Raw genomic sequence first — 62,990 nt, 5'->3', positions numbered from 1 at the left:
GAAGACTTTTAACTGCGTCAGCTTCTACTACGTGTTGCAGAATTGAAAATCCAAATTTGATGATTCATTCACTAGGGATTTTCGGTATATTCAAAAGAGCAAAAAGCTTTATAGAATGACTCAAAGTGGTTTTCGTTCCTGTTTTGTAAAACACTGTCTGCATGTCCAACAGACCCTGGTCAAGAATCAGCTACTTTTTCATATGGGGCGCATATGTGGATGATGAAACAGTTCCCTACTTTGTGGGATGGCTTCAAATGATGGCTGATTTGACTTAAGCTCAAGTTGCTATAAAACTCCACTGAACGCTGAATAAATTAGTCATGCTTTTGTTTAAAGGCAACCCTTGATCATGGCACTGGTCATCTCTTAAAAAAAAAAAGATATTGTAAACATTAGCATGGATGCATAGGCTAACTGCAGTGTAGTACAGGTGTGTGCCACTAAGTGGAGCTTTTCCCATTTTGGAAGCACAATCTGAAATCTTTTACATGTAGGCCAATCTTATTTAAAGATTTTCATTGTACAAAAACCACAACATCCACCGCTTGTGTGATTAAATGTGTGTGATTAAAGATTGTTTATGCATAGCTGGATGCTTAGGTTTACACTCTAAAAAGTTTGAGTTCAGAAAGATTTGTTTTTGAAAGTCTCCTCTGCTCACCAAATCTGCATTTATTTGATAAAAATACAGTAAAAATAGTAATATTCTCAAACATTATTACAATTGTTTTCTGTTTGATTTGATCTATTTTTATACTGTAATTTATTCCTGTGATGTAAAGCTGGATTTTCAGCATCATTTCGCCAGTCTTCAGTGTCACATGATCTTTCAGAAATCATTCTGATTTGCGGCTTTCTTAACATCATCAATGTTGAAAACAGTTGCTTAACATGTTTGCAGAAAGCATGAACATTTTCCAGGTTCCTTTGGTGAATAGAAAGTTCAAAAGAAACATTTATGTAAAATAGAAATCTCCTGTAATATTATTAATTATTTCTTTACTGTGTCAATGTTGATCAATGTATTGACCCCAAACTTTGAACTGTGTACATAACACAAATAATTTCTATTTCCTTGAAAAATCTCCTATAATTACTCAAATAAGAAACAGATCATTGCACTGCATATTTAAAATAGGAACAAAATCATATAAAAACATAAATTCATAAACTAATAAAAACATATATGAAAACAAAAAATCAGATTTAAATTAATTATATATTTAGATATATTTCTTTACAATTTGAATAGAGGACAAAGATATATGTTCTTAATGATCAAAGTTGTATGAACGTTTCTTTGTTTTGTATGAAAAGATGTATATTTAGATGGGGGGGGGGGGTAACACTGTACTTATTCACCATCTAGAAGCAGTTCTATAGACACACACCTTATTCATGATCTCTCTATTATCTTATCCACAGACAACAGCTAATAGTGGGTAAATATGGGGTAAACGGAGAGAAAGACTGACTCATTAAATATTTATAATCCTGCAGTCTCATCCATTCAGTTGTGCTAAGCACTGTCAAATACAAATGCAGCATCCACCATTCTGGGAGCAATAGCCTTCATTTCAAAAGAACGATTGTATTTTACCTCTCAATGGCTCATACAGGCAACAGGAAGAGCTACCAGGGGCAGCAAACATCCGTCAAAAAGAAATCAAGGATAAGCTAAATTAATTTATGACTAAGATATGGTTTATCTCTGCATTGAATGAATCCGGGTCATGCTGTTCTGATCTTTCCTACTCTCTCTGTCACTATTCCCCCCTAAACTTGTTTTTTTAAACATGCGTGCCTGTCTGACCTCTGTTATGCAACATGTTCTGTCTTGCTGAGGCTCCTCATTATGCAACCAGTTCTACTGAAAGACAGGCCATGAGAAAAATCAATGTCTGTTATTCTAATTTTATAGCAAAGGTTAATCTGTCCTTTCTAACCTTTTCAATTTAGCATGGATATACTATTAAATTGTCATTAAAAACCTTACTTGGCTTGTTTATTCGAGTAATCTGCTTTATTGATTTATCGGCTCACCAGCCATGAAATTAATGTATTAGCCTCAATATGGAAAATCTTTCCTGTTAAGAAGACCTTTGACTTCTGTTCAGACAGATAGATATCCAAGTTTCCAAGTTTAATGATCATGCACCCAATTGGACGAAACAGAAGTAGTGCAAAACAGCAATACAGTTATAAAATAGACCATACACTTTTTGGACAAGGTATAAATAAATAAACATACTTGATAATGCACAAAATGTACAGAGAGTTTACTCTCAATATACTAAAACAGTAGCCTATAACACAACAGTGTATAATGAGTATTGCAGCCTCTACGCGGATCTAGATTATTTATTTTAAAAAAGGTAAACTTGTGCTCAGCTAAAGGGTAAAAATAAAAAAGCCAATTTATTAATTTACTGTATACTGCATCGTAAACATATCAGCTTGTGTCGATGAACTCCACCCCACCCGACAAGGGTCAGTGAGTTAAACTCGCCTATCAAACGTCAGTCACTTCTTCCACCAATCATATGCGTTCAGAAAACGCAAAGAGGAGGGAACAGTTGTCCACATCATCAACTCCTTCCTCATTTTTATTTCCTACAAAGTCACCTTCTCAACGCTATTTTAGCCTATAAATCTTTTTTAGTTTGTTTGTTTAAACAAGTACACATACTTGAATAATTGAGAGACGTGATAGTTTTAACCCTGACACCTCGACAAAGTTATTTTAAGAAATGGTGTACTACAGTCAACAGTGTCGCATTACCCGGGCTTCAGATCCGCGTGCATGCAACGCTAAACATAACATGGGCACGTCAGCGCGGAGTTAACGTTTCTCGGTACAGCCGTACAGAGAAGGATGGATTTTTATCTTTAAACTCAGGTAACTGTTACTTTATTATGTTTTGAATTACTTTATAATTACCGGACTTGGCACCGAATGCACGCTATTCATTTCGTTTTACTCAATACTTTTCGTTTTCGCGTAGTAAACAGTGAGCGTCTCAAAACCTCACTGGGCTCCCTATATAGATAGCATTTTAGGCGCGTGGTTAGAACCGGTTAGAACGTAACAATGTTGTCTATGTAAGCAGCTTACTGTGTTTGAGAAACACCCTCGGACACCGGTTGTTGTTGTCTCTGACAGTAACCGGCTTCAGCCGGTTCAGACCGTGTGATTTTGCTTCCTCTACTAAAGCAGTTGAGTTTCATCGCATGTGTTTAAACCGGTTGTTCAACTCTCTTAAGATCGTTTTTTACATTCAAGAATCTGTCATAATATTAATTTTCTAATATTGTCATCAGGGGCAGTTATATATTTCCGTTGATGTTTAAGGCGTGATTTAAAATTCAATATAATTCAAATACATGTATAATGTAATGGGATCTTAAAGAACCAGGAGCAGATTTTTCACTGCAGTTCTGCTGGCAGGTATTAGAACACAGAGGAAATCCAGATCAACTAATGCTGTTTACATCGCTTAGATTTGTTTTGCATTGGGAAACATGTGTTTCTTTCCCTCTGTGTTTTAGGTCTCTTCATTCTTATCTCCATTTGCCTGTGTGTCAGTCATGGACAGCACTAGTGTGACTCTGACTGTGAGAGGGACCACAGCACGACCAGGTAAGTTAAACAATTCAATAAATGAGTATTGTTTACACTTTTTTTAAGGTGTCTGTTACAGTGTAATTATACATTTAAATACTGAGTAATAATAATTAATAAGAAGTAGGTTAATGGATTAGGATTAAGGCATGGTTTAGGGTTACTTGCATGTAGTTATGCACAATTTGAATTACTATAGTAACTACATGTAACGTGTAACAAGGACACTGAAAAGTAAAAGTAACAATATTGTCAATTAGAGGTTCAACTGTGGAATAAGGATTCGTTTTGGCCACTTACAGGATATGATGAAGTTAAAGCTGCACTGTAATCTCTAAAAGATTATGGATAAAAACAATCAATATGGTCTAATTAAAATTCTATACATTTTACTTTGGAATCGTTTGGAGTTTGTTCAATTGCTGAATACGAGTCTTAATATCCCGTCTAAAGCAAATGTTATGTTTTGTTTTGCTGTTTGAATAATTTTGAGATAATTTAGATTAAAGGCAAACATAAGTTACAACATGATACTTTAATCATAGATCTTTGAGTTTGAACTTGATGACACAAGTATTTCCACAAAGGATGACATGCTACCCCTAGTCCATTGTATCGAACCAATTTTAGTGTTTTATGGTTGTAACTATGTAAAGCATTAAATCATGTAATAATGTGTCAATAGTAATAATGAAATGTATAGTATTTTACATTCACTGTGTATGTATTCATTTTAATTGATCCAAAATGACTTTCAAATGAGAAGTACAAGCTGCTGTTTTTTTTAAATAAAATATTATTATAAAGTATTTATAAAGCATTACCAATTAAAATGTAATTATATGTAAGAATAAGAAAGTAATGTTTAGTAAATATTAAGTGGTCTTCAGTCAATATTAACTTTGAGATGGATTAGTAATCTTTTTACTACATTTACATTAGTGCATAATGTAATCATTTGGTATAATAGTAATACAGAAATGTGTTGTTATTAAGTTAATATTGAGCACGTCCACATGTATTTGTATTTATTTATTGTTATTGTTGTGAAATTTTACAAGTGTTGACATATGATACTTAAAGGCAGGGTAGGCGATTTGTTCCAGAAATATTTTTTTTAATGCCGGTTGAAAGTCTCTTCTCTTCTTCTATATCTTCTGTGGAAGGTGTAGGACCATAAAATTTCCATACAATTGCATTCGGTCCTACATGCCTGTCAACATAAGTATTTTCATACCTCCGCACACCTGCTCACACAGACATTACATGTCATCAGCGCGTTTCAAGCCATAAAGAGATAGACAGAAATCAGTCGCAGAGGACAACAAACAAACAGCATCTGCCTTTTACAGTTCCTCCTGAACCAAAACAATGAGTTTATGCTGCGTTCACTCCATAACTAGCGTAATTTGGTAAAGATGGAAACCTTTGACGTTATATCTGAGTGGTTCTTGACTCGAAATGTATGTGTTTCAATGGCAACACTATCAGTGCTGAAAAGAATCTGCAGCAGTCAGGTGACACAGGTCAGAGCTCTTTAAGTTATGTTCATTATTATTGTAATGTTATGTGCTTTGAGACATGAGACAGTTTAACGACGGCTCTCGTGACACTTTGTTTGCTCCCTGCTGTACTCGTGCATGTGTTTTGAAGGACTGCCGCTTTGTAGACCTTTTCAAAGCTAGCATGTTATAGCAAGCCTCTGTGAAAATAACATTATATCGCCTGGAGACACATTCCTTTGCTTAACACACAGGAGAGAAATAATAAAGTATTTTGTCTTTTTTTCTGTATCAGGTGAGGTGATAGCAGTGGTTGGCAGTTGTGAAACCCTGGGCAGCTGGTTTCATCAAAAAGCCGTGACCCTACAGCCAGCGGAGGAGGATGGGTACATTTGCAATGCCATCTTATGTTTGCCTTTCAGCACAATCACAGTTACCCTTGACCAACGTATTTATCTTCTGTGTTCTGCTTGCTTGTCTCGTCTCACCCCAGCACCCTGTGGAGAACTACCATTCAGGTTCCTAGAGGGTGTGAAACCAAATATCGCTATTTCAAGGGATTCTTTTTTGAATCTAAGGTGAGATCTTTTCCTAGTAAACAAACACCATATAAGGTATAAATAGTCTTTAGATGTCCGATGGTGAATTGATTTCCCAACACCTTTAAAGAGCAGTCTCAACTTTATGTATTTATAGATATTGTTTATAACATCTTTTTTTTTATCTTTCATAAAGACTCATCATAATCTATGCAGTATCTACTGATGTTGTATAAACTTTTGTGATATTCATGATGATTATATCCAAAGGTTTTATTATGCATGTATGACTGCAGATTATCTTTAGAGAGTTTTTACGCATGTGGAATAAGGGCTTTCTTTTATCCATCATTGGTTCTTAGGGTACTTTAAGAGTTTACGTAGCTTAAAGATTTTGAAATTCTTCTGTGTGTGTGTGGGGGGGTTTCCAGGTTTTTCCAGGTTCAAGGTCAGCTAAAAGAGATTAACAGCTGTGATGAGACTCAGTTCTTGGTAGTTTCGGTTAGGTTTTTTTTTTTTTCCTGGAGAATGAAGTTTCTGGAACAGTGGCTGCAGGTTTCCTGCGAGCTCCTCCTTGCTGTGTCTCTCATACATAATATTTACACATCAACTATCTCACAGCCAGAAATATTCTTTTAAAATTTAGAAGCAGAATGAACAAGAACAAGATTTAAGAATTAAGAACAATTTTCTCATAGTTAAGCGTATCAGCAAACTATTAGAGGAAAACTAATCTTGTTAAATAACATTTTAAGCTAAATTATAAGTACAGGGATTTTCAAAGCATTTTTTAACATATTAAATAACCTGGAGATCTCTAGTTAAACATTGAAAAATGCCAATTTGTTTCTTCTGACTTATTGGTCCACTTTTCAGATGTCAACCAACTGGCTGGCTGGCAAGAAAGTGGTGAATATGCATCATGTTCTTTTTTCAGGAGAGAAACCTTGGTTTGAATGGCCAAAGTGGGCTTTGTTTTATCTGTCCATAATCTTAACCCCCATTTGGAATTACAGAAAGATGGTGGTCCATGTCAAGTCATAGTCAATAGATGGGAGACCCATCAGATGCCACGCTCAATGAGTCCCTCAGGTATCTGATCCCAGAATAGTGCACGTGTCTAATGAACCCCTAGACTTCATGCTTACCACGTTCAGATCAGTTTGTCCCCTTTAACTCTAAGCATACATTATCAACACATGTTGACTTCAACTTTTTAAAGACAACAAGAAAAATTCCCAACACATTTCCCATTTGTAATATGATGTATTTCCAAGTGAATGAATTTAGTGGGAAGTAATCTGACTTGGGACTTGTATCTCTCAGATCATTACTGGAACTCAAAGGGGTCTGATTGTTGCTAGTAAAAATACTTTTTCCCTGCCTGCATTATTTTCTTTAGACAATGCATCAATGAATCATGCACAATAAAACCAGCAACATGTAAATAACCCTCTAATACCCTGCCCAGCACCGTCTAGGTTAACTATAGACCCAAAATAGTCCAGCTAGGAGTAACCCACTTCTAGCCAAAATAACCTTGAATTTGGTTACATGTCGTTTTTACCGAATAACTTAACTTAAAGTCAACAGTGATTACAAGATGTTTGGTTTCATTTCTTTGTTATCTGTTATCTTCTTTGTTACATGTTATCTAATTGATCACTAGTCTATTTTTGGGCTATAGTTAGACGTCTGGTAAATTTTCACTGACAGCCCAAATTTTGCCTTGTTTTAGACTAGATGTCAGGCCTATGTTTGGACAGCTATTATATGTCTTTTAAACTTCATTTCTTGCTGGGCGGTCTTGTTGTGCATGAATCATGCATGTTGCATGCTCTAAAGACAATGCATTTTTTTTATTTCATGTTGTCTTTAATGTTGATTTCAGTGTTATTTGTCATGGACAGATGTAATGACAATAAAAGCCACTCTGGGGAACCTAATGGATCAATTATTAGCAACCATAATATCTAGTGGGCTATTACCCGTCTTAGACAAACAGAGCAAAGCTGTTTCTGCTGGCGCATTCCTGGGTTTAATTAGCAATGCATTTTTTGCTAATCTTGCCACTTTACATTTTGGGTTTTAATTCTTTGAAAAAAAGTTTTAACTCAAAATAATTTTTAGTTAGTTTTTACACTTAAAATGTTTTTTTTTAAAAATTAATACACACACATTTAGCATTCCTTTATTTGTGTGCACAACACACATTTAACACATGTATTTAACAAACTATTCAAAACAATACATTTTAAGGGCATCTACACTCTTTTTAGTTTAGTTTTTTAGTTTTTGCTAGGCAGGATCTATAAGTTTAATCATGTAACTGTTTGTTCCAGATGTTAGCATTTCTTTGCGCTTGTGTTGCCACAAAAACAATTTGCTTGCATGGTAATACTTATGTTAAATTATGCACTTTTTATTATTATTTAACTTTTTAAATTATTTAATTAAGATGCATTTAACCAGTTTATAATCTCTAGTGTTCTTCTTAAATTCTTCTAACATAGCCAGTTTTGCGTGCATAGAATATAGGCTACAAGTGTGTAGAGCTCCATCCAGTACAGAGCAAACTAAAGACTTATTTTATCTTTACATTTTGATTCTTTAAGAATTAAACCAGGAAATGAATGTCTCATGTCGGCACTAGAAAGTGTGTTGGTGTCTGTTTACTTTGTACTTGTGACTATCTCTTGTAGCATGAGTGTTTGACCTTCCATATTCATTTTTGTTCTCGTCTTGCAGAACCAGAGCTCGTGATTGACGATGGACACTTTGGAGTCCATAGTAAGTTTGACAATTGAAATTACTTAAACACAAGTTTGAATGCACTCACACCTCAAATTCAAACTAAATTTGTATATCTTGTTTTAACATGCAAATATAATTTGTTTCATGTGCAGATGGTGTTGAGTGTGAGGACTCTGGCTGGTTGACGTGCCAGACAGAAATTCGTCTCAGGCTTCATTACTCCGTGAAACCTCCAGTATCTATTACTAAGAATAAATTTAAGAAATCACGCTTCAGGTAACATCCTTCACAGAAGACAGAACACATATGTTATCCTACAAATTAGCTCAGAAACATTTAAGGCTTGTTCAGACTGTCAGTCCAAATCTGATTTTTGTGCATATCCGATTGGATTCCGATCCTATTTAGCATGTGTGAACGGCAAAAAATGTTTACAAATCACATGCATTCATATGTGGTTTGAAATCCTATTCAAATCTAATTTCTGGAAATCCATTCAGTCTTAACCGATTTCGCATAGCTTTTTTTTAACTTGTATGTCACTTTCTCACGCCACGACTGCAACATTGTTGCAGAAAACATTGTTGTTAATGCGCAGGTCATGCAGAAAATAGAATACAATGGAGACATCTCTGCAGTCCAGTGAATGAATGAATGAATGAGGCATTTATATAGCGCTTTCATATGTATTGATGAGGTGTCTTCACTTCTTTCACTGTGCGGCAGAGAGGGCAGCACGAAAGTCAGCTGTTTCTGTCTCCGTTTCTGTCGCTGATTCATTAGTAGCCCAGCGCTGCTGCTACACATTGTCATGTTCTTCTAAGACAACATTGAAAACCCCTCCATGTTGTTTTTGCTATACCAACGCAACATCATTGCCATGGAAAGAAAATGCAGATATTTGAAAAAGGCAAATTTCTTTATAAAGGTCTTATTTATAAGTTCTTATAAGGTCTGTTAGAATCACATCAAAAACAATTGACTGAACAAATAGATTTCTTTTTATATCAGATAATTAATGTAGGGATGTACAATTTTGCAAGCATGTAGTAGAGCTTTTTACAATTCAAACAGTATACGTTCTTCTAGAACAAGTACTAAACATTTATTTGTCTTTTTGATTTCACATTATACAGTTTTGATGCATGATTTCACTTTTCAAGAACATGCTTAAATATAATTTACTCAATTAATGGCTGTTTTAGATTGAAGCTGATGCTGGAAGGTATTGAGGAAGAAGAGGAGGAAAGCCCTTCAACATGGCATGAGATGATCACCACACTGGAAACCAGTATGATCAGTGATGTCGAATGTCAGTCTCGTCATTCCCAGCCAGAATGTGGATACTCCCTGATACCCTCCAAGTGGACAGAATACAGCATTCACACCATGGACCCCGACAACCTAGAGCTCACCTTTGAGTTCTTTGAGGTGCGTGAACGATGGTCTTTTGTGTTGCTTCATATAAAGATTATGACCACAACTATATCAGAGAGCATTTTTATGCTTTTTTTAATTGATTGACATAAATTCTGCATGGAACCTCTAAGTGAATCATGACAGTTTTATCCTGTCTTTGTGGTTTAGGAGGACTTGAGTGAGGCTGTGGTTCAGGGCGATTCCCATCCAGGCTACGTGGGCACCTCATGCCTCTTGTCGTCCTCCTTTGTGGAGAGCGGCAAAGATTTGGGTGTGGTTACCCTGCCCATCATGAGCCGAAACGGCAGACAGACTATTGGAAAAGTCAGAGGTATAATCTGTACCACAAATGCACTGGTGTTATTTTGTCTGGTCTCATTTGTTTTACACCATCAAACTAATGTACATTCCTGTTGCCCATGATGTGATCTGTTCTTTCGCTGCTTGCACACAACATTTGCCTCTGTAAACATTTCACAGACAGTAAATATAGTCATGTTGGCAATATCCGCCCTGCTTGAATTGTTGCTTAGTAGCTAGATAATGTTATTACATGCCTGTCATTTATTGATGTGCTAATGTTTAACCAAAAAGTGTTGACTTTACTGAAGAGAACCCATTAAATAAAGTAAATGCTTTTGTTCTTGATGCAATGTCAGTGGATTACCTGGTGACGCGTCCTATCCCAGGCCTTCAGTGTGACATGAGTCAGTCTTTTGCCAAATACTGGAAGAAAAGGAGCGCTTTGCATGTAGGACACAGAGGAGCAGGGAGCACACATGCTGCCAAGTGAGTAGCAAAAGTGTGGTTGTTGTGATACAAGAGTCCTCAGCCTGTCCACTTGGATTTAGTGTTTGTCCTTATGGGTAGGCCCACGAGGCGTCAGGAAACCATAATAAGCACACCTGACTTTGCTGCACAAAACAAACCATGAAAAAAGTACATGTTTAACACAGAGAAATATGTTGCTCTTGTATTTCAGGCATCACAAGATCAGAGAAAACACAATTGTCTCATTTCTAAGTGCAGCCAACCATGTGAGTGTAAATAAAGACTGCAACTGCACCAAAAATGCATAAAGTTTTGTTAAATAATATGAAAGGCTAAAGCATATCTGTTTTGTTTTCATCACAGGGAGCAGCTTATGTAGAGTTTGATGTTCATCTATCTAAAGATTTAGTTCCTATCGTGTACCACGACCTCACCTGCTGTATTTCTACTAAAAAGGTAACAATGGCATTTGTCTCACTTGGTGCAGTGAGAATTTACTTTATAAAATATAATTTGAACGACTCCCATTGTGTCCTTCAGTACAGCTTTTGATTTCACTCTGACTGAAGACTTCCTACTTACAAATTTTTAAATTCAGACTTGAACACTGATTTAAATTGCAAAGCATAAAAAAGAAAGATGTCTTCTTCAACTTTTAAAATTGTTTGTCCTTTTATAGAAGAATGACAATAATTCATTGGTGTTGTTCGAAGTTCCCGTCAAGGATCTTACGTTTGATCAACTTCAGCTTTTAAAAGTAAGACTTATATCAGATTCCTTAACCTTGTTTGAACAATGAAATTAAATTACCTCCATGCTGATGTTGATGGGTATGTATGTGTTTGTCTTTTCAGGTGGCCCATACAACTGCCATGGAAGTTCATGATGACAAAGGTACAATTGCCCCATTAATTCATGTCACTAAGTGCAATATGATCAGTTATCATATTTAACGACAACTGATGTTTTATCCCTATTTCACTTATCATTAGTTAATATAGGATATGGTAGCCCATAAAAGAGAAGTGTTTTCTGATAATGATAAAAAAAAACCTGGCTGATTTACCGGTATTGCATAATTTGCAATACATAGGATAGTTCATTAATAAGCACACAGTATTGTACTTGAAGAAAAAAGTTCAAATACTTAGTTTGCTGTAAATCAGTGTTTTATTTTTGATGCTAATAGCTTTAAAAATACTTGCCAAACACAGGCCTCTGTTTAGCTGTATTGAGCTAAATAAACAGTTGAATAGATACAAATGATTGCTTTTGTGGTGTTGTTTTGTCTAGACTTGCAAGATGAAGAGGAGTATATATATGAGCACCAGCCTTTCCCTTCCCTTTCACAGGTGTGACACCTTGATCTTTTCTTTTCATGTAAATGTGTGTTTTTATTGCAAATGATGGTCAATAATAAAAAAAGTTGCTCCAAACAAACAAATATTATATATATATAAACCACAATTATAAACAATATTAAAAATATATATGTGAGATAAAATTAAATTACCTCAAGATTTATTTTATATATATATATATATATATAATACAGTATATATGTTTATTTATTTATTTATTTATTTTTTCGTTTACTTTTTATAATTGTGGTTTAAATATATCATTATTTTTTTAGCAACTTTTTTTTACTACTGACCAAAAGATTTTACAACATTGTGATAAATGTTTGTTTATATCGCCCACCCATACTGCTTGGTTAACTTCTCTTCTCGTTTGACATTCCAGATATTCAATTCTGTTCCAGAACATGTGGGATTCAACATTGAGCTGAAGTGGATCTCTCAGTTTAAGGTTTGTGTTGCCTCAAGCGATGTGTGATGGTTTGATCTCTGTGTTAACGGAGAAAGAAAATACCCTCATCATATCTGTTCCTCCAAACAGGATGGCTCCTGGGATGCAAAACTCTCCACCTACTTCAACATGAATCAGTTCTTGGACATCATTCTCACATGCGTGCTGAAGGAAGCCGGCAAAAGGAGGATAGTCTTCTCATGTTTTGATCCTGATGTTTGCACAATGTAAGAGGCCTAGTTCACATGCATATTTTGACGATGATGCACTGATTAGGAAAATATATACATTCACGGAAACATTTACAGTCTCATTTGTTAACATTGATAAATATAAACTAACAAGGAGAAATATATTTTTACAGCATTTATTAACCTTTTTAATGTTAGTTAATACAAATTTTCATATTCATGTTAGTTCACACTGCATTAACTAATGTTACCAGATACCATGGTTGATATTAATTTTTTTTTTAGTCAATGCTTAGATCAACATGAACTAAGATTAGAAGTATTATTTATTGTTAGTTCATGTTAACTAATGTAGTTGTCTAATAATAACAAATTAAACCTTATTGTAAAGTGTTACCATTTTTAATACTCTTAAAATTAAAGGTTCCAAAAGGTTTTTTTTTCCGTAGTGATGCCATAGAAGAACAATTTTGGGTTCTCCAAAGAAATTTTCTTAAAAGAACCATTTTTTTCTTAGTGTAAAAACAAAATTTTAATAATCCAAAAATCCCTTTTCAGCTAGAACGAATCTTTTGTGCAATCAAAAGGTTCCATGGATGTTATGGAACCATATAGAAACTTATAGAAAACAATAAAGAAACTTTATTTTTAAGACTGTAGGGCAGCCATTTTTAAACACAAAATAAACCAACAATGTATTTCTTGTTTAAAATGTATTTGCACAATAAGTTCAGGGACATTTATTAAGAAAGTAAATAGTCAATCCTGATTACATTGTGTTTAAGGTGCAGTAATATCTGTTCTCTTCATCAGGGTGAGGAAAAAGCAGAACAAATACCCCATCCTATTTCTGACCCAAGGAGTGACAGACCTCTACCCTGAACTCATGGACATCCGCTGTCAGAGCACTAAGATCGCCATGAGCTTTGCCCAGAGTGAGAACATACTGGTGAGAGAACGCACACAGCCAGATGGTGCAATAGCACAGCTGTTGATACTTCAGAACATAGTTATGAAATAGCGTGGTGAGATGCCCAGTTAGTCAAATGTATTGAACTTTGAAGTGAAAGAGATCTAATCATGTTTTTCTGCTTCCGTGAGTTTTGTTTAAACTGCAAGAGGAATGTGGCTGTTTTGTTTTCTTTAAATTGGTGCCATGTCAAATTTCATCACAAAGACTAAACAGCTTGCTGAAATAGCTTTTGTATGCGCTCACAGGGAATCAGCGCCCACGCTGATGAGCTCTTGAGGAACATGGAGTTCATCAGAGAGGCTCAGTCCAAAGGACTAGTGGTCTTCTGCTGGGGCGACTATAACAACGACCATGAGAACAGGATGAAGTTGAGGGACCAGGGAATTGATGGCCTCATATATGACAGGTGGGCTATGATTTGTCTTTGGTTCCTTGCATGTTTACTATGTTTATTGATTAATGTTTATTTTTCCCTCTCTGGTCCAAATATGTGGCATGTCATATTGATTACATATTGTTACTCATTCATATGTGAAAATCAAATCAAATAGTCAGAGGTGATTTACAAATAAAAGTCATAAAGGAACAGAAGCAATAGCAGCCTGTTTAATTCTAACGGCCGCTTCACACCGCAAGTATGAGCAGCGCATATTTTTTCGGCTTGCATGTTAACCAATGAGTGCATTCTCACCGGATCTCATGAGCAGCAGTGAAGTGGGGGTTTCGATGTCGGGTCTACTTTTGCTGCGCTACTCAAGCTCAATTAATGTGAAAGCACACTTTTGATGGTATAAATAAATATGAATTCACACAAAAAGTACCCAAAATGCACAGAATAATCATGTCTAATGTGTTTTAACAAGAACTTGAGTAGGCTATGTCAGAAAAGAAAATGAAGAATCAAAAATATTTATAGAAGATTTACCAATTTAAACTTGTTTTTAATTATTCCGTTTGGGTGAAAGTATGGTGTATTATAAAAAAACTAAAGTATACTAGCCAGAAAACATGATATATAAACTTACTTTTTGTTTATATAATACACAGACAGGTTTATAGGCTAGCACTACCCACATCAAATATGGGGGGATATCCGCAGTTTGCTGTCTTGAATTAAATTTAAAAATTTATAAATTTATATATATTGTGGAGACAATGTTGAAAGAGTAATCATCAACTAGATGCATAATGCATCAGCCAACAAGAGGTGATGTTGTCATAGTAAATTTGATTCCATGTTTACTCTTTCAACACCATTAATGCCCATGTCAGCCTGTATGTGAATTTCTGTGGAAATGACTGGTTTATGGGTGTTCCCTGATAGTTCAGGCATATCAGCACATGTCTAAGTGCAACTGTGTTTTATTCTGGGTAAAGGTTAAACTAATTAACTAATCAATGATGATATATCTATATACTATGATGATATATCTATCTATATATATATACACAAACACACAATACAACATTTATTTTTAAAATTTATTCTTCAAAAACAGCTAGGTTTTACAGAACACACTTCCACCGAACAATTACAGATGTTGAGGTTTTACATAACATGCTGTGCTTGCTGTTTTTTTTGCAGTTTCTGACAGTTCAGCTGATATTTGTTCTGGGGTTTTGTTCCTTCTCCACTGCAGTAAAACCCCTAAAGAGCCGCTCGGAGAAACTGATTCCTTGTTTTTTTTAAAGAAATAGTTCACCCAAAAATCAAATCCGTGTTCTTCCCTCTGTTCATTCCAAACCTGTATGATTTTCTTAAGTTTTAGTTTGTCATTTATTTAGTGTTAATTATGTTTGATTACATTTAATATTTTTTATTTTTTCTGTTTTATATATATATATATATGCACACACACACACACACACACACACACACACACACATTAGTTTACATGTTTTATGGGAACTTCCCATAGACATTATGATTTTTATACTGTACAAACTGTATAGTTTATCCCCCTACACTAAACCTACCCCTAAACCTTACCATCACACAAAACTTTCTGCATTTTTACATTTTCAAACCACTTAATTTAGTATGATTTATAATGAATCTATAACCAGATGATTATATGCTGTATTGACTCTTTCCATATCTTTTCTTTCACTTTTTGAATATTTCTCACATCATTTTATGGTCATTTGCCTCTTTTTTCAGAATACATGAATGCTAGGTGCCAAATTCCAATGCTTCAACTTCCTCTGATACCAGTAATGTCTTCTGTTTCCCGGTTGTGTTTTTTTTTTTTTTTTGCAATTGGCTGCTGCCTGACAGATCATGCTCCCAGACTAGCACCAAGAGAAACTGTAGTGTCTTACAGCAATGATGTGAAGCAGTAAAACTGTAGATTTAAAATTTTTGAGTGGCTTGTATTCAGATTATTCAGTTCTGGGTTAAGGTTCAGCTGCCTGTTATATCATTCTGAGCATTTGAGACTTCCTCTTTATATTAGGTGACCTCATTTTCTTACCAGAACCCATATTACACAAATTACAGTGCAGATGTGCATTGGTTTTATTTCCACTGTGGATTTTTTTTCAGTTCTAGCCACAGTGCATTAATGAACTTCAGTGGACCTCAATGAATTAATCATTGAAGAATGAATGAATAGATGGATGGCTTTTGCTCTCAAACAAGCTTGACTGAGTATCTTGATTAAGGCATGGTAGAAAAACATAAAAAGTCTTCCAAGAGACAACGGAAATGGGCCCATCAGTATGCATAATGTTCTTAAACACACATGTATCATCTGACATCATGATGGTAGAAACATCATGGTAGAAAACATAAATATACGCATATATGCCTCTCACTTATAAAATATAGAAGTTGTCCCAGTTTCCATGAAAATCAAGTTATATCATGGAAAAAATGTTTTATATATATATATATATATATATATATATATATATATATATATATATTGACACACATATATAGAGGTATATCCATTTGGCCTGAATCAATTCGGATTTGAAATAAAATTATTTTATAAAGATGACTTGTTTTCATGTGTGTCTAATTAAATATTCTGTTTACTCTAAGGTCTTCAGCAGAAACTAAAGGCATGGTGTTGTGATGATTGTGGCAAACATGTGGATATGCTTATCATAATTTTTTTTGCTGTCAGAACCTTTGTATGAACCCCTCCGCTTCACCTCAATCTTTTTTTAAAGTGTTAGTTCACCCAAAAATGAAAATGATCCCTTAATTCACTCACCCTCAAGCCATTCTACGTGATTATGACTTTCTTCTTTCAACTGAACACAATTGGCGTAATATAAAAAAATAGCTTGGCTCTTTAAAGCTTTATAGTTGAACTGAGTATAGCCTGAGATTTTAAAGTCCAAAAAAGCGCATCCATCCATCATAAAAGTAATCCATACGGCTCCAGTGGGTTAATAAAGGCCTTCTGAAAAAACATTCCATATTTAAAACTTTATAAACTGTGATCACTGGCTTCCGGTAACAGCCGTCAAGAGTCGTAACACATTTGGTCTTTCTTTTTAATTACAGAATCTGCGAAGACAAGCTCGAGCAGTCAAACATTTTCAATGTAGAGGAACAGGTTGCTCTCAAGGAGGTCATCCAAACATGTGCCTGCTCCTCCTACAGTATTCCCTGCTGCTCCATTCCATGCACAGGGAAATCCCAGGAGAACAACGGGGAGTCGGACTCCGGACTCAGTTCCTCTTGAGAACCACACAACCAGTCTGCCTTCACTCTATGTCTGTAATCTTTCCACAATGCACCAGAAATAACGCACAAATGCACTCCGTCATTAAGCCAAAGTTCACTTAAGTCTGAGATGTTTTGGAGTAAAGTCATGTCAAAAGAATGATGTTAAGGACAATGCTAGCTTTCACTAAGGCTGTGTGTTTGCTGTATTTAGCCAATTTGCTGTATATTTGGGTGCATAAAATGATGTATAGAATGTGTATTTTGCCAGGTGCAAAATATGGTGTATAGAATGTGTATTTTGCCTTAATGCAAATATTTGTTTTATCATTCTTAATATTCTGTTATATAAGAGGATCGTGGGGATGCCTTTCTGATTTTTTTTCTCTTCAAGTATTTAATCTTTTCTCTATCTGTTAAACGAGTATTGACCATTTATGCAATTTAGTATTAGAATTTCATGAGCCACAAACAAGCATTTCATATTCATGAAAAGCTATAAATAGCTATTTTATTTAATGGCTATTATTTAACAATATTTACTAGCTAAAAGTGAGGCCTGTCTCTCTTAAAACACTGATTCTGAGGGCCTTTGTCTTAAAATGACACTCATGAACATGTATATTATTTTTTTTATCACTACTATATCCATCCACAGATTCATTAATAACTCAAACGCTGATGGTTTCAGCAGAACAAAATGAGTTATTCAGCTGTGCAATTCACACAAACTCTTCATTGTAACTGGGTATATATTGGAATGAATGTGCCTGTGTAAACCTGTCTGATGTATGTGCTGCTGAGTGTCAGCATGTATTCATACTACTTCCTCTACAGCAGGGCAGGGAAATCATGCATGTTTGCTGTTCAATTTCTCACTGGACTCCAGCAACTAGCTGTATGAATCCACACTCATTGTAGTGGATGTCACCATGCCAACGTAGACCAGAACAATGCTCTGAGAGCCAGAATAAATATATTTAATATGAATGAAATCTGTGTCTTTTGTTCGGGAAGATACCAATATCAACAATAATGTAAAACGTTTGTTGTATACTAAAGATAAGATTATGCATTATGGGTAGAAACTAGTGCACTATGGAGGATAGGAATAAAAAGTGTACACTACAACTTTAAGTTGTAAAATGGCTGACACTTCTTAAAGTGCACTATCCAGGGAAAGGGGACTTTGCATTGATAAATTATGTGATAAATTATTGTTTTTCAAGACAACAAAACCGACCACAAATGCATGATGTGAATATTTAATAAAGACCAATCATAATTTAGTATCACACTGCTATCACAAATATCACACTGCTATGGTGTCTGTCAGTTAGATTTTTAAGTCTATATAAAAAATAAAATTAATTAAAAATAAAATAATTATTATTTAATTTTCATTTTTGCCATTGTGACCAGGTCAAAATGGCAAAAAAATGATCATAATTAATTAGATTAATTTATAAATGAAACACTGATGGTTTCAGTAGAAGAAACTTGAATCTTTATTCAGCTGTGTAATTCACACAAACTCTTCATTGTAACTGGGTATATATTGGAATGAATGTGCCTGTGTAAATCTGTCTGATGTATGTGCTGCTGAGTGTCAGTGTGGTCTTGTCTCAACATGCATTCACACGCAATGGCATAAATAATCATAGTTAATTACTTAAAATAAAAAAATAATAAATAAAAAATTAACTAAACCGCTTGAATGGAATTTGTACGTTAAAGTAAGGTGACCGATTTCTAAAATAAATTTCTAGCTCAGTGAACAAAATATCATTTCAAATATCTCATTTATTATTATCTATGAATTAAAAAATGGGGTAAAAAAATAACTGGGCGATACTTCAACATTTAGTTCGACAACGTAAACTGCACACACATTTTTAAAAATAAAAATAAACGTTTTTTTTTTGGGTGTGTTTAATTTATGCTGTAGAGCAAAACGTCCGAGTATCTTCCAAGTTATGTTTGCCACAGGCCTTAATTTACTCATTAATTGAAAAACTCCTCTAAAGGCCCACTGAAGTGCCTTGAAACACCCAGCATTATTCAATATGTTGACGTAATTTCCACTGAAACAGGAAGACAGGGTGGGACATGTCGTACAGCTCCTCCCTTTTTATTAAATAGCCAATAGCGTCTCGTTTATATCACAGCTCGACCCGAGCCGTTGAGTTCAGTAAAGCCGCAGTTTCCTCCTAATCTCTAATCGTTTCTCCTCCTAATCTCCTCCATATAAGTTTTCAAATAGTGCATTCTGTGCAGAATTCAAATGAGTCCGATTTGTGTTCTGGTCTGTGCCGACACGTGCATATGACCTGCTCTGTGTATCGTTTCTCTGGACCGGAGCAGACTGTGTGGGCGGTGCGGTGGTTCACGTGACACTAACGTTAAACCAGACCTAATTCTCAATGGAAAGCATATTTACAATCGTTCCCTATCCCCTATATAGTGCACTATGTGCCATTCACCTTGTAGAAAAGAGTAAATGTGTGAACAAGTGACCAATTTCAGCCCTAGCATCTATTTATAGTGTAGGGGCGGAGATTCAGATTCCAGAGAGCATTTGATTGGACAGAAAATCTGACGAGAAGCTGAAGTGCAGAGTGATGTCATCAAAATCATTCAAGTGAGAGACTATAAGTTTTGAACACTTATATCTTCTAAATGCCAATTTTGTCATTGTTTTGAGCATAGTAGCTTATAGATAACAGTAAGACTAGCATATTCATACTAAAAGCCCCCCAAAAAAATTTTTGATTTCATGGGGACTTTAATAAAAGTCCGTAGGAAAATCTTGAGGCAACCAGTGGCGAATTTGGGATTTTGATGTTGTCACTGAACCACCAAAAAGTAGGTATTAACGATAAAACAGCACAATACCTGTAAATACAAGGTTTTCAGCAAGAATGCAAAAAAGTTTAATCTTTTATACAGGATTATTAGAAGTGTTAGAGAAAGTTGACTTCATTTAAGGGCACTGGATGTGGCATTTAAATGTTTCATGTTGAAATAATTATTTTATCCCGCACAGGTGAGGTGGCCTTTGATGTGTAATGTTATTCTGCAGCCGTGGCCTTGTCCATTCATATTTGACATTGTGCAGCTGAGCTCTTTCTATTGGTTCTACCTCCTTATTCATATAAGCAGCAAAGGAAAATTGCCAGCAAAGCTGCTCCTATCGAATCTAAAGGCTGTGTCTCAAACAATAGTGAGCGGCCGACATTCTTTGGTCACTTTGTAATGCTTTACTGTCATTTTCCACATACTGCTTTAAACAAGAGATCAGAGGAATGGAAACTAACCACCCTTTCCTGACATAATTGTATAAACAACGGAAAGGTGCATGCGATGCTTTTGATGTATTTTGTACATTACTTGAGCTTTGACAGTGTATACGCTACTATAAAGTTCCTCAGCCTGTTTCTTTCTCTCTGTTTGCACACTATGCCAGGTATACTGTTAAAAGCTTGGATTTTCACATTTGTGGTGTTATTCCTGTTATGCAGCACCTATTTATGTCCCAATATGTCTTAGTATGTTGAATTGTGATGAAAGAAAACTAATAGGCCAACTGAGCTTCTTTCAATGTTTCAGCCCTCGACTCCCTGTAGTGAACTAGTCTGCTGATTTACAATGCCATCTAGTGCTCAGTATGGAATGAGCATTATATTTTTCGTCATAATATTCTGCAGTGGCAATGTAAAGAAGCTTCCTGCTGATTATAACCCTTCATTTAAAAATGTTTTCTATAAATGCAATTTTTATCTGAGCAGTGTAAACCCATAAGGCTACAAGCCATACCAAAATTAAGCCCACATTTCCTCACACCTAAGCCTCACACACACTAACTACACTAAACCACACATCTAATTGAAGTAAAAAAAAAAGTTGATTGATTATTATTTAAGATATTTATTTAAATTGTTAGTATAACCCTAACTTTTAAAAGTGAAGGTACAGTAATTGCAATATTACGTAACGCGTGTTTATGCGTGTGTATGGGAGTTGCAGTTTATTTGGACTCGATTCTCTTTACAGGAAGTGCGTTCCAGTGCGGTCGCAGAACTCGAAATCCCACAATGCCCCATATTGAGCACGTACGCCCACGCTTAATAAACGCTATGACAGTATAATCCCCGCTGGTATAGTGACTGACAGAGGGCGAGAGAAGCTAGCAGATAAGCTATATTTGATCGTTTATCTGTTCACTTAACCACAGAAGTAATGGACAATTCCGGGAAAGAAAAGGAGGCAATTCAGCTTATGGCTGACGCCGATAAGAAAGTGAAGTCTTCTGGCTCTTTTTTAGGAGGAATGTTTGGGTAAGCTTAAAACAGATGCTTCATTCCCTATTTATCCGATCAGTCTGCTAGTCCGTTAAAATAGCATAACGTTATAGTCAGTATGATCATGTTGTCAAGCTTTGGTTTTAGGTTTACCATTGAACACTGACTGTTTATGTCATGCAAATTAAAAATATACATGCATTTTATTGTAAAAGGGACCCAAGCTGTTACAGGCCGCTTTGCGCATCAATCGATAGATAAAAGGCTTGTTTATTATAAAGGATAGCTGAATTTATTTGCAATGGTCATAATGACTTAATAATAAGTCTAATAATAATTGATGTGAGTTCTTGACTGTCCCAGTAAGTGAAGTGTTTTGTGTTTGGCGCATTAGTGGCGCAGTGGCTGCGGTATTTACATACATTTTGCTTGTTTTTATTTCACTATAATAATACTAAGAAACACAGTATCACGGTAAGTCCACGATGGACAAAAGATTATTAGTTAATGCATTCGAGTAGGAACGTCATGACAATTTACATATATTGAATAAAAGTATATATACAGGTAAGTTATATGAAAAAAAAGAGAATAAAAGTGGCATGACGTTCCTATAAGGTATATGATACATTATGCAATATTTATTTTAATAATGGCTTACAGTCAATATATACAATATATGTATTGCTAATACAATTTTCATAGTAGATGTATTAAATATTTTAGTGTAGTTATATTTTATTAAATCAAGTTTAAAATCTTTAATTGAAATGTAAAAATGTGTTAATTTTATTGTAATTTTTTTTATAACCTATGTTTTTAAATTTCTCAAGAACAGCGGATGTTTTATTGATATCCCGATCATATAAGCACATATTCAGTGTTATTTATTGTAAACAAGCTCTGACCTACTATGTTGTGAAATGGATTTAATTCAAATAGGTTTGATTAATATTATATGAGGCATTTCAAAAACTGACCCAATTGAATATTCCCACCTGGACACAAGTTATCTAGGCCTTTATTTTTATTACAAGCTATACTTTTCTGACTGTAAATCTTGACCAACATTTATAAAGCATTTAACTTCTGTCTTGTAGATTTATTAGACAAACATTAAAATTTAAGCGTTAAGATATTAAAATGAACAAAATGCCATAACTGAATTTTCTCACATCTTTCAGGGGAAATCAGAAAGTGGAAGAGGCTTGTGAGATGTACGCCAGAGCGGCCAACATGTTCAAAATGGCCAAAAACTGGAGTGGTATGTGCTTTTTAGTGGTGCAGGATTTAAATCATTCACCTTTAACAATCATTATTGTATTATATAATGCTTAAAAGGTCATTATGTAACACACATTCAAATATTTTGTATTTTGTAAGTATTATATGTTTATGATATTCATATGGCACTGTTGAGGTTTGTGTGTTTGAACCCAGCTGCAGGCAATGCTTTCTGTCAGGCGGCCAGACTTCACATGCAGCTTCAGAATAAGCACGATTCGGCCACCAGCTACGTCGACGCGGGAAACGCCTTCAAGAAGGCAGATCCACATGGTGAGGACACGGATGATAACTCCCAGTTTCATGACAATCACAGAGCTGATTTATTCTGAATGATTGTTGATGCATCTGGTTGAGGCCTGACTGTTGAGATGCATCACATAATCCTAAATTTGTTCTTAAAGCAAATCTCAAACAAGAATCACTTCATCCTATAATTTTTTTGCTGAATGGATTCATTAAAGGTACACTATGTAATGTTTTTTCTTTTCAAAATGAACAAGATTTAAATAATGAGTCAATACATCATCCTTTCTATCTAAACTGGTTATATCTGTTAAGCTTAGTAGTAGTGCAATTTTTTTTTAAGAGCAGTAGGATATACCATATACATCCGAACAATCACACAGAGCCGAAGCACAACCAAAACAATGTTCTTCCGCAAGAGATGCATAGTGTACCTTTTAACTAAATGATTTTGATTTTATAAAACTATTGTTTCTGTGTGAACTGAATAGTGTTGTTTGTTTTAATATTATATACTGTTGTAGTATGTATTCATACTTAATATTAGTTTTTATTTTTAAATAGTATTTACATTTTTGTAATTTTATGTGCTTTTGTCATTTTTATTTGTTTTTTTATATTTCTATTGTATTCAGTTTTAAGTTAAAAAACTCTCATCTGATATTTATATTAAAATATTTATTTTAATTAATGAAACTATTTTTTAATAGTTTTAGTTAACAATAACAGCACTGGAACTGAAGTTTAAAGAACATCAGAACAGTGAAGCTCAGACTATAAATAAAAACTGTCCTCTGACTCTATATGGCATAATAATGAATGCCTCATTGCACTTAAAGGGATAGTTCACCCAAAAATGAGAATTCTGTCATCATTTACTCACCCCTCAAGTTGTTCTAGACCTGCATGAAGGTCTTTCTTCTGTTCAACATAAAGGATGATATTTTGAAGAATGTTGGTAACCAAACAGTTGCTGGTCCATACTTCATAGTATATAGAAAAAATATATACTATGGAAGTCAATGGGGAACAGTAACAGTTTGGTTACCCATATTCTTCGAAACAACTTCATTTGTGTTCAGCACAAGAAAGAAAATGAATACAGGTTTGGAAAACTCTTGAGGATGAGTAAACGATGACAGAATTGTAAATTTTGGGTGAACGATCCCTGTTATATTAGTGAGCTTTGCAGGTAGAAATGATGCCACTGACCACTAACAAATCAGAGAAAATTTGCATTTGAATACAGTATATGAAAATGTATATGGTTCCTTAGAATAATTCAGCGGTGCAGCCATGCATGTAATAGAGAATGGTTATGTTTATTTGGGCTTACATTTGATTAAAATTTCTCCAAGTAGACAAAAAGTGCCCTTAGACTTCAATACATTTTGTTTTATTTCCATATCATTGATCATAAGTCTGACTGTCTAACTCTTCCTCCTCCTTCTCTTTAATGCTTGCAATTAGAGGCTATCAAGTGCTTAAACGCATCCATTGATATTTACACAGACATGGTAAGATGTTTTTATAGCAGTCAAAAATTATAGTTTCATATAATGTTCAGTCAGGTTGTGTTCTGTTTTCATCTGGGGGCATTTTAAACTGCAATTCACCTTTTAGCTGTTTACAGGGGGAACTCCCACAGAAAATTTGAACCGAATAATGAGACCGTAAAGCATTCCTCTTCCTTCCAAAATCTAGGAGAAATTTCATAAAGTCACTAGAGCCCCTTTCACACAGAGATTCCGGAAAATACACTGATAATGTCATTTGATTTCGGCTCATTCACACTGCCAGTGATTTCCTGGAATCTATGCATTAATTCACACACATCCCGTAAAGACATCAGGATGTGATTTTTGCTTAAGTTTGCTAATGATCTGCGATTTCTCTCTCAAGAAACCCTGTTCATGCATTTCTTTTCTAAATGATATATCTATCTGCAGAATCACACTCTGAGGACAACAGCGTCAGACCAGAAGTTAGTAGGCTACTGCTTACGATCGTGTAATGCACCCCAACCAACTATAACTATAAACTCAACCTTAACGAATGCGAACCCCACCCAACTGCTAAACCTACCTTGAGTGCTATAAGCTCCACCCCAACAATGATGTGAGACTGCTGGCCTGGCGCTGTTGTCCTCAGACTGCTGGCCTGGCGCTGTTGTCCTCAGACTGCTGGGGGGGAAATGGTTCTGCGGTTGGCTATTATTATTACCGTTCCACTAAGCTGGCGAACGATCTCAGCTTCAGCGTCATCACTACGACACACCCCTGCCTTGCAATGTTACTAGGTCCCCATCCCGGGATCGATCCCGGTATCAATCCTGGGACGTGTTTGCGTTCACACTCACAGAAGGTACTCTAGCAATTCTATGGCAATTTTCTGGGATCAATGCTCTGTGTGAAAGGGGCTGAGATGAGGCTTATAATATGTATAATCTGCAAAGCATGTAGATTAGAAAAGCTTGATGGATACTGAATGAAATATTCAATTGATATTCATTTTATAATTTCGTCTCTGTTCTGTCCTCAGGGAAGATTCACCATCGCAGCCAAGCATCATATCACAATCGCTGAGGTGTACGAGTCAGAGCTGGTGGACATTGAGAAGGTACAAACATGTCTTTTAGTGTAACCCAAAGGTGCATCTTATTTATATAGCATATACTGATTTAAGCGATATTAATAAGCTGCATTTGAATGTTGATTGAAGTTTTCCTCATCTTAAAATACATTTTAGCCGGTTCGATCTCTTAGAACTGCGAAGCTTTGAGGTGTAAATTAATCTTAAACCGCAAACGTTTAATACGCAAACAAAGCGTTTAATAATAAATCATTTAGCAACTATTATTATTATTGTTATTAATGATGATAATTACTGATAATACAATTATTATAATGTATTTATTATTAAAGTCATGCACTAAATGGGGTTTTCTTAGCAAGTTCATAAACAGTTAAGCAAAAACCCAGTTGACTCCTAGAATTTTGCTTTAATAATAATACAAATAAAATTTACAGTAATATATTATTATTGACACTTATCAATAATAAATCATTAACCAACCATTATTATTAATAATAATGATGACTGATTATAAATTATTGTAATGCATAATTTATTGTTCTTAATAAAGGATTATTAATAAATAATACATAATAAATGTTTAAAAATAGCGTGCAATTTCTTAAAACAGATTTTATAACCTTTAATAAAGTTGTTTTCTAATAGTGCGCTGCTCTAGTTATTTGTTGTGGATGTTGATGTTGGACACTTGATGTTAAACAGAACAGTATTCTGTCACCGGTTCAGATGATTGTGTTTCTGGTTCTCCAAAGGCGATTGCACATTATGAACAAGCTGCTGATTATTACAAAGGAGAGGAATCAAACAGGTAAGCTTGCTTCGCAGAAGCCAAATAACCAAGGTTGTGTTTTCCCCATTTGTTTCTAAAGAGAGGTTTTATGATTAAGGCATTTTGATTATTAGTTTAAGATTTGATATAGTCCATTTGCTTAATTTACAGCTCAGCAAACAAGTGTCTGCTGAAGGTGGCTTCATACAGCGCTCAGTTAGAACAGTACCCCAAAGCCATAGAGATTTATGAGCAGGTATGCCATCTGTCCATCTCCTGCAGATTCCTCCAACATTGCTTAGTCACTCACCAGCTGTGTGTGTGTGTGTGTGTGTGTGTGTGTGTGTGTGTGTGTGTGTGTGTGTGTGTGTGTGTGTGTGTGTGTGTGTGTGTGTGTGTGTGTGTGTGTGTGTGTGTGTGTGTGTGTGTGTGTGTGTGTGTGTGTGTGTGTGTGTGTGTGTGTGTGTGTGTGTGTGTGAGAAAACAGGTTGGATCCAACACCATGGACAATCCCCTTCTGAAATACAGCGCTAAAGAATACTTCTTTAAAGCTGCTTTGTGTCACTTCATCGTGGACGAGCTAAACGCAAAGGTCAGTTCCTAGTTGAGGATGCGCAGATTGATATGGAAAACTGATACAGATGATATGTATGATTTCTTTTCTGTTGTAGCTCGCTATTGGAAAGTATGAAGAGATGTTTCCAGCCTTCTCAGATTCAAGAGAATGCAAACTTCTTAAGGTTTGTGATTATAGACTTTGTGACTTATAATTTTGAATCAGGGTGGATTAGACTAGTGGGTTAAGCAGAAAAAATCAAGTCTGCTTGCATTGAAGGACTCTTTCAATTAAGTTTTCCATTAAAGTGCAATATTTCACTGATGTGAATTTTTTTTTTTTTTTTTTTTTTTTATGTACTGATTTCCATATTTTCTGACCTGAAAAGTATGAGTCACGTGAATTGGGTAAATCAGAGAAACAAATAGTTGTGTGATTAATTACTTAATAAACTGCAAAATGTTACGTTTTCTAATACATTTATTTCATGCACCATCATCGCACCGCTAACTGCGGGACACTATTAGCATGTTAGCTAGTGCTCAAAGTGCCAAATGTGAGTAAGAATCGCGGTGGAATGGCTGTGAGAATGTGATATGGCTAAGTGCGATCATCAAATCGCAACGGTTGTGATATAAAATTATATAAATATATACTCTGACATGCTGCATGTTTCAGAGCACAATTTCAATTCAATTTCAGTTTCGATTCACAGTAAATGCTACTGCAAGTGCTGTGTGTTTGACACGCTTATAATTTGCATTTGGGAACGCAACATGCTCAAACCATGACCAGGTTTAGGGTTGTGACTTTCCTCATATTTAAAATATGAAGGAAAAAAAAATACATTTTCCTCATATTTTGATCCTTTAATCGAACTTGTAGGGTCATTAAAAACAAATATCCACTCCAAATATAAATTTTGGCCTCTAATTGTAAAATAAAATAAAAACAGGAACTCATTACAGGTTAAGGCTTGCAAATGTTTTTGTGTGAAGAAACAGCATATTCCTTTAGTCTACCCAGGCAATGCAACCTGAAAACCATTCATGATTTTTTTGTTTTTATGTATTAGAAAATAAAGAGTTCACATTCTTTATCTTAGTAACATTCAAAAAAGAAACAGTTATTCAAATTGGAAATAAATTATATAAAGAAAGCGAGAAAAGAACGTTCCCCTGCAATGAGCTGTAAACATCAAGTTTTGCACCACTTTCAAAAATGAATAATGATGAGAGTTTTTGTCCTTACAGAAACTTCTAGAGGCCCATGAGGAGCAAAACGCAGAAGCTTTCACAGAAGCGGTAAGACTCCACGTTAACATCTTTCAATTTCATCCGTAAAAAAAATAATTTAATTAAATGTTTTTGCCATGCTAAAATACTTCATATTTCAACCAATGACATGAGTCTGGGACGGGACTGTCTACTAGGTTGTTATTTTTGCAATTCGTTTTGGCGACGCTAATGGCACAGAAATCTCATTTTAGTTTTATTAATATTTTGAATTAGCTTTAATTTTTATATTCTTAGTTTATCTAAATATTGCTATTTAGGTTTAATTCATTGTTTCTTGTTAGTAATTTTAGTGCTTCAACCTACATTTTTTTCAGTTTATTGCCTTTCAGATTTTAGTCTAGTTTATGTTTTTCAACTAATATTAATATTTCAGAAATGTTTTAGTTAAGGATAATACTGTTCCATTCCATTCTTCCACAGTTCCTATATATGATGATACGAGTTTTTCTCTCCATCTTTTAGGTGAAGGAGTTTGACTCCATCTCACGCCTGGACCAGTGGCACACCACCATGCTTCTGCGGATCAAGAAGACCATTCAGGGCGACGAGGAGGGTGACCTAAAATGATCTGGACCACCCACTGCATGGCACACTCTTTCCCCACTTCCATTTCACATCAGTTTTGTGCAATGGCCAAGTCCAGGTTTCCCAAAACAGTATGTCAAAATGTATTGCTACAACATTTCTAGAGAATATACTTATAAGCCTGTACTGTTAACATTGATATCCAGTTATATAATATAGCACATATCAAAATTTAGCACAGCAGTTGAAAGATGTGCTCTGGTTTCCCTGTTGCGTTACGAGGGTATTTCTGGAAACACGGAGCGAACCGGTTCATGAGATTTGAGGATACAATGGGAATTTGACATAGTCCTCTTGTTATTTCGCAACAGTCACTGAATTGTAACGTGCTAGAGCTGCATGAATTGTACAGATATAATTACTGAGTCAGTGCTGCAGGATTGTGTATTTTGATTAATGTTATTTAGACATTGACCTTTATGTTGTTTTTATTTGTGCCGTTTTTGTAGTCTGCTCACACTAGTTGGCATGCAGGCCTCAGAATGCAGCTGTCGCCCATGTTTAATTTTAATCAGACATTGATGCAGCACTGAGAATTTCAGTTTCCCATAATCCACCATTTTGATTTGGAATTTAAATTCTTACAAAAATGTCTTGATTGTGTCATACCTGTTGGAAATTATTTCTTTTTTTTATTCACTCTTTGAATTTTTACTTTTGGATTGTTTTCTTAAATATATATATATATTTATTTAATTTAACTATTGTCTGAAATATTATTATTAGTCAGAGTATTATTACTGTAATAATATTATAGTTAGTCTGAAATATTATAAACATTATTACTCTAATAATATTTTACTAGTTAAAAAAATCCATTTAACTATCTATTTTTACACCGTCTAAGTTAAATCAGCATCTACATCAGCAAAGCAATTGATGCGTTTGTAAAATCCTTGTATAACCTTTATTAACATGCTCTATGTGTGTGTTTCGTGTTGTGAATGCAAAGCTCATGTACACTCTCCACTCCTGTGGTCTTTAGCAGCGCATGTCATTCTGTGTTTCACGTGTCGTGACGTCTGTATTTTACCATATTCTAGAGTTTTTAAGAAGCCATGAAGACGTACCAAAACAATGTACTTTCCCACAGAGCAACTGATGTCTTTACTGAATGTCTGTGAGAATGTACAGAAATAAAAACCAATACTGAAATGGGTACATGATTCAGTTCTATCGGTTTCTGCCTAAATAGTGGTGTTCGCCTATTCTAGCATCGCTACTACCTATTCTCAGTGTTACATTTTGGCTAGTAACTCCTGAACATGATCAAATCACATGGCTAGTTAACGAAAGTAAATATAAGAAACATACATATATATATATATATATATATATAGTGCTTAGCATAAGTGAATACACCCATGCTAAAGTTGACTAAAAAGAGGAATGAAAAAATCATCTTTTGGAAATTGATCTTAATGCCTTAGTTTAAAAAAATGAGGAAAAATCCAACCTTTAAGGACACACATTTTCTTTGTGAATGAATAATATATCGTACAAAAAGAAATGTTCTTCCTTAAAATACAGGGTGCATAAGTCAGGACCCCCCTATGTTAAATTCCCATAGAGTCAGGCAGTTTTTTATTTTTAAAGACCAGTTATTTCACATTCCCTTCACCATACCTAGAGATTGTTATGGTGTTATTTCAGTTAGCCTAATAACTGGTTTGATGGAAAGTGCCCCATGCCAATCTCTAGGTGTGGTGAAGGGTGTGTGATGATTGTGGGGCTTTTTTAATTCCAAAGGCCAAGGAAACTTTATCAGGATGCATAGTATCCTGGATCCATGAAATAACTGGCCTTTAAAAACAAAAGTCTGCCTGCCTCTATGGGAATTTAACATAGGGGTGTCCTGACTTATGCAACCTGCATATATTGTAATATTTTGCAATATTGTGCAACCTGTATATTTATTTATTTACAAAGAAAATTGGCGTCCTTAAAGGTTGGATTTTCCCTCATTTTTTTAATTAAGGCATTAAGATCAATTTCCAAAAGATGATTTTTTATTCCTCTTTTTAATCAACTTTAGCATGGGTGTATTCACTTATGCTAAGAACTGTAGATATATAGTTTGGGGTCGATAAGATTTATTAATGTTTTTGAAAGAAGTCTCTCTTCTGCTCACCAAGGCTGCATTTATTTGATCTAAAATACAATAAAAACAAAAATATGACAATTTCAAATAACCGTTTTCTATGTGAATCAATTTTAAAATGTAATTTATTCCCGAGATCAAAGCTGAATTTTCAGCATCATTACATGAAACAGTGTCACATGATTCTTCAGAAATCATTTTAATATACTGATTTTCTGTTCATGAAACATTTCTTCTTATTATTAATATTAATTTAATTGAAATACAAATATTTTAAAACATTATAAATGTATTAACTGTCACTTTTTTCACACTATCAATGCAATGCTTACTTGCTGAATAAAAGTATTAATTTCTCCCCCAACAGAGGTGCCCAGATTTTTACTTGAAAGGACATAAACTATTATATTAAAATGTATATTAGAACTTATATTCACTTGTATATTATTCACTTATCTCAACACATCAATCCAAAATTAAAACATTTTAAAAAACAGCAAAAAAACCTTTGTTTCAATGGCATGTGTTTTTTTTTTAAAGCTCATCATGGGCCAACTTTGGCCTGGTTTGAGCATCTCTGATCTAAAAGACAAAAAGGAAGCTGAAATCAATACACTTTATTGAATGATTTTAGTGTTATCATGGTTGCAAATCATTATACACATAATAGGATACTAAAAACAAAGCATTTGCATCATTTGAAATGTGTATTTGTAGTGTTGAGCATAATAAATATCAGTGAAAATCATTACTGAGAAAAAGAGGCTAATATTTGGTTTTACAGGAAACACTAAAAAAACAGTTTAATGACAAGATGTGGAAAGAGAAATTGTATATGATGTTGCCAGAAACAAACTAGAGAAGAATTTAACATTGTGATTTAAGTAATGTACTAGTTACATTTATAGATAATTTCTCCAATCATAACGCAAAAAAAGTATTTACATTGATCATTTGAAGCAATGTTTGATTCTTTTTTTTTGAGTTTTTGCAACTGAAGTTGATATAATCTACTCGGCACCCTATTCTATTGAGATTTCTATGGTGTTTGAAGCATCTGCAGTGTGTATGCTTTCGCTGACTTCCTGTTGGATGTCTGCACAGTCAGTCTCCTCATGCACAACAGACTGGACCGCTACACACTCTTCAACCGCAGCCGAAGCCAGAACCCTCTTGGTTTTATCGGCTCCTGATGCTGCAGCTGCCGTTGCTGGAGCCAATTTGGCGTCTGAAACGTGACCGGTGACTGTGATGGGCACAGAACCGGATATCGACGGCGAAACGCTGATGGAATGTGCGACTGAAATGGGGATGGAAACGGGAACGGTCACGGGCATCCCGACCGCAGAAGCATCCAGAGAGATCACGCTGGTGCCGTCCGTGGTGACCAACGGCTGCAGTTGTGTTCCCGCGGGCACTTCGGTCTGGATGACTGTGAGCCCGCCCAGGGCGCTGTGGCTGACCAGCGCGATGGTTCCAGGACCGGCCCACTCTCCAGTAATGGTCACGGGTTCTCCGGACACAGTCAACACTTCTTGGGGCTTCACTGTGTCGCTCTGATGATCCTGTGCTTCAGGAACAGAACCCGCTGCCTTGGCCTTTTTCTGAGAAGAGCCCTTAGGTTTCTTGGCTCTGTCTTCAACATTTCCCTCCAAAACAACCAGGAAGTTCTTCCATGGAGTTTGTTTGTCATGAGTCTGCATAAGGAAAATGTTTGATTATATTAAGTCCCAATTCAATGCACAACACTAAATCCCTACCAACTTAACTTGCATAAGCATATAACCAGCATTATTAATATCAAATTAATGTGATGAGAGTTTGATGATTATAAATAGCCAAAAAAAAAGTGTAACGTGTGTGTTCTGAGTAACTGCAACTGCTAACAGATTTATCGTGTTTTAGAGTGGAATAAAAGTTTATGGACACATTTAGGCATGAATTACACTTGCGTTTAAAGGTTTGGAGTCATTAAGTTTTTTTTTAAAAGTCTGTGTGAACTGGAAGTTGCAACCAAATTTACTTTAGCATTGTGACGTATTTTCAGAATGAAACTGAATATCGAATGAGAAAAATAAAAGGCGTGGCTTGTTTTTTTCCTGCTGGGAATTGATTGGATCTAGAAAAGTGGGCGTTCCATTCAGCTCGTCAACCTGACTTCATCAGAGAAGGAAGGCCATTCCAGAGGGGAAGTTAATTTTCAGATTTTGATAGAATATTTTTTATGGAGGAATTTGCATAGATGAATTGCTAACCACAAGACTAGTAATGTGCGCTAACAAAGTAAATAGTGTCTCTTATGCTCACCAAGGCTGCATTTACTTAATCAAAAATGCAGTAAAAACTGTAATATTATTACAATTTTGAAAAAAGTTTTCATTTTGAAATGTAATTAATTCCTGTGATGGCAAATCTGAATTTTTAGCATCATTACTCCAGTCTTCAGTGTCTCATGATCCTTCAGAAATCATTCTAATATGATGATTTGAAGATCAAGAAAAAATATATAATGTTACAAAACAGGATTTTTTTTATGAAAGTAAAGTTCAAAAGAACAGCATTTATTTCAAATGGAAATCTTTTGTAACATTATAAAAGTATTTACTGTCACGTGTGATCAAACTTAATGCATTCTTGCTGAATAAAAGTAATTTCTTTCAAAAGTTAGGAAACATCAGCAACAGGTTTAGTTGGCATACTGACACCTATAAAAAATACTTACAGCCCCTTCTGGAATTTTTGCACCATTTATAGTAAAATACATCATGATTTAATGTTGTAATGGAATGAACTGAAAGCCCATGGGCATGATTTTTTTTATAGGCGCTATAAAACCACTTATAAAACGATGCTGTGTAAAATGGCAGGTTCTTTACCATAGTGTGTCGGCGTACGGTGGATTTGTCTGTGAACGTTCTTCCACACATGCTGCACATGTACGGCTTCTCTCCTGTGTGGATTCTCTGATGTCTCTGCAGGGCGTTGAGTTGAGTGAACTGCTTGTCACAGTCCTTACAATGATACGGCCTTTCACCTGTGAAGAAAGCAGAGTCAAAACAGGAAGTTCTGGTTTTAATGATCGACTCTACTGTAAAATATACTCAAACCTGTGACTGTACATCAGTTGTGCATTGCTTGATCATCACCAGCCTATGGTTATTCTAATAAACTATATTACTTTGCAGTTTAATGTAATTATAATTAATACAATTATTTACTGCACATTGGTGTTTTTCATCAAACTGCTTTTGCAACTTTTTATATTATCAATATGCTTTAGTATGTCAACACATTAGAGAGCATTTTTGCACTACTGGAGCGAAATGCAAAGTAATATTTAAAGGGATAGTTCCCCCAAAAATGAAAATTCTGCCAGTATTTACTCTCCCTCATGTTGTTCCAACCCAGTAAGACCTTCGTTCATCTTCAGAACACAAATGAAGATATTTTTGATGAAATCTGAGCGTTGGATCACTCCCTCATAGGCTGCTAGATAATTGCATCTTCCGGCCCGAAAAGTTATTAAACATCGTTAAAATAGTCCAAGTGACTACAGTGGCTCAATCTTAAGTTTATCAAGCGATGAGAATACTTTTTGTGGGAAAAAAAAGAAAAATATATATTTATTCAACTATTCATTTTCTTATGTGTGGCGCCATGATGCTCACAATCATTTGATGGGAAAGTCTGAAAGGAAAGCCATTCATTTTGCGGCAATTGTAAGGCACTTTTACGTTTTCTCGCTGGTTTCTCACGATTCGGACATCCAGGAAATGCACACTTTAGAACCATTTTAAACACTACATCGAGACCCGTCTGCATCATCTTCTCAGTTCTCGTGCATGCGTCGTGGCGCTCTCGTGAACTCAAGTCAGAGGCCCATACAGAAGAAAATGAATAGTTGAATAAAGTCGTTTTTTTGCGCACAAAAAGTATTCTCGTCGCTTGATAAACTTAAGGTTGAGCCACTGTAGTCAGTTGGACTATTTTAAAAATGTCTTTACAAACTTTTCGGGGCCGGAAGATGCAATTACCTAGCAGCCTATGAAGGAGTGAGTTGGAACAACATGAGGGTGAGTAATAATGACAGAATTTTCATTTTTGGGTGAACTATCCCTTTAATTCCTTGTGAAGGATACCTGTGTGTGTTTTCATATGCTGGTGGAGAGAGTTCCTCTGAGCAAACGCTCTTTCGCAGGTTTCACATTTGTAGGGTCTGAATCCTGAATGGATTCTGTTGTGATGTTTCAGGTATTCTTTGGACGCAAAACTCTTCCCACAGTTCTCACACATGAAAGGCTTTTCCCCTAGAGAAGAGGGAGTCATTATCTTTTGCCATCATATTATTTCTCTTTCAGTAAGAAGAACCAGTTGGCTCACCTGTGTGGCATCTTCTGTGGTAAGACAGCATGTGGTTCTGGGTAAATCTGGCATCACAGAGGTCACAGGCGAAAGGTTTCTCTCCGGTGTGGATCCTGGAAAAATATAAGATGGAATGTGTAAATAGTAAATGCGCAACCCAAGATGTTCATTAGGGATGCATTACAAATCCGGGACACTTTCAGTATTTGCAATATTTAGTACTTTTTTAAACAATTATGATCCCACCAATTTTCTTTTTCTGCACTAGTATTCTAAAATGTATTTTGATTGTTTTTTTTTCACCAGGTATAAACCGGGCCATCATATTATATTAAATGATATTAAATATTTTGGCATATGTATTTTTGGCAGTGTATTTTATTACATTATGGACCATAACATTAAAACAACTCGATTTTTACTTCTTCATGAGGAATATGAGAGTGATGCCCCTATGTTGCCCACTACCTTTGATGTGTCTTGAGGGCTGAACTCTGGGAGAATCTGGATCCACACTCGTTGCACTTGAAGGGTTTGTCCCCCGAGTGTGTCCTCTCATGCAGAGTCAGGGCTGTTTTGGAGCTCAGAGATTTGCCGCAGATGTGGCAGTAGTGCCTGTCCGTGCCGCCCTCGTGCACCTGCCGTCGGTGGCGGGTCACGTCCTTCTTGCGTTTGAAGGTTTTGTTGCAGATGTCGCAGGGGAAGAGCCTCTCGTCGTTGTGCACGTGCCGCTGGTGGATTTTCAGGTTGCAGCGGTTGGCGAACGTCTGCTCGCAGATGTCACAGCGGAACGTGGTGTCCATTTGAACCCCGTGGCTGACCTTCAAGTGTTTCAGGAAGCTCTTCTCGTAGTAGAAGGAGCGGCTGCATTTTTCACACCTGTATTTTGCTGCTCCTTTCTTGATCTCCTTCTCGGCTTCATCGGCCTCGTCTATTTCCTCATTGGGCAGGTAGTCTGATTCTTGAGGGTCTTCCTCAGGCACATCGTGAGGTGACTCGGACCCACTGTCATTGCAAGCGTCTTTTTCACCCAAAGCGTCCTGAGATGGTTCTGCCTCTGGGTCATGTGATGTCTGTTCTTCTTCTGCTGCTTTGTCAGAATCATCAAATGTTTCCGTTTGCATCTTTGATTTTTTCAGAGGGAAGTCCACAGAGACTCTGCGACCTGCTAACCTAGTGCTTCTCCTGCCGTGCGCATCCGGTTCCGTCTCCTTCACATTTTTTCTCTTTATTGCTCTTTTCAAACATTCTTGTTTTGTCTTTACTTGAGTAGTATTTGAATCCACATCATCTTTCTGCAGAGATTCATCTAAAACGGTGCTGGGAATTTCGGCCTCACAAGCATCCACCAAGTCTGGGCACTTCAAGAGATTAGCCATTTGTAATACGGTACTGATGTAACTTTTCTCCACCTCCATTTTCCCAGAATACACATACTCCAAGAATTTTGCAAACGCATTTGGTGAAATGTCACACAAGAAAATCTTTTTCACTTGGTCATAAGATAGGAGATGGGATTTGAAGTAACCACTGGATGCGGCGAGGACCACCTGATGGGCCTCAAACTCCTCCAGCTCTCCTTGAAAATCCACCTGCACCGTGATGTCACACAGGTTTCCCATGGTCCTCAGCTTCCACATGGCATTGAGCAGATTTTTATGGTGACAGTTGGACTGCAGTTGAACAAATCCATCACTCATCTTCTCTGGTTTCTGCAGCTGCCACAACATAAATAAGGCAAGTCAGTAACAAACACATTTATCATACATACATAGGTGTGTGTGTATGTATATATACATATATATATATGCATTTACTGTGAAAAATTTCTATATATATGTGTATTTCCTTTTTTACAAACACGGACTATTAAACACCTTATTAAATCATCTTGAGTTCTTTTTTTTTTAATTAATGAAATTAAAATAACCCTTGTATTTCTGTCCTAAAGCCTTTTTAGCTATGTTAAGCCGGTTATTGTACATGCTAAAACTATAGCTTTGTAGGTCATGGTAACGGCCCAAAATATATTAACCAATTTCTCTCGGTCTCATTTAAACTTCTTTTATTCACATAACTATTTATACGTGTTCATTTATCTGCTTTGGAGCAAAAACCGTCAAGAGAAAATAAAAGGGGACGCTAAAGCAGTTAGCATCTTAGCTTTGTCTCCAGGTATTAGAAACTGAGCTAATGAAACTTCATAGAGAAATGCAGGTGATTAGATCAGATGTTTAATGTCCATCGGTGACATGCCGTGAAAGGAGGGTTTGCATTGCAGGCTGGAGTGTTCTTACCGTAAGGCCAGTAAAACGGCAGCCCTGTACAAATCAAATCCACAGGCACAACAAGAGTATTTCCGGTAGAACGCGCACTCTGCGCACACTAGAGCAGAAGGCATCATGGGAAATTTAGTTTTTTGTTGTGATTTGTTTTTTTGTTGTGAATTGTCTTGATTCGTTATAGGATGTGTGGTGTATTTTAAAATCACATTCTGTCTGTTAAATCCCTCCATATAATTATAATGATGATAATAATAAAACACTTTATTTAAGTAAATAATACAAAATTAATAAAATAGAATGTACAATTATAATAATAATGTAAAACTGCAAATTAATTGTATGTCTTATGTTTTGTTTTGTATGGATAGATGATTTTGTCTGATTTAGATTTTTTTATTATTATTATTATTATTACTGTAGAGCTTTTTAAAGGCTATGCATAATTGAAAGCTGAATAACTCCTCCAATCAGGTAATGTGTTAAATTTTCAGATTGGATTTTTCTACATAACTTGCCCCACAGTTGATGTTTTTTTTTTTTTTTTTTTTTTTTTTTTTTTGGTCAGGGTTTTAAAGACATGTCAGGGGTGGAAAAATATTGCTTATGCTGTAAAAACACAACCATCCACCCACCCACTCAAGATATTTGACCTTTGTTAAACAAGATATTGCTCTTAAAATACTAAAGGGCAACTGAGTTCATGGGTAAACTACTGTGACCACTGTTACTATTCTTGCCTGTGAGTGCATACAAGGAGGTCTGTAATTTGCTACAATCTGCATGCAAGGAATAATAAAGACCAGTCAGCAGTTATTTTTCTCTATGTTTCTCAGACCGAACAAGTGCAGGTCTGTAGGGATTTGTGTGGCCTTCAAATACAATCCAAAACACCAGCTTCAAGACTCATGTTCACAGATGGGCAGAGATAAAAAAAATATATATAGAAGAGCTTAGTTTTAGGTTTTATTACAGAGCTACTGGCAGTAAATCTTTGCTAGTAAAGGAATGAGCTCAGAATTGAATCACACAAAATTGCATCGCACTAAGGTTTAAACAAATTTTCTGATGTTATTTAAAGCCTGTAGCTACTTTTTTTTTAAAAACATTAGCCTATTCCCAGACTAAAATGCATGTTTGAGCTTTTTAAACTGAAAGAAACTTGCACTGATATATCTTACAATAAGTCAGTGCCATTGTTTTGTCTCAAGAGGCACACCAGCAATATTTTATTTTATTTTTCTAAAGCAAGTTGATAAAAGCTACTTACATGTCATAATTTAACTAAGTCCTACTCCTGGCTTAAGCCATGTCTTTGAAACTAGGCCTAGGAATAGCATATGTATGCAATATGCCTTGTATAAACTAAAGAATATGTGAATAATGTATCCCACTCTCACAATGCAAGGAACTTAAAAGCATAGAATCCCATAGAAGAACATTTAATAATCTAAAGAACCTTTTTCCAGTATAAATAACATTTTGTGCAATGGAAATGAGCCATTGAGCTTGGTAAAGCTAACCGTTTCTTCTCTTAATCTCCTCCATATCACTTTAAAATATAGCATTCTCTGCATAATTCAAATGAATGGATACGTTTTGTGGTCTGTGCTGACTCGTGTGCATAGGATCCGCTCTGTGGATCTAACGTGAAACCAGACTTCATTCGCCCCATTTTTACACAGTCTGAATCGTTCACTATCCCCAATAATATTGCACTTTGTGCCATTCACCACGTAGAAAATAATGAATGTGTGAACAATTGACCAATTTCAGCTGCAGCTTCAGTGTCTATTTATAGTGTAGGGGCGGAGCTTCAGATTCTAGAGAGCATTTGACTGGACAGAAAATCTGATGAGAAGTTGAAGTGCAGAGTGATGTCATTAAAGTCATTGATCCATATTGGTGGAAGTGAGAGACTGTAAGTTTTAAGTGCTTATATCTAAATACGAATTTTGCCATTGTTTTGGAGCACACTATCTTATAGATAACAGTAAGGCTAACATATTCATACTAAAAGCCAAAAAACTGTTTTATTTCATGGGGACTTTAAATTTACATTAATGAAAACCTGCAGAAACCTACATGTCCACCAGATGGCGCTGTTGCAAACTGATTACTTGATAATGGAAAACTGGACCTGAGTTTGGTATGCATGTCCGGGCTCTGCACAGTTACATTTTATCCCCTGCATTAATTTGATCTGGACAAAACCTCCCGCCAGACACTGAAAACTAAACACAGACATGGAAATACAGTGCAGTAATGTGGAACCCCTCCTTACTGGTAATGACATGTCAAGTTTAAACTCACTAAAAGTGACAGAGGCATTTCTAAAGCTTCCACTGCCAAGATCTTTTCCCCTCAACGGCGGTCCTGTGTCACGCACAACGCGACGTTTCATAAAATGCCCCGTCTTTGTTATTAATGATCTGTTGATAGAAAACTGGACTCTTTATTTATTCATTCGAGTCATGATCTATCATGCTAATCAGATTCAAGTTTAGGCTTTTTCTGTGTGTTAGTCCTCCAGGATTCACCAGGGGGTTTGCGTGGTCTGCCAAAGCACTCTTTATTGACATAGGAAATCCATATGCCTTGCGTTTCCCTTAATGAGTTCTGCAAGTGCGCGGCTCCTTCCGGTGACTCATGCTGCACTTGTGTGGACCGGAGACTGTGGTTTTCCATTTACCTCTGGAGCTCCGCCACGGCGTCTATGCTGCTGTAACCCGGCACGCTTTCAAATCCAGACAGCTACAGAAAGCCTCCCTCTCCCCCGGCTCAAAACAATGGAGCCACATCTGCCTCAGTGCATTATGGTCTGGAAATCTTGTTTGAGTGTCGGAGAGAAAGTAGGAAACCGTGAAAAGGAATGCTAAGGTCACACTTTCACGCTGAACTTAACGCCAATAAACCCAGAATGCTCTTAACAAGGAAGACATCAGGAAGAAGAGGTGTAGTGAAACACTTTTTAAACGGTAACTTGCCTGACAAACACAATAATGGCATTGAGTAGTTTTCTCTCACCTTGGGGCCTTTTAATATAGCTAGCCTATAAGTGAGACCCGGACTAGGCTACTAGTCACAAGGACTATATCTCTCAGTAGTAACTATTTGAGTCTTCAACACAAAAATTATAATATCATATTTTTACCATCATATATGTAGAGGCAACTATTATTGTACTTTCAACTGTGTTTAAATATTTTACAATTCAACACAAAAAAAATATGTGATCAATAAGTTATGACAACATGTTTTTACATTGGTTTAACTCATCAAAATAAGTTAATCTTCAACTTTTGTCATAGGTTATACAAGATTCAACTCATTTTTTAAAAGTCAGTTAAATTTAATTTAAGTTGAACTGAGTCAAACATCCAAGTTGACTGTACTTAAAAATTAAAGCTTAAGTGAAATAATTGTTGGTTTAACTTAAAGGGTTAGTTCACCCAAAAATGAAAATGATGTCATTAATGACTCACCCTCATGTCGCTCCAAGCCCGTAAGACCTCCGTTCATCTTCAGAACACAGTTTAAGATATTTTAGATTTAGTCCGAGAGCTTTCTGTCCCTCCATTGAAAATGTATGAACGGTATACTGTCCTTGTCCAGAAAGAAAATAAAGACATCATCAAAGTAGTCCATGTGTGCACAGTCCACATCAGTGGGTTAGTTAGAATGTTTTGAAGCATCGGAAATACATTTTGGTCCAAAAATAACCAAAACTACGACTTTATTCAGCATTGTATTGTCTTCCGGTTCTGTTGGGGATCCGCGTTCAGTGACGCTGCTGACGTAAGACGCTGCTGACGTGTGTCTGGTGCGCCCGAGCTTCGTTTACAGTCTGAGGGAGACACACGCTGGAAACAAAACAATCTTCACAAACATGTCTAAGGATTTCCACACAGAGGAAGACTTGCATTTTTTTGCCCAGCCATATTTATTTGAACCCGAATACACGGACGCACCAGATACACGTCAGCAGCGTCTTACGTCATCAGGGTCACTGCGGACTCGTGAACACGGATCCCCAACAGATAACTGACAATACAATGCTGAATAAAGTCGTAGTTTTGGTTATTTTTGGACCAAAATGTATTTCCGATGCTTCAAAACATTCTAACTAACCCACTGATGTCACATGGACTACTTTGATGATGTCTTTATTTCCTTTCTGGACAAGGACAGTATACCGTTCATACATTTTCAATGGAGGGACAGAAAGCTCTCGGACTAAATCTAAAATATCTTAAACTGTGTTCCGAAGATGAACGGAGGTCTTACGGGCTTGGAACGACATGAGGGTGAGTCATTAATGACATCATTTTCATTTTTGGGTGAACTAACCCTTTAAAAGATTAACCTGGTTGCCTTAAAATTGTGAGTTCATTGAAATTTAAAATTTGAGTTCATACAAAGAAGGAAATTGGTTTAATCAACAGAAACTCAAAATATTATGTTATCTGAACCACTTTAATTATCTAAGTTGATTTGACAAAAGGAAAAAGTTGCGATAACAAATCATGAATATAATTTTTACAGTGTAGTTTTTATATTTTTATATTTGTATAAAAATATGTATGTGTATATATATATATATATATATATATATATATATATATATAACTTTTTTTTCTTCTATGTCTTCTTTTTAAGGGCAATTTGTCAATTAAAATCCATTCTTATTATTGATATATTTCTTAACTTTTGAGTATTAACTTTTTTGTTGTCAGGACTTGAATGTTAGTTTCCATACTGAAATAGGCTTTCAGAATCCAAATTTGCTGCAGTAAACAGCTAGCTGACAATATAACATCTAGCCTCAAGGAGCAAATATTTAACCATTATGGGGTTTGGGAATTTGTTTTCATTTGGTTGATATAAAGGGAAATTATTAAAATATTACAGATGTTAAACAAAATGCAAAAATGGCAGCAGATATTTTCAAATTTTATAGTGGACTGAAGGAACCCAAACTCTGAAAATATCTTCTGTATTTATATTGGCGGTTTTAGTAGATGCCACCAAAGTGACCAAAACAACCAGTTAGTGTTTAAATGCTCTGGTTATGAGCTGCAGTCAGAGCTTTCCTCCTGAATTGCTGGAATCGGGAAATGTTGTCCTTGACTGACCTGGCGTTGCTCTGAATTCTATCCCATTTTCTGGAAAACAACAGCATGTTGGACCGGAGTGACTTTTAATACAAAATAACCACGTGAATCTCTGCCTGGTTTTAGATTCAACCACATTGTTAATATTCTTCCAGTCAAACATATTTCCAGGCCAATGTTCCTCTGTGGTTGCTATTTCTTCCATCTCAATTCAAAATAAATGTTATCATGGACAATACTTTGCTTGAAACTCAATATGCGCATGTAAGATGACCAACAATTTTTCAGCAGATGCAATGTGAGTGTGTAATGATGTCCTGTATAAGAGGACAGGGTTTAAACTCTTTAACTTCCTGAGCATGTTTCTTTCCATTTGAATTTACATGACCATCATGACGCATTTAATGTCAATGCACTTGAACAAAGAAGGAGGTTTGGAAGCTTTTAACCTGTTTTTGGAGCTGTACACTCTTAGAAAAAAAGGTTCAGTGGGATTCCACTATAGGGTTCTTGACTCAATTTAAAGAACCCTTTATGCCAAAAGGGTGTCTTTTGCATGTAAAAATTAATTTTTCATTTGGTTTACAAGCTGTTTAATCAAACCTCTAATCTATATACGAAGCACTTTGCAGAACCCTTTAACATTCTATATAGCGTCGCTGCCCGATGAAACTCACGTCCAAAACGGTTACTTTTCAGGAAGTGAAAAAAACACCGTAATTTCAAAAGCAGTTGAACGTAGCGTTGCATACTTGGTACGGCATCTTTAAATGTAACCATATTCTTGCCAGTGTAATGATATAATCCACATTTGACCAAAATCGAGCTTAAATGGACATATGTGCATATTTTACAGTAACGGTGGTCGATACGCGTTCTTCCGATCATTAATTAGAATGACCAAGTCGCGTTTCATATTGACAGATGAATAGGCTACGCTCAGTTTATTAAATAGCCTACGTCTCTTTAATTATATACGCTCAGTTTATTAAATAGCCTACGTCTCAGTTTATTAAATTCGCTCAGTTTATTAAATGTCTCTTGCAAAATATGAAGGGACAATGAATCAATACACTGACATGGCAATGCTAGACTGATACTTTGTTTGCACAGTCCAATAATTTTGTACCGTAATTTTGTGAATATATAATAAACTTGTGAACAGTTGTCAAAATCAAAAACTGATCCTTTACCTCACAGTGTTATTCGGCTATCCAATGCTGAGCTTCCAGAGACGCTTAAGATGAAACTTCACAAGATACGCGGCGTGATTGACAGCTTTGACACCAAATGGATATACGTGAAAATCAGATGACATGATTTCACAACTTTTCATTGGTCATTTAGATAACGTGACGCATACTGTATACGGAAATGAACCTGGACATTCTATCTGTCGAAAAATCTCAAAATCGGCAAAATGGACATACGCGGTTTTCATCGGACAGCGACGATAGAACCTTTTCTTAAGGGTGTACTTTTGTAGAACGATTGGAAAAGACTGTATTGTAACGCTGACTGAGGCGTCAATGCAGATTTTTGTAGTAGTGGGCGCTAACAAAGGAAGCTAAAGACCGTATCTGTTAGATCTGTCAGTCGCTAACACGCCTCTTGAGGCCAGGGGAGTGAGGTTTATATGCACAGCTTTTACTGGCCTACATCCGTTGCATCAACATGTGTGGAGCTCCTACGGTAATCAGTATGTCATGGCTTCATTGCTTATGTGCTCTTTTGTTCCCTTTTAATAGCCTTAAATTAAATTGAGCATCACAAATATTCCAAACTATAGCACTTTGGGTCACAGTGGTGAAATTCACTATGAAATCATTTTAAAGAAATAATTTCATGGATTTTTGTATTATTTTAATGTTTCTTGATGTTCACTTATAATGTTAATAAAGCTTGTTGCACAAAAAACAAACTAACAAACAAAACATATATATATATATATATATATATATATATATATATATATATATATATATATATATATATGTAGGCAAATATATATTTTTAACCCTCATTCTGACCCTCTGTCTGAAATTATCTGCTTTTAAGGGGATCTTTTAAGGCTTGTCAGTAAACAAACTCTATCATTATTGGCTAACGTCATTGTATAGGATACGCCCACTTGCTATTGCACATGAGTAAGTGTTTTGAAAACTTTATCCATTTAAAACCATAATTTCAACAAAACTTTCTTTGCTCCATTATGCTGTGCCTCGTTTGCACCTGCAGTCAAATGTATAATCCTCCAACACAATCCGGTACGCCATTAAAATAAACCATCAACTTGTTTCTGACCCTGGGATCCTTCAGAGACACAAACCAGCTGTTTAAACTGGACGTGTCAAAAGTGAACGCTCTTTCACTCTTGCGTTTGTCCTGTTGTCGGCAGACTCAAGTGTGTGGAGTATGTCAGAAACTGAACTGGGTTCTGTATGTATTCAGTGTAGACAGCGTCAGATTTTATAATTTGCTTTTGACGCGACACTCTGATCCAGTGTAGACAAGTGTCAGCCGTTAAGCAACTAAACGCCAGTGGGCGGGGCCTATGGTGTGATGATGTATAACTATTCGTCAATGTCTTGCTCTGGCAGTCATATGTAAATGTCTTTGACATCACACAGATCCCTCATTATCAAAACGAGCCATTTTTGGACCTTGATTAGACATTTTCAAGACCTTGACATAGGACATTTTAAGCGATAAAACTTGCAGGATGTTTTAATGGTACAAAAGCCTCTTATATGTCAAAAGATCAAGGTGAATTTGATTTCTCATTTCATGAACCCCGTTAAATGGCATTCGTTTTTATGCAATGATTAAATTACACACTTAGAACACAGAATTTTGGCTTTTGTCATGCATAAACAGATTTTTTTTACACAATATGAGCCTCAATGTATTCAAGGCTTTCTCTTTTTTTTATTGTCTGAGAAAAAGAAATGTAGATTATGTCAGCACAGTTTTACCTTCCATTCTGTCACAGCTCTTATTGATATAAGATATTTCAGATGAAGAGTACCGTTGAACAGTTGTTTCATTGACACAGATATCCAGCTTTGAGAAACTCAGCTCATGACTCACTGTCTGTTTCCTGAGTTTCCCCTTCAACCGTCCTTGTGTTTCATCAGGGTGTAACACTATACGACTCTCAACACACTCTCAACCTGGACTGAAGGACAACCGCAGGCTATGAATAGAGTGTTTGGGTGATGATTGGTCATCGATTTCACTCTATTATTGGTGAAATTAGAAATACATTTTTGGCCGAGAGTTATGAAATGAATGTAGTGGATGTCACGATGCATACAGTATATTAGCAGTTTATGTTCTTTCATTGTGATAAATGATTGTTTCTTTAACTGCCTTGTGGTCTTTTAGAAAATAAGAAGGTGCATCACTGAATGCATCACTGTCATTTCATTTTTTTCCACCCTGAAATGTCATGAACATTGCCATTATAGTGTCATTTTTACCTCTTCTCTAATGGCGTATTATGTTTCACAGCATTCTGGGTTGGAAACGGATTTAATTTTTTTTTTAGACAAAATGTTTTGTCTTGCTGAGGCTATTTGCATAACTGTCATATTTGCATCCTAAATAATAGGATAATAATTTTTTTGCATAATTTGACAAAATTACAACTTGATTGACACAATAATATATTCCATGACAAGTGATATTTTGCTTGATTTGTCTTTGTTTTCTCCACACATCACTTGTCTCATATTTCACTTGTCAACACTAACTTTTGAATACTTTTTTAGTAGCAAAATTGTTTGTATAAATATATCTGTATATAAATGATATAATGTAATATTCAGCTTATGGTATTTATGAAAGATTTATTTAATACTTTATTGCCTGATTTTCTTCATAGTTTTAATAGGCCTAATTATTTTTTGTGACTGATTTTCATATTTTAAGATTGAGGGCCCTATCTTGCACCCTGCGCAATTGACTTTCTACGCCGCCGGTGCGTACGTATTACACGCCATAAAGTGCGTATCATATGCACGCGCAAACTGCGTATCATAGACACGCAAAAACTCTTTTAGGCGTATAAATGGAACGAGAAATAACATTCGTTGTATACGCACTTTCATGAGATCGGGCTCGTGTTTCTACTGTCCCATACAATGTCACTTCTCTGTCTTTTACGGCCCTGAAGAGAACGTCGGTGTCCTCGTCTGTGAACCGCTCCTGTCGTGCATCTGGCAAATCCGCCATTATAATAGCAATCCGCCATGGAACAAGCGCGCCTGCTTCTAAAGGGAATGTGAGATGACGCTCTGATTGGTTTATTTCACGTTACGCCCAAACCACACCTATGAGTAATGTAGCTACTTCAGACCAACCCATTTTAGATTTGAGATTGAGCCGAGATCCGCCCACAAAGTTACTTGCGTTTTGCGTTTGATACTTCGGATCGTTAAAATAGGGCCCTGAAATTAAGGGTGTGCAATGGAGGCAAAATACTAAAGAAAGCTTTTGAAAATAGCAACAATAATTGCTAAACATATTAGAGACAGAGATAAAAGTAACAAAGCCTATTACTTTTAATAAAAAAAAAATAACCTGGTACACAAATGCAACAAGTAATTATGAAAGTGTTATTTCTAAATGTTCTGTGAACATTCGAAACAACTAGCTTTTTAAATGTTTTAAAAAATGTTTACTTTTAGGTGAACATTACGGAAACATTCCATTTGATCATTCTTCAAACATTATGGGAATGTTACTTTTGAATGTTCTCTCTCAACACTCTGAAACAGTAACGGTACAAACGCACCATGAACGATGAATAAATAGCGTTTTGAGAACATTATTAAACACCAGATATCTGGAACGTATGGTTAATCTAGTCACACCAGTGAAGTATAGATGGTGGCCACAGATATGAAAATAGCCTTTGTCATAACATGAGTCATACTGCAGTCCTGAAAGGAACTAGTGTTATATCAATGAACCTGTGGCACTAGATATGATGTCATTCTCCTGAAATGGATATTGTCATCTTGTTAGCCAGACAAGTCTAATATTGTCTGTTTGATTGACCCGAGGGCTCAGGTTTCCATGTGTTGCCCTTGAATAACTTGTCTTCCTTTTGCATTATCATTGATTGCTTGATCTTCAGCCAATCAGGAAGACTGATCTGATCACACCATTGATGCTTCACGAAAGTGCAGTGATTAATGCATATCGCTCTGCCAGATAACCTTCAATTAAAGGTCATGCCAGATGCTATTGCATGAAGTGCAGGTAACAGAGCAAAATGAGCTTTACATTTTACAGATGACATACATTTGTCATGATCAGAATAACATTATTATACTAATCTTATTTCTACACTGTAAGTTAATTTTTGTGTGCTTAAAATACCTGGATGATTTACTACATTGGCTAAAATGTGCATTTACAAAAGATCACATTGAGGGACTGTATATCTATACTGTATCCCACAGTGCATGCGCACAATTCATGCACATTTTTCGATCAAATATTAAAAAGTAGTATGCAGTATACAAACAGTTGTGAGAATGCAAATTCTCTGTATGTAGTACGGAATAGTGAGATTACATTGGCCATATGTACTGTATATAAACTAGAGCACACTGTATCCCACAATGCAATGCGTTCAACCTGACTTTGATTTGTGGAACGTTTCATTGTAAAAAGTGTTAAAGAAAAAAAGAAATGCTTGCGTTTTTAACACCTTTTATTCATTATTTCATCAGACTGACAGGAGTTAAGACACTTTTAGATAAATCATATATAAATTTTTTTAAATTTAATTAAAGAAAATTAATATGCACATTTTCTGTTAAATAAAATATATTTTAAATTGCATTTAAAAAGAAAAAAGCAGTATACAGTAAAAATATATTGTGCACAAAATGCAAATGTTCTACATATTAAAGAAAATGTACTTTAAATTGCATTTTAAAAAGAAAAAAGTATCATGCTGTACTGTGCACAAAATGAAAATATTCTGTATGTTAAAGAAAATAAACTTTGAATTGCATTTAAGAAAAGTAGTATGCAGTAAATGTACAATGCAAGTATTCTATATGTAGTGCGGAATATGGACTACTACATGTGCCATAATGTGCAGTATATAAGCTAAAGCACGCTGTATCCCACAATGCAATGTGTTCATCCTGACTTTCATTTTTAGTGTGATTAATTAAACGAAATATATATATGGATATATGTGTGTGTGTATATATATATATATATATATATATATATATATATATATATATATATATACACACACACACTGTACACACTGTGGTTTTTAGAAGTACATTTTTCTATATGTACAGAATACCCAAATGTCATATCACATTTGCCATAATGCTAAGTATATAAGCATGAGCACACTGTGTGACATACTTGTATCCCACAATGCAATTAAAAATACTGACCTTCCATTTTCAGGGAGATTAATAACATCTCTTTTTTGACTCAAACTGTCAAGTGTTAAGATTTGTATACACAAAAAGTAATTAAAAATGTGAAATATCTGAATTCCTATATGGTACAGTCATAATAAATGGACTGTTTAATTGAGTAAATGCCAGTGAATTAAAACTGCAACGTACTGTACACCAGCCGTGCTTGTTAATGCTGTTTTTCAGTGCCATCATGTGATTTTATCGGCCATGTGTTTGTGCATGTTCCCCGTTTTGTCTCTTTGTGTTTTAATTTGAGGAGACATGCTCATCAGCACATTCCTGACGAATGGAAAAGCCATTAAGTTTCATTCTGTCCTCCTCTTTACCTCTCTCTCTCTCTCTCTCTCTCTCTCTCTCTCTCTCTCTCTCTCTCTCTCTCTCTCTCTCTCTCTCTCTCTCTCTCTCTCTCTCTCTCTCTCTCTCTCTGTCTCTCTCTCTGTCTCTCTCCCTCCCTGCATTCCTGTGTTTATGTTCATTATGTTGCATCATCCCACGTCCTCTTGGCTTGGTCATTATGATTACATGTTGCCCTCCTCTGTGCTTGTTGTGTACGGGACACCCTCTCTCTCTTGCTCTATATCCGTCTAAACACACACACACACACACACACACACACACACACACACACACACACATGCACAAACATACACACATGCACAAACATACACACTCTTTCATTTTGCTCACTGCCGCAGGAATTTCATGCCTGGTTAGCAAAGGGAGGCTCTGGAGGCTGTCCAGATGCTTTCCCACAGTTCTCCTGGCTATTTTGGAATAGCATACTAGCATACTACTTTTAGTGTGTCTGCAGTATATAGTATGTGCATAGTGACAATAATGCAGCGTAGCATTTGCAGTTTTTCATGGCATATTTCTTGCTGTTTCACACATACTATTTTTGAATTACAGTAGACAGCATTCAGTTTGCACTGTACACATTAAGCAATATACTATTATTCCACTCTCGAAATTGACAGTCAAAATTATTACAAAAAAATCTAAATTATGAAAAAAGTAATAAATATGACATGAAGTCAAAATTATGATGGTCAAAATAATGAAAAAAGTTTAAATAATGACATAAAAACATCAATATGACATTAAAATGTGAAATTATGACAGTCAAAATGATGACAAAAACAATTATGAAAAGTCAAAATTGTGATGACATAATGATCACATAAAAAGTTGAAATTATGATATAAAAAGTAATAATTAAGTCATAAAAAGTCTAAATTGTCTAAAAATGATTCTTACAGTAGACCGCATTCAGTATGCAACCTATACATTAAGCAATATGCTAGTATTCCACTCTCGAAATTGTCATTCAGTCAAAATTATTTAAAAAAAAATCTAAATTTGAAATGATTAAGTCGAAATGATGACAGTCGAAATGATGGCAAGAAGTCAAAACGATGACTTAGAAATTAGGAGATAAGTCAAAATTATTACATAAGTCATAACTTTACAATAACTTTTAATGTCATAATTATGACTATTGTTACTTGTATACATGTTCATGTCACAAAAATGTACAGCTTTAAGTGTATATACTGCCCAGTATGCAGTAAGCATCATGCTATTGTCCATTATGAGCATATACTGTAGTCTCTCTCCTCCTTTATCCCTCCTTCTGCCCTGAAGCTCAAGAATACCCTGTGGTTGAGGTCTGATCGCTGCGGATATGCCTTCATATAAAACACATGCTGGGCTCTGCACTCTCCAGAGATCGCTCTCAACCACACGATTCAGTCAGACACCCGCTCTCTCTGAAGGGGTCCATGAGCTGCCTCATGGGAACTGAGAAGGGTTTACACATCTAAAATGAGGTGCTGCGGCATGGACGGGACAGGGACGTTGCGTAACGTGCTGGGATTCTGTCCACTTGTGTAAGGAGATGTGCTCATCCCGTCCCTGTCTGAATAGAGCTTTCATGAAATCTAACTATTAAGAGAATTTTTTTTTTACATAGATTAAAAAAAATGTGTAAAAGAAAAATGTAAAAATATATACACACATATACATGAATACAACATACATTTTGTATACTTTTTACATGCTTTAAGTAAAATCAGACTATAACATTTCAATGTTTAGAAGAACGATAGCTGTTCAGTATGCCATAAAAACTGTTAAAGAAATATACATAAGATATCTATCTGTTTACACACACACACACACACACACACACACACACACACACACACACACATATATATATATGGTTTCAGATCTTTTTTTCATTTTTAAAGTAGTATCTTCTGTTTACAAAGCCTTCTGTTTAAAAATACACAAAACAGCAATATTGTGAAATATTATTACAATTTAAAATAATATATTTTAAAATGTAATTTATTCCAGATTTTTCAATATCATTACTCCAGTCTTCAGTGTCACACGATCCTTCAGAAATCATTATAATAAGCTGATTTGCTGCTTAAGAAATATTAATTATTATTATCAATGTTGAAAACAGTTGTGTTGTTTCAGGATTATTTGATGAATAGAATGTTTAAAAGAACAGCATTTATTTGAAACAGAAATCTTTTGTAACATAAATGTTTTTACTGTCACTTTTGATCAATTTAATGCATCCTTGCTGAATAAAAGTATTAATTTCTTTCCAAGAAATTGGGGCCCTATATTCGGTTTTTGCCATTGAGATGACAGGGAAAAAATGTCTCAATTATCCAATAGTCACAGTAATGGACAGTCTTAGCTGATGGTATAGCACAAACGTGTATTTTCTGGCAAACAAAATACAAATTTCATGCTTTTTTTTCACGTTTCAAAGTGAAGATGTGGCTCATAATAAAGTGTTTTGAGTGGCAAACTATTCTAGTACATGACCTATTTGACCTCGACCTTACAAATATATAATATGAATCACATGCATTGTGGAGTTCACAAATGTATGCATGTTCAATAGCTTGGTTACACTTTATTTTGAGGTGATGTAATACTTACTCAAATAAGAACGGAGTAATGTTAATGAACTACATGTACTTACTATAGAGTTAAAGGGTTTGGTTTAGGGTTAGTTACGTGTAATTATGCATAATTTACAGTACTTATTACTATAGCAAGTACATGTAGTAACGTGTAAGTATGTCACCTGAAAATAAAGCGTTTTATCAGAAAGGGAACTGTCTGCTGTGACTATATTATATGCCCTAAATCCTTCAATTCTTCTGGTGATGTGAACTTTGCTCAAGCAGAAATAAATAGGCAACATCTCTGAAAACATCAGAAGGTCAACAGCTGAGGTTTGCCTTCTAACTTATTCATAAAGTGTCACTTTTTCAAGTTCACATTCACACCCTGGCTTGTGTAGACAGAAAGATCATCCTACAGACGTTGTTTTATTATATTGCATTGTTGCAGAATACATGATAAGTGCTGTCACTTATGACAGTTTTGTACTTGTATACAAAAAACATTCAATTATATAATTTTCTGGATAGCCAAGCCAAGAGTATGTGCAACGCAACTAAATCTCTTCCATGTCTTGCTCTCTTTTATGTCTCTATAATTTCATGCTTGCATGTTCTGCTTTAGTAGCATTTGTCTCGCAGGTGATATCCATCCAGTCTCTTTCTCTCTCCTGTTAAAGCCAAACATGTTTGCTGCTTGTTATCCTTTTCCTCTTTTGACTGCCAAGTCATAACCGCCTGGGGTGGTTTTAGTAGAAAGATCGCAGATTATCCAGATTTTGAAGGATTTCCTTGACATTCCATTAACTTTGACATTGTGTTCGGCTGGCAAAGTCAAAACCGTCGCACCGTTTGCAGAGATGCAGGCGTTTCATTAATCACGATTTCAAAAGGCCAATGCAACGGTCACAATAACAGTTGCTGTAAAAGGAATACGAATAACATGTACTTTGATAAACAAAATAATCACAAGCCCTTCCATCTGCCAAGGATGACATCATCGATGCGTGCGGGGGAGGCAGGCGCGATTACAGTCATGCACAGATTAAAAAAAGACATTTATGCTATTGTTGCATTGGGACTGTATTCTTTTCTAAATTGTTTTTGGTGTTGAATTATCAGTAATGCCTTCCAGGAGTGAAATGTCCAGTAAGTCGGTCCCGCATGACTGTTTTTGATCTTTCAAATAGCAGGCATAAATGTTTGACTATTACTTGTAATGAGGCTTGACTTCATGCCACGTCTTGCGCTGGGCAGAAAACCACTCAAATTACTCCAGATATCAATCTCTCCCAGCAGCAGGTCACTTTCGCTCATATAAGCTTGAAGGTTTATCGCCAACATCTGCTCCAATCCTCTTGAGTTTTCACCAGAACTTACTGTATGCTGAGTTCCAGAAGCTTTTGGACAGAAAAATCACAACTGTTTCTCCAAAGCAATTCGATTAAATGGAAAACAAACTGAGGCAGAATCCGATTTCACCAGCTGAAACATGTTCCTAGATCAACATCTTTGTTGATCAACCAATCACATTCAAGGGACAAGTTTACAGTTTATGTCTAGTTTAGGTTTACATGTTGGATAGGTGCTTCTACATCAGTGTTATTCAACTATTATTTCCCAATGAGTTTGGAGAAAAGTTATGGGTACGTGCCAATCTGAGACTTCTGCTTACGTTTTCTCTTCAGAAGACACTAATCTCACATGCGTCTCATTTGGAGAGTCAGAAAAGCTCTTGATAATGGCTCAGATTGTTCTCAGATTTGCTTTGAAGGCACGAACATATATAATCAAAAGTGCGAACTCAAACATCATTTTATAGCTTCCTTTTGTCATAGTCCTGGGATCGAATCTATGGAAGATCATTTCCACCACATAAGAAATAAAAATCTGCTTTGGCAGATCATAAATATTACATAAAAAGTCAAATTTATGATGAAAAGTCATAATTATAAGACGAGAAGTTTGGAATAATGACATTACATTTGGACTACGCTGTACTAAGCCATTGTTATGTCACACGTCAATTTTTTCATAATTACTTTTTATATCATACTTTTTTATTCTCAATTTTGACTTTTTGCCATATTTCGATGTTTTGTCCTATTTATGACTTTTTATCTCTTGATTTCAGCTTTTTATGTCCTAATTTGGTAACACTTTACAAAAGGGTCTCATTTGTTAACATTAGTTAATGCATTAACTAACAGTGAGCATTTTTTTACAGCATTTATTAAACTTCCTTAATATTAGTCAATAAAAATGTTCATATTAGTTCACACTGTGCATTAAATTTTTTTTTTTTTATCTTAAATGCGAATATAACATGAACTAAGATTAATAAATGCTGTAGAAGTATTGTTCACTGTTAGGTAATGGTAACTAATGTAGTTTGATAATGTTAACAAATAAATTGTTATAATTGTCTGATTATTGTCTTAAGTGTTTTGTAAAGGGTTTTCCACCCTTTCAACTTTTGATTTGATAATTATGACATAGCATATTAATTTTGGCTTTTTGTCTCTTAATTGTGAATTAGTGTGTCATAATTATGACTTATTTGAATGCATGCCAGGAACTGATCAAATGTGTACACTAAATGGGTAGTGCAAAGTGCTTTGGATAAAAACATCTCATTTGTGTCTATTTTTATTAAGGAATTGTAGAATCATGAGGCAAAGCTGATTCTTACATGAAAGCTACGGTAATTTAGGCCTCCATGAAGTCTCATGATCTATGAAAGAGCAATCTCTACAGTTTACCTCTGGGTCTGCCATCCTAGAAGATGCACTGAGCAGGAAAAGATCAGACTTGAATAGAGGCTGTACTGTGGATCAGTCAGTGTGGTATGGTGTGGTGCCTGTCTGACAGGAGAGTATAATTCAACAGGTGCAGTGTGAATCGTACCACGAGCGGAGAGGGAACACTCTGTATCCGTCACGAGGCGAGCTTGCTCTTTGCAGCTCAATGAGTCGGGTTGCCGTGGAGATGAGCGTGTTGTCATGGTTGGTTTTGGTTGAAGTCTACATCTCCGATGATGTGAGAGCACAGGTCGAGCTGCATGAATCTACTTTAAATAGGCCAAAACACTGATGCAACACATGCTGACTACAGTAAAGGAATACAACATACAGACGAACAGCAAACACCAGTTGATGTAGTGTGCATGCATGCAATTTTATTTCACAATATGTTTTGAGATTGACCCAAATAGTCATGGAAACATTTAATTTGGACCTACAATGTTTATAGATATCTATTTTTTTACATGCTCTTTTACTTTTCCATTTCTTTTATATGTAAAGGTGTTTACACATAGACTGTAAAAAATATGGACAAAGCGTCTGGGACGTCACCCGTTGACTTTCTGAAGAACGGTTTTAGGGCCGTTTATTCGGGGGGGGGGGGGCTGGGGGGGCATGGCCGGCGCCATCTTAGAAAATCTTGTTCAGAAAGGATACAGAGGTGGTATGATGTGTTGTGTCAGATCATGGCCGAGACGTCAAATTTCAGGAATTCCACTCGGCAGCCCGTTATCAGCTGTCAATCACGCTGTCAATCACGCTGTCAATCAAAGTTAACCACGCCCTTATTTGTCATACATTTTATATCTAAATACGATCGAAACTAGCGAGTTAGAAAAGAATTCACCCCCCTCACAGTTGTCAGGCACTCGGAACCTATCGGAAAATACAATAAAAGTCCATGGTACCAACCTGTAAAACATGAATTTATGCTGTGAAAACGGACATTTTAACATGGGGGTCTATGGACATTTGCTCCCTTTTGGGACCTGCCCCTAGCGGATTTTCTATGTATTGCAGTTTTTCGCACTTCCGGGTAGGCTTCATTTTTCAGATTAGAATGTTGCCGCTTGGGTTTACATCAGTCTTTCTAGTTAACATATGTGGGAAAAGGATTTTTGATTTCCATTTGTAATAAATCTCCCTGAATTGATTTAATTTATTTATTTATGATATATGATTTAGTAAAGACAAAAACATTTCCTTTGCTTTTATTTTTTTATATAATATTCTTTTTAAATATATTTTAAAAAGTATCTTGATATATATATATCTTGATATATAGGCCTATATATATATATATATATATATATATATATATATATATATATATATATATATATAATATTTTATTAAAAAAATTAATGCAAATTAAATGTTTTTGTAAATGTATACATTATAGAAAATAATTTATATGTAAAACTAATGTAGTTTTAAGTATAAATTTTACTTGTAAATTGTTTTCTGTCCCTTAACCCTAAGCCTAACCCTCATTATATCAATATTATATTAAAAAATGAATGCAAATTAAATGTTTTTGTAAATGTTTATATTATAGAAAATAATTTATATGTAAAACTAATGTAGTTATAAGTATAAGTTTTACATGTAAATTATTTTCTGTCCCTTAACCCTAAGCCTAACCCTCACAAAAAAACTCTATTTTATGTTAGGCTATATGTTTATTAAGACATCATTTAGCATGTTTGTTGGTGATGTTAATTTAAATCCAATTCTCTTGCCAGGAACTTGCAAGCATTTGGTGGCATATTGGTTAGTTTGAATGGATAATTAAATATGTCATTGCAAAGACAAATGCGTCTTCTAACTCCAATCCTTCCAGACGTGTTGTCATTACAGGCTGGGGAAGCATTAGCCAGGACACACTCAATGTCAATGATGTTAAGGAACCGCAGCCGAATAATAGCTCTGCGAAACCAGCCCATCTAAATGCCTCTAGGGCTCTTATCGACTTCTCTGATGATATATGTGCTGGTGATGTGTGAAAAATGACTGATACTATTGCAGATGGGATTACTGTGTGGCAAGGATGCATGTATCTGGGAAAAAAATATGCATTGCATTAACCTTTCATTGAATGTTCTTATTATTGCACAGTTCATCTCTGCTGTGCAATAAAGGTTGAGTGTGTGTGAATGAGCCGCCCATACGGTCGATGACTCATCGTGCAGATAAACTTCATGAAACGTCAACGTCGTTGGACTCCATCCTCTGCACTGCATGACAGCTGGGCTTCTGTTAGGCTTGCTGAGAGGGGAATCCCATCTAAGACGGACTGTGCATGCGCTCCTCTGCGGCTGCGCAGATGCTCCCGAATATAGCCAACCATTAATGAGGATGACTCATCCCTAGAAACCCCACTGGATGGGTGCGGAGGTGATTCACCATGTGCTATCCAAGGATGCCCTTGAGTCTAAACCCAAGAAAAGTGTCACGCTGTGCATCGTTGGTGTTTCCACTGAGAGTTCGTATAGGCAGGGGACGACGGAGGTCACAATCTGCTGGGGGTCCTTTTTTGCCTTCATGTTTCATTAATTAGTAAGACTCTCTGATTACAGCTTTAGCTTTCATATATGGCTATTTTAAGGATGACACACAGTTTTTGCACCGCCCATCTTACCCCCTCCAACTGTGGATAATGTGCAGCTTGGTATTGCTTTGTGCTCAAGAAAACAATTTATTCTTCGTTAAAAAGGTTATATTGTGTAAAATATAAAAAGCCACCATGAAATCAAAATGGGCAATTCTTATTTTATATGGAATACTGCATTGTGTGTTATAAATGATTTATCCGTGCACATCATATATTTTTTAAATTCATAACCTTTAATCAAAATAACTTCTCTTCTCTTCTCTGATGACGTGTTTACTGGCGTGAGGGCGGGGCAACCTGTCAGTCACATGAGTTCCACCAATAGCTAGCCTATGGAATTAACTGTACTTGCATTTTAATTTTTAGGGCTTGCATTTGTATGGGCTGAAATTCAACATGGTTGTATATTTAAGCTATGAATATTTCAATTGAAAACACATACATTTTCATGATTTAAATTTTTTATAATCCATATTCGCTTCCCTAATTCACTAATTCTATTGATTTAATAATAATTATTGAGCTGCTTTCCTGTAGCTCAAACAGTAGAGAGTTGGCTCATGGGGTCGATTCCCAGAGAAGCAAGAATTGATAAGAATGTGAATGGGTACCTTGAAATGCAATGTAAGTCGGTTTGGATAAAAGCGTCTGCCAAATGCATATATGTAAATGTAAATGAATATCACTGGAAAAAGAGGTCTGAAAACGGATGCAGAGTAACATTGGTTTTGCCAAGATATGCTGTTGTTGTAATGTTAGCTGAAGTAGTTTTGAGTGTCATTGTTTGTCTGGAACTGCTGTGCTGCTGGCGACTATCAACCAACTCTTGATTGTACACTCTTGGGTACTGTATGTTTTGTTCTTCCTTGTCGTTCGTCATCTTTGCTTTATTTTTTGCAAAGAATTATTTTGCTTCGCTTAAGCTATGATAAAGAGACATCCACTGCATTTCGTGTTCGAGCATTTTGGGGGCGGAGCAATGAAGGGAGGGGTGAGTTTGTTTGAGTTGATATCAAAGTTGATATCAAATGAAATATCAACATATTTTTGCTTACTGCACCTTTAAGTGTTATATAAATATTATATAATATTTATATATATATATATATATATATATATACACTACCGTTCAAAAGTTTGGGGTCAATACGATTTTCTTTTTTTAAAGAAATTAATACTTTTCTTCAGAAAGGACGCATTAAATTGATCAAAAGTGACAGTAAAGACATTTATAATAATGCAAAATATTTCTTTTTTAATTAAATGCTTTTCTCTTGAACTTTCAAAGAATCCTGAAAAAAAATTATTCGCGGTTTACACAAAAATATGAAGCAGCACAACTGTTTTCAACTGTGATAATAATCATAAATGTTTCTTGAGGATCAAATCATCATATTAGAATGATTTCTGATGGATCATGTGACACTGAAGACTGGAGTAATGATGCTGAAAATTCAGCTTTGACATCACAGGAATAAATTACACTGCCTTGGTGAGCAGAAGAGACTTCTTTTAAAAACATTAAAAATCTTACCGACCCCAAAATTTTGAACAGCTGTGTGTGTGTGTGTGTGTGTGTGTGTGTGTGTGTGTGTGTGTGTGTGTATATATATATATATATATATATATATAAAATAAATACAGCTTATTCCAGAAGATTATAGAACAATGATGAGACCACCTTATCAAAAATTTCATCCTTCTCTCTTTTGTGTTTTTGCTGCCGGCTGCACTTTGCAGGCCAAACCTTCTTCAAGTTCTGCTTAGTAAGACTTCACTGGCCTTCTTCTAATGAGCTGCAGTAGACCCAGCCCCAGAAAACCCAACAGTCCAACCTATCAGGAAGTAATCACCACTCTAATCAGCCGTAAAAATGATGTCTCAGCATAGACAACAGGTGCAATGTAGCTGATCGGTATTCCGGTGGGATGAGACTTCCTTCCCGGAGAGAATGCATGGTAAGCAGTTCGCCATCAGACCTGTGAGCCCTGGAGTGATTACATTCAAATGTATTCAGAAAATCCACGTGAGAAGGATGAACAGTGACTCAATGTCAATATACGCTGAAATCCACAAAGAGTAAATTAAGATTAACCCACAACATATATGACTTGTTTGCTTTATGCTTTTTAATAAGCTAAGTCATTGATTAAAGTGCTCGATATCTATTCCAGCAAAATCACAAAACAAATGTCCCCCATTCCTGATATATACTGTACGGAACATCCACTGATATACAGCTGGTTTCAATCAAATAAAAGGTTACTTGAAGGCATGTTAGAACCTAGAGCACTTGAGTTGGTCAATAACGATTTCTCTAACAAATGACTGTGTAATTTAAAAGATCGAGGTCAGTAAGATTTAACAAATAAAATTAAAATAAATAAAATATTTAGCAAGGATGCAATACATTGATCAAAAGTGACAGTAAAAAAAAACTTTTATAATGTTACAAAAGCTTTCTATTTCAAACAATCCTGGAGAAAAAAAAAATATTGCAGATTCCACAAAAATATTAACTGTTTTGTCTTGAACAGCAAATTAGTTGAATTCTAAAATGTTCATGTGACACTAAAGACTGGAGTACTGATGCTGAAAATTCAGCATTTCATCACATGAATAAATGGCAAAATAAAATATATTCAAATAGAAAACATTAATGTAAAGATATTTCACAATATTATTGTTCTTGCTGTATTTTTGATCAAATAAATGCAGCCTTGGTGATCAGAAGAGACTACATTCAAAAACATTAAAAATCTCACTGACAACAAACTTTTGAACAGTAATGTTTAAAATAGTAACTTACTGTACCATTAATTTTGTTATTTAACAATTTTTAGACATCCAGAATCCAAAATCTTTTTTATATATTTCCAGTTCAATGCAGCACATAAATGAATATTTATCAAAGCTAAATTATTTGTGCAAAACATAAATAAAATTCAAGTTTTGTCAAATCCAATCGCTTGAATACTGAATCCGAGTTCTGAATACTTGAATCCACTATACTAAATACTGGTTTATTGCTTCTTGCATTTCAAAAGTTGCCATCTCAGTGTTTGCTGCATGAAAGTTCATGAGGTAAAGTCAAGTCAAGTCAAGTCAAATATATTTATATAGCGCTTTTCACAATACAGATTGTATCAAAGCTGCTTCACAGTATCAATCAAAACAACTTAACAATGTTTGTTTATTACTGGAAAAAAAAAACCTTCTCCAGTTTTTTTGTTGTTGTAATGATACAACATGTTTTGCGTTTATGTAGACATTTACTTTCAGCCAATCAATGTTTATAACTTTCTCAAGTCAGTCTATCAGATGCTTTAAAGATTAGCCCCTAGTACCAGGAATGGGGTTCGAACCCACGAGGACATTTGTCCATTGGATCTTAGCCATCCTCCTATACTCTAATTTCATTGGTAATCCAATCAAACACAACGATACCAGAGCTTTGATGGTAAATCAAACAAATATGTATGAATACATGAATAAGCCTCTCTTTTAGATGCCTTAAGTATTTGCCCTATGAGTAGGGTTTCAGCCCCAGTTTGTGCCCATGGGATTGTCCAATGCACACATTTCTAAGGCATCTAAATTATGAACATGACCAAAACTTTGCTGAAAATCCTGTTGTACACAATCTGCCTACTTACAGGACTGAAGCAACTTAGGTTTACTTGGTTTTCCATATGTACATCTTTTTTTTTTATCTTGTTAAAATGTGAGTATCAAATATGTTACATCAGGCTTTTTGAGGAAAGTTTATTTGTCCATCTCTCATTTATCTTTGTGCTCTATATAGCATTATATGTTTTGCCCGCTACAATAAAAACATAACTTTGATAATAAAATCATTTAATCCTTAAACACATACCTAAGCTCTTTAGTGACCCGGGACGTCATTCACTACCCTCCTCCTCATTCATTTTTTGTCAAAATGATATAGGGTCGCTAACAACCTGAGGTGTGTAACAGTCTAAGTATATTTTTTCTGCACAAAAATATTTTGAATCTTTGATGAATAAATAAGTACAATCACCTTTACTCCACAAAGTGGCAATGTCTGATATGATATGATAAGTCACCGCAGGCAGAAAACAAAAGAATAGGAAGTATAATCGGCAAAAACTTAAAATGGCTCAGTGATTTACTGCAGAGCAAGAACTGAACGCAATCAAATACTAGTGTCACTGTCACTTAATGGTGGATCTGGTGAAGAAGCTGTCAGCGATCAAACAATTGATTTTGAAGATGTTGAAAATTATAGTTTTGAGAATAAGTTTGAGATGGAGAATATGAGCCGGATGCTGAATGTACTGAAATCGAGGATGGTGATGATGGTATAAAACATCTGCTCAAACTGAACCCTTCCAAGCTCCAAAAGGTAAAAAAAATATGCTTTATTTTATTCTTCTGTAATTGTTACTCTAATATCAGGAGAGTTTTATATTATTGAGACAGGTACAGATCCATCTGTGTTAGATATAGATCCGGATTGCTAAAGACCCAAATATGTAATAAGGATTGGTGAAACATTCATGCATTTAAGTGTTAAATGTCATCTTTCTAGGACCTGCTGTAATACTGGGAGAAATAAAGTGACAACTGACATTTATATGCATTTATGTAAGTATACTCTATACTGTTTCAAAGATCTAATTGATTTAAAGTACAAGCTGTCAGAATTTCATCTCAATTTTTGGCCATATAAATATCAGCGTCTGCAACAAACTACATGTTTTTGCTCAGTATGGGCCTCTGAATAAAATTGAGGTGTTTTTACTCCTCGAGTATGTGCTCCATATCTCACTATTTCATACTATATGAGTCATAAAAGCCTGATGTATCAAATGATACTCTACAAAAAACACAGACTTTTTTTTTTTTATTCAAATAAACTGTCAACATTTTCAACAATTAATATTTTTCTCTCCATTTTCTGACTTAAAAAAAAAAACCATTTACCGGGTTAGCGACTCAGCCGTCCTGCTGCTTTGTCTGCTCTAGCCCATTCAGATGGGTGGAAAAGCCTTTATTTATATGTGAGGCTGCTGAGTTCGTTCTCTCCACTGGCAAAAAAAGGTCTCTTCGGTTGAAACACTAATTGACATGTGCAACTGTGGTTTTCCCTTTCCTTTTTTATGAATGGGAGTTGTTGATTCCCCTCATGGGATTCCAAATCTACTCCCATGTATATGTATTGATTGCTGTGTGTTGGTCTGTCTCTATCTCTGTCACTCTCCTCTTGCTCACATCCCTGCCTGACAGCATAAATGATGTCCACGGCCTGCGTCTCTCTCCCGCCGTGTTACCATAGCAACTGGAGCGATAGGGGAACACTGTGTTCCTTCGATCTGCAAGTGGGTCATGGACAAAACGACACGTACCGAACCACATTGAGTGGCTGG

At 35.6% G+C, this 62,990-nt stretch overlaps 3 protein-coding genes across 8 annotated transcripts; 2 read left to right on the top strand and 1 right to left on the bottom strand.

Moving 5' to 3' along the window:
- The first annotated feature begins 2,544 nt into the window (after positions 1 to 2,544).
- Positions 2,545 to 18,263, top strand: gpcpd1 (glycerophosphocholine phosphodiesterase 1). 4 transcript variants are annotated; one of them, XM_077220378.1, is made up of 20 exons: positions 2,545 to 2,902; positions 3,553 to 3,643; positions 5,423 to 5,513; positions 5,621 to 5,705; positions 6,683 to 6,758; positions 8,415 to 8,456; positions 8,573 to 8,696; positions 9,626 to 9,851; positions 10,008 to 10,170; positions 10,499 to 10,628; positions 10,822 to 10,876; positions 10,974 to 11,066; positions 11,290 to 11,367; positions 11,465 to 11,504; positions 11,904 to 11,962; positions 12,357 to 12,422; positions 12,513 to 12,649; positions 13,427 to 13,562; positions 13,832 to 13,992; positions 17,107 to 18,263. In XM_077220378.1, the coding sequence occupies exons 2-20, from the start codon at positions 3,592 to 3,594 to the stop codon at positions 17,285 to 17,287; spliced, it is 1,995 nt and encodes a 664-aa protein (XP_077076493.1). In that variant the 5' UTR covers positions 2,545 to 2,902; positions 3,553 to 3,591; the 3' UTR covers positions 17,288 to 18,263. The 4 variants fall into 4 exon arrangements, with proteins under 4 accessions (XP_077076493.1, XP_077076494.1, XP_077076495.1 ...); XM_077220379.1 differs by having other exon boundaries at positions 2,567 to 3,451; XM_077220380.1 differs by having other exon boundaries at positions 2,576 to 2,902; positions 6,604 to 6,758.
- A 3,148-nt stretch (positions 18,264 to 21,411) lies between these two features.
- Positions 21,412 to 30,061, top strand: napbb (N-ethylmaleimide-sensitive factor attachment protein, beta b). Of its 2 annotated transcripts, XM_077219389.1 has the most exons (11): positions 21,412 to 21,605; positions 22,754 to 22,833; positions 23,010 to 23,126; positions 24,570 to 24,616; positions 25,641 to 25,718; positions 26,447 to 26,502; positions 26,635 to 26,719; positions 26,951 to 27,055; positions 27,135 to 27,203; positions 28,273 to 28,323; positions 28,780 to 30,061. In XM_077219389.1, the coding sequence occupies exons 1-11, from the start codon at positions 21,508 to 21,510 to the stop codon at positions 28,882 to 28,884; spliced, it is 891 nt and encodes a 296-aa protein (XP_077075504.1). In that variant the 5' UTR covers positions 21,412 to 21,507; the 3' UTR covers positions 28,885 to 30,061. The 2 variants fall into 2 exon arrangements, with proteins under 2 accessions (XP_077075504.1, XP_077075505.1); XM_077219390.1 differs by lacking the exon at positions 24,570 to 24,616 and having other exon boundaries at positions 21,545 to 21,605; positions 28,780 to 29,017.
- Positions 30,062 to 31,605: 1,544 nt separating this feature from the next.
- On the bottom strand, positions 31,606 to 37,734 carry gzf1 (GDNF-inducible zinc finger protein 1). Of its 2 annotated transcripts, none has more exons than XM_077221231.1 (6): positions 37,663 to 37,734; positions 35,834 to 37,083; positions 35,384 to 35,478; positions 35,143 to 35,310; positions 33,880 to 34,037; positions 31,606 to 32,700 (listed from the first exon to the last, which is right to left on the bottom strand). In XM_077221231.1, exons 2-6 carry the CDS (start codon positions 37,063 to 37,065, stop codon positions 32,026 to 32,028), a joined length of 2,328 nt encoding a protein of 775 aa, XP_077077346.1. In that variant the 5' UTR covers positions 37,066 to 37,083; positions 37,663 to 37,734; the 3' UTR covers positions 31,606 to 32,025. The 2 variants fall into 2 exon arrangements, with proteins under 2 accessions (XP_077077346.1, XP_077077347.1); XM_077221232.1 differs by lacking the exon at positions 37,663 to 37,734 and adding an exon at positions 37,349 to 37,415.
- Between the last annotated feature and the right edge of the window lie 25,256 nt (positions 37,735 to 62,990).

This window comes from Siphateles boraxobius, unplaced genomic scaffold (genome assembly GCF_051911475.1).
Source record: "Siphateles boraxobius isolate OS27281-9 unplaced genomic scaffold, OSU_SipBor_1 8, whole genome shotgun sequence".
Taxonomy (NCBI): domain Eukaryota; kingdom Metazoa; phylum Chordata; class Actinopteri; order Cypriniformes; family Leuciscidae; genus Siphateles; species Siphateles boraxobius.
This window is presented reverse-complemented; position numbering and strand designations above follow the sequence as displayed.

Excerpts from the sequence above, each read along its gene's own strand:
- gpcpd1 (XM_077220378.1), top strand. The coding sequence starts at position 3,592 with ATGGACAGCACTAGTGTGACTCTGACTGTGAGAGGGACCACAGCACGA. Across the intron at positions 10,171-10,498 it reads GACTATTGGAAAAGTCAGAG|TGGATTACCTGGTGACGCGT; the intron begins GTATAATCTGTA and ends ATGCAATGTCAG. Across the intron at positions 13,563-13,831 it reads CCCAGAGTGAGAACATACTG|GGAATCAGCGCCCACGCTGA; the intron begins GTGAGAGAACGC and ends ATGCGCTCACAG.
- napbb (XM_077219389.1), top strand. The coding sequence starts at position 21,508 with ATGGACAATTCCGGGAAAGAAAAGGAGGCAATTCAGCTTATGGCTGAC. Across the intron at positions 25,719-26,446 it reads AGCTGGTGGACATTGAGAAG|GCGATTGCACATTATGAACA; the intron begins GTACAAACATGT and ends GGTTCTCCAAAG. Across the intron at positions 26,720-26,950 it reads CCATAGAGATTTATGAGCAG|GTTGGATCCAACACCATGGA; the intron begins GTATGCCATCTG and ends GTGAGAAAACAG.
- gzf1 (XM_077221231.1), bottom strand. The coding sequence starts at position 37,065 with ATGAGTGATGGATTTGTTCAACTGCAGTCCAACTGTCACCATAAAAAT. Across the intron at positions 35,479-35,833 it reads GCCCTCAAGACACATCAAAG|GATCCACACCGGAGAGAAAC; the intron begins GTAGTGGGCAAC and ends ATATTTTTCCAG. Across the intron at positions 35,311-35,383 it reads CCACAGAAGATGCCACACAG|GGGAAAAGCCTTTCATGTGT; the intron begins GTGAGCCAACTG and ends CCTCTTCTCTAG.